The sequence below is a fragment of the Strongylocentrotus purpuratus genome, unplaced genomic scaffold (genome assembly GCF_000002235.5).
Source record: "Strongylocentrotus purpuratus isolate Spur 01 unplaced genomic scaffold, Spur_5.0 spur5_scaffold_1, whole genome shotgun sequence".
Taxonomy (NCBI): Eukaryota; Metazoa; Echinodermata; class Echinoidea; order Camarodonta; family Strongylocentrotidae; genus Strongylocentrotus; species Strongylocentrotus purpuratus.
In genome coordinates this window covers 2157681-2229769 of record NW_022145594.1, presented here as the reverse complement: position 1 = coordinate 2229769, position 72089 = coordinate 2157681, and the positions used below count along the sequence as shown (strand labels likewise).

The 72089-nt window shown below is 36.5% G+C and overlaps 2 protein-coding genes and 1 long non-coding RNA gene across 3 annotated transcripts in view; 2 read left to right on the top strand and 1 right to left on the bottom strand.

Moving 5' to 3' along the window:
• Window positions 1-42966: 42966 nt before the first annotated feature.
• LOC100888534 lies at window positions 42967-64826 on the bottom strand. Its single transcript, XM_030977481.1, has 13 exons — window positions 64498-64826; window positions 63433-63685; window positions 62227-62283; window positions 56088-56153; window positions 55299-55411; window positions 54628-54695; window positions 53811-53989; window positions 52666-52704; window positions 48612-48740; window positions 47591-47692; window positions 46958-47098; window positions 46070-46432; window positions 42967-44949 (listed from the first exon to the last, which is right to left on the bottom strand). Exons 1-13 carry the CDS (start codon window positions 64519-64521, stop codon window positions 44744-44746), a joined length of 1740 nt encoding a protein of 579 aa, XP_030833341.1. The 5' UTR covers window positions 64522-64826; the 3' UTR covers window positions 42967-44743.
• On the top strand, window positions 49121-51753 carry LOC115920850. Its single transcript, XR_004062566.1, has 2 exons — window positions 49121-49583; window positions 50784-51753. It is a non-coding gene; the product is annotated as an uncharacterized LOC115920850 (long non-coding RNA).
• A 6979-nt stretch (window positions 64827-71805) lies between the features above and the next one.
• The window catches only part of LOC764793 (low-density lipoprotein receptor-related protein-like), a 14002-nt gene continuing 13718 nt past the window's right edge, over window positions 71806-72089 (top strand). The window contains exon 1 of the mRNA XM_001201295.4: window positions 71806-72046. Within this exon, the coding sequence (XP_001201295.3) occupies window positions 71950-72046 (97 nt within the window). The 5' untranslated portion in view covers window positions 71806-71949. The remainder of the gene's footprint in view (window positions 72047-72089) is intronic.

Genomic DNA, 72089 nt, shown 5'->3' with positions numbered 1-72089 from the left:
TTTCATAGACTTGTGTGCTAAGAAAGTTTAAGTTTGAAATATATAAGAAGATTCGATTTTATTTATCTTTTTTGTTGCAATTCCTTGCTACAATATAGTTTAATTGTTGTAAGTTCAACACTTTGTTGTTAGCTCATTGGTTACGGGCATAGTTTAACCTAGAACCATATGTAGTTACAAACGCATTCAAAGCCCACGGTGACTTTTTTTGTTTCTTTGTGTATAGATTGCTATGAAGGTTGGATTCTCCTTTAAATCAACTTTCCCATGACAATATTTTATGTTGATAATACGTTTAAAAATATGTACCCAATTCCGTAAAATGCAAGTACAATTTCCATAAGGTGTAACGTTTTGATACCTCGTTTGTTTGTTGATAACACATGATTTGAATAATCATATTTGACCTGTATAAAATTATTGTTATACACTGGCACTTCTTTGCCATATTTTTTAATATGGCAGTCCTTTTTGAATATCTTTGTTTGGGGATATTTTAAAACAATTTGTTAGATGTGTCAATATGAATCATTATGCAAATCCGCCTTATTACCATTCACAAGGCCTTCAAGATCTGTCTATACTCACCATTGTAGGCCTATACACTGTTTGAATTATACCCAATTTGTTTTACTTAATATACAAATATGTCATATGGGTGTAATTTACCCAGCATGCTAAGCATCTGTAAAATGGCAGCTGGCTGGAATGCTCCCCCGAGAATGAAGAATATGCATACATTGTGTGCGGGAAAAACTAATTCCAATTGGCGTTGTATTAATCACTATATAAATCCATAACATTGGTATTCGTCTGATTCTTTCTATAATTATAAGACAATATTGAACAGCATGTTAGATCTTTAAATTGAAGTTGCTGTCTTCTGTTTTGCAACTCGATGACATTTTTATTTAAATCGCGATAAAAAAAAGAAGATATGTGCATTTTTTGATACTTTGTTTGTAAATCACGATTGTTTCAAACCATTGTAGTCAGACGCGAACGCAGGGGTAGGGGGTTACCCCACCCCCTCCTCCATTTTTTTTATGTGTACGTTTTTGGGGAAAGCCCCCCCCCCCTTTTTTTTTGTTGATTTTCTTTGTTGTTGTTTTGTTGATTTTTTTTTTTATTAAAAAAAAAATCAAAATGGATGACCTACAAAAGATGACCTTACCCCCCCCCCCCCCTCCCCCAATGGAACGGAATACTAACCGGTCTAATTCTTAAATTTTCGGGACCCAACAAAAAAATAAATGTCCCCTGAAAATGTCTTTCAGTTGGAAAATGACGACTATTAGTTCTCTAATCGAATTAGATGGACTTAGTAACATTATTCAGATGAGAGAAAATGGTGCTAAGGTAGTGACTTCAATGCTAGATGTACAATTAAAAATAATCTGAAAGACTGAGTGACAACGAACCATTATTAATGAGAAAAATTAAAAAAATTAAAAAAATATTATTACAATTTAATTACATTTTAAATGAATGTAAATCATCAAAAAGCAATGAATTTGCTTTAAATAACATTCCAGATATTAGAGTGTTGACATATTTTTGAAAGCCTGTCTTATGTCTTATTTTCAAGGTATTTTCAAGGAAAAACGGTTTGAAAAATTCAAAAATGGTTGGGAGAATTTACTGTTGATCAATGTCAGAGGGTGTTGCACAGTGATGTGTTTTGGCCCTTGGCATTTTTAATGTACACTCAACCACTAGAAAAAGTAATCAATTCCCAAGGCTTATCAACAATGATCTATGGCGATGATATGCAGATGTATTGCTTGTTCAAACATTCATATATTGAATCTTCTCATCAGCTGTGAACAAGTGTCTTAATGATGTTAAAACATGGTTTTACAATAATTCCTTGTTTTTTTAATAAAGGGAGAACACAAGTTGTCCATGTTTCCTTACGGTTTCGCAAAGCTGAGTGCCCTGCAGTGTTGCTTAAAGGCCATGTTTTGCAGCCTTCAGAGGTCGTTCGAAATTTAGGTGTTCTCCTTATATAAAATAGGACACATAATAATAAGATATTTGTATACCACAAATTGCAAATTGCCTCTAAGCGGTTTAGAAGAAAATAGCTGATAAGTATAACATTAGGTGTTACTTAGAAGAGAAACTGCATCAAAACGACTAGTTTATAGTCTCGTAATGTGTCATATCGATAATTGTAATGCTCTTCTCTACAATCTACCTGAAAATCAACTGAATCGAATCCAAAGAATCCAAAATTCTGCCGCACGGCTTGTTACTAAATCTCGTTCAAGTGAACATATTTTCCCTATTCTGAAAAAAAAACTACACTGGTTACCTGTGCGCGCTAAAATTGAGTTCAAGTTCCTTGTTTTAACCTTTATGTGCCTCAGAGGATTAGCTCCTACTCATTTAACGGAATTACTTACCCTATATGTTCCAAACAGAACCATCAGATCTTCTCACCATTCCACAAATAAATATATACTAATTCTACGGGTCCCGCTCTGTTCAGGTAGCATCGGCCGAACTTTGGAATAAATTACCGGAAAATCTATTTTAAAAAACTGTGATTCTGTTGACGCGTCTTAAGACATTTCTTTTCAAAATACTTTGGGTCATAATGATGAATAATTATTTTTACCCCAATTTATGGAATAAAATTGACAATGATTTATTACTTATTGATCCTGGGTGCTCCCAGTAACGAGGCCATTGCTAAGCGACTGAACCATGAATGTACGCAGCGGGGGCTAGAGTAGGTCGCCGCCCCCACAAATACAAAAAAAAAAATACAACAGATTATCAATAGTTTATTGCATTTTGCCCCGACCCTGTACATAACAAATCCTCTAAGTGGGCAGGCCTTAAACCATAATGCATGGCCCTATAGAGGAATTTTTCCTGTTGGGGACCAGGGGGGGGGGGGGTGGGGGGGGGGGCGGGAATGCAATAAATTATTGATAATTTATTGCATTTTCTTTGTTTTGTTTTGTATTTGTGGGGGCGGCGACGTACCCTAGCCCCGCTGCGTACAGTCATGATTCAGTGGCTAAGCAATGGCCTCGTTACTGTGAGGCCCCAGAATAATAACAATGTCGATCAGCTATACCAGTGCCCTTTTAGTGAGGAATTAATCCTCATTACTGTCAGTTATGACTTAAGGACGTAGGTCCCCTAGTTGATTAGCATAGTAGCACACACACATGCTTTAGCAGTGACGCAAACCAAACACTTGCAAATTATTATTCAATAAAATCTGAGAATGTATACTATTATTTAGATCTATTAGGAATAAACCATTGTTAAAATCATTCAATAAATGGGGTGGGGGATTATTCCACCTTCATGACCAACAGTGTACATTTCTCGTTTATTAAACACTTTTTATAGCCCATTCTGTTTCTTTCGAGATTTTTTTCGTTTCATGTGAATTTCATCATATTTTATTTTCTTGCATTAATACACTTATACTAATTAGATTTACCTGATATTCTTCAGCCTTTAAGTTTGATTGTTTAACCAAAAAAATTACATCTACAGACTTGATGGTCTCAATATGTTTATAATTTTTCATGTAAGGAAGTTGTTTGTCTTGTCGTTTATAAAATAGAGGGGTGTGCTGTGTGTAAGAGACGATTCGAATTACTTTTGTAAGATTCCAAGTCTGTAGTGAAAAGGGGGATTGAGGGTACCCCCGCCTTTCCCGGGTATATGAACATGTCTGTGCAGAAATGCCATATCCCTTGATTTTGCCCCTTCTCTATTTAATGTCTGACTACACCCATATGCCTTGTCCTGAAAATGAATAAATGGATTAACTGAATAGACCCCAATGGCAAATCATGCATTTAATTGAATTATTTTAAAACTGTAAACGTGTGTTGCGTTTCTTCTAACATTCCTAACTTGAATAAACATATTTCGAATACGAATGACAGGTGTTAATTTAATTGATAAAAATGACGCCTCGACAAGTAACGATTAATTTAAATGCTAATTGAGCAGTTTCTAATTTAAATGACAGATATATGACACCCTTTGACCAAAATCCTAAATCAAATAGAAAAACGGGAAGATTGAATGATAATTGGCATGGCAAAGCCTTTCTGCGCTAACTTAAATGCAAAATAAATGAATTCGAATGACAAACTCCCGAATTTCGCCGGGAAATCCTTTAATCAAAATGAAATTAATTTGATTTAAATGACATTAGCAGCTAAAGCAATACATTGAATAATGCATATTGAATGATTAATATTGTTATCATTATGTATATTACTATTGCTATTATTGATTAATTTGATTATTATTATTTTGTTTTTTCATTACTATCAGTGCGAATATTATTATTTTTGATCATAATATAGTCTTTTATTATCATCATCATGATTATTATCATCATCTTCATCATTATACAGGTGGATATCCTATCATGGTCGTGACTTTCGCCAACAGTATCTCTAACCGCGAAGAGATCCTCGGAGACATCACCAGGGCCGGTATGGAGAAGCGCAGTGTGTTCTTCATTGAGAACTACACAGACGGAAACCACGAGATGGATTCTAAGACACACATAGCTCTGCTGAGCATACTAGAGGCATGCATCAAACGAGCTGATGACAACATCACCTTCCGATGGCGAACAGAAAAAGAAACACCCGAGGAAAGCCAATACGAGATAGACCCGGCCGTTCTCACTCACGTCTTAGACCGATCCATGATAGAAGGATCCACTGGATCGCTCAAGAGGTACGCTTCGTTTAAGTCACACTCACGCCCTTCACCGCTCTTGTTGCTTTATTATTTTTTATAGGGCTACATCAACTATATGGAACAACCCCCCCCCCCCCCCAGGAACATCTAAAAAAAAACATTGATTCCATTGTAACGTTTAAGATTGCTTTAAAGACGCACTTATTTAACATTTAATTCATCCGTTTTGTCTATTACCCAGTACATCTTGTCTTTGTATTCTGTTGTGTTTTTCTCTAGAGCGCTTAGGGACATGTTTTAATACTATGTGTTATGCGCTATACAAGAACGGTTAATTATTATTATTATCCCCTTCTCCCCTTCTCCCCTCCCTCACCGCTTCCCCTCTCTAGCTCTCTGTGTACCATTATCTTCTTCTTTCTTCTCACCTCTTTCATTCTCTCCTTCCCCATTCACCTCCTTCTTCCCTCTTCTCCCTTCTTTTTCCACCGCCCCTAATTCGCTCGTATCCGTTAGTTACAGGTTATCCAATCCTTTCCCCTTCTTCCTTCACTCCCTTTTCCCAAGCCTTCACCAGGTCATTCTTCGGTCGGCCTTCTTATTCCGCAACCCCCCCCCCCCCCCCTTCCCCAATCTTCCTTCTCTCCACCTCGCCCGCGCTCTCTCTCCCCTCTCTTTCCCTTCACTCTTAGATCCTGCGCTAGCTCTTCGTCTTTCCCCTCATTTCCTAAACGCTCCACGGAGTCCATGCCCTTATTCTCTTACCCGGCCGGCCGCCCTCCTTAATCCAACATATTGCTCCGGTTGTCTCATTTTCGCCAGCACAAACGTAGCTAGTTCGCGTATATATAGCTGACAGCAAACGGTTGATCAGACTTGATAGTGATTTTGTATGTGAGATTGCTTTGCTAAATATAAAATACAAGAACCTTTTCAATATCTTTATTAAGCTATCACTGATATCTGATAATTAAACAGTTAGTAAAATAAAACTACCAAACTACATAATACAATGAAATACTTGACTGAAAGTAGGGGCGTTTGATGTGGTGCACAATTGCACCCCTCTATTAATAATCGAATAGTCCATGGTGTTCATGAATATTCATGTTTTTGCTTACCTCGGCAAAATGCTTGCCTGAACTAAATGGAAACAATTACGGTGGGGGTTGGCTGAAATGGACATAATGAACAAATCAGAACTGATCAATGATAATTTATGCTTCTTATCCTTCGTGTGCTTGACTTATAACCTTACAATCGAGTGGTAAATTGCGTCCAAAGTTCGACCTGTTGCACATGTGTTATATAGGCAATGGCAAGCTGGCGACCTATTTTGACCAATTTACGGTGGGTAAAATTTCAGAAGTCAATGGGACATGAGGGTACCAACGAAGGAGCTAGTGATAACGTAGGTCGGGCTGGATGTGCTTTTCGTTGAAACAATTTTTTTTTTTTTTAACGATTTGTTTTGTAAAAGTCTATAGGCTAACATGTTTATAGGCTGCTGGACTCTGACGATAGGGGGCGTTGTCAAATGAGACTAAACGGAGCTATATGAGAATCATCCCTTTCGCCTTCTCCCATTCCCCCCCCCCCCCCTACCCCCATCTCCGCTTCCATTTCTCCGCCTCTCATAAAGGTGGGTCCCTCTCTCGACCCCCCCCCCCTTTCTCCCTGCTTCCCCTCTCTAACCTCGCTCTCTCAGCTTCACCGTTCCTCTCTGTTTCCTCTAAGTTTTATTCCCCCTTTAACCTCCCCCTCCCCCTTAATTCCTCTTTCTCCCCTGCTTTCACAGTGTCTCATTATTGTATATCTTACCTCCCATCTCTTGGCCTTCCTCCTCTTTCAGCCTAACATCTTATATAATTTTTATTGTCTCACTCATTTCTAGCCCGTCCTGCATTTTCTTCTCCCATTGCAACCTCTTTCTCCTCACTGGATCCATCTCCTCCTTTAATTCTTCCATATTCCTCTCTATACGTCTCTCTTATTCCTCCTGCACCCCTCCCCTCTTCCCTCTGTTTCCACACTTAGTCTCCATCTCGCTTCGTCCCCTTCTATAATTCTCTCGATCCCCTTCTCCATACTCCTTCGATTTCCTCTTCTCCCCTGCCCCCCCCCCCCTCCCTTTCACTCTATTCACCGTTATCCTAATCATCTTTTGCCCTACCCTCTCTTAACTCGTTCTTCCGCCGGCTTGCTTATCCATCCCCTTCTCCTCTCCCTTACCATTTCCCCTCTCTAGCTCTCTGTTTACCACTTTATCCTTCTTTCTTCTCTCCCCTTTCATTCTATTCTTCCTCATTCACTTCCTCCTATCCTCCTCTCCCTTCTTTACTACCGCCCTTATCTAATCCTTTCCCCTTAGTTCCTGAAATCCATTTCCCAAACCTTCAACACATTCTTCGGTCGGCCTGCTTGTTTCGCCCTCGCACTGTTCCTTAATTTCCCTCCACACCGCGCGCACTCTCTGCCTCTCTCTCTCTCTCCCTTCACTATCCTGCATTTAATAGCTATTCTTCTTTCCCCTCATTTCCTACGCTCCACGCCCTTCCCTTACCCCTCTAATCCAAAGAATCCCCCCTTTTCCTTCTCCCATTCTTCCCTCCACCACCTCCACTCCCATTTATCCGCCTCTTATTAATGTTGTTCCCTAACTTGGTCCCTAAATGAGGAAGTCGCTCCGAAAAGTAAAAGCTCGGGCCAATTCAGAAGCTGCTTCCCATTTTATACTTTCTGAAACGTGTTGCCTCTTAAAAGGGCGTGTCACTACGAGGCATTGCGTCAAACTAATCCCTGGAACCATACACACCCATATTAAAAGGAACTGTATTAATTTTGCGAACTTAACCTCCAGAGCTGAGTTCACCAGACCCGGAGTTGAGCTCACCGGACCCGCCATTACTCTTCGGACTCAAAACTTACATGACTCTCACATGTGTGCTCTTCACTCGACATCTCTCGTAACTACGAAGAACGCAGATGGGCCGGAAATACCCTGTAGGTAAGATAAATTTCAATATTTATAACAAATCGTAAATTTCAATACCGCCACATATATGGCTCTAATCTAGCAGCTACAAGCTCTGTTCGGGATAATACGAAAGCTCAAAAAGAAAAAGAAAGAAGAATGCTCTTGTGAGGGCAAAACGTTGATTTTTATCGGTCCTCATTGTATCACCAACCATCATGAATGTTCATGAAACTCAAGTCCATTCCTGGCTTTGAGTTTTCTGATTGTTCTTTATTGTAATCTTATGTACAGTTTATAAATGTGTGTATATTACTTGAATATGGCCTTTTCTTTTTTTTAACACAGAGATATCAATTGAAACAATAATGTTAAATGTATAAATTATTTTCACGAATTATGTTATGTTCCTTATTATTATTTTGTCTTTATTTACTTTATTTCTTGGGGACGGGGGGGGGGGTGGTGGCAGCTTGAGGTTCTTGTATAAACTTAACAAGCTGAAACCTACTATAATACCAATCACATAAATCATACTTCTCCGAGTGTTTGTTGTGATTTGTTCCATCATGACTGGTTGAGTTTTGTGCAGTAGTGCTACAGTCCATTGATTGAGTATGTATATTGCAAGTAGTCCAGTCAGGAGGGTCACAAATCCCTCTACATCCACTCTCACATCTTGATTCTTGAAGAGCCATGTTATTTGAGATGAACTGGATAGAGATATCCACATTGTTTTGGAGTTGCACGGTCCTTCTGGTGACTGCTCCTCTTCAGCTACTAGTATATAAAGGTCCACTTGCAGCCATGTAAGCAATTCTGACAAGCCGGCTGTTCATGAATAAAATATTAATTGAAAAAGAAAACAAAAATCAAATATTATACAAATTCAAGAAGTAAAGCTGATATCATCAGTGTTTCTCTTCTTCTTTTTCTTCTCGTTCTACTTTTTCTAGTAAGTAATCTTCGAAGGGTTATTAGTTTTATATAGGCATATTGTTCGCTCGACAGGAGTACATTCCTTATTTTGTTCATGCTTATCAACCTAACGACAGATCCCAGATAACTATAATAATTCTAGGAGTCCATGTCCGACTGTTTCATCTTGGGAGGTTTACAAAGAACTGTCAAGAGTGCAACAGGCAACGGCTGGCGGTCCAGATAATATATCAGCTAGGATCATCAGGGAATTTTGTGTAGAACTTGCGACCCCACTTGCAGACATCATTAATACCTCTTTCAGCCAAAGCAAGGTTCCAAAGGACTGGAAACGAGCCATCATTATTCCGATCCCGAAGATTAACCCCCTACGATTGACAGACTTCGCCCGATTTCTCTTACGAGCCATTTCGCCAAAATTGCTGAAGGTTTCATGGCAAAGTGGATTCTACAAGATATAAGACCCACAATAGACCCTAATCAATTTGGTAATAGAAAGTTCCTCTCAACAAACCATTACTTGATAAACATGCTACATCTCTTATTCCAAAATGCGGATAAGCCCAAAGCTACATCTTCGGTAATTGTTACTGATTTTACCAAAGCCTTTGATAGGGTTGACCACACGATAGCCATTAGAAAGCTTATCGACCTTGGCACTAGGTCTGCCATTATTCCATGGATTGCTGACTTCTTATGTTCCCGTCAGCAGTGTGTACAATACCATTCAACGTGTTTTGATTTGGTTTCATTACATGCAGGCGTTCCTCAGGGAACTAAATTATGTCCAATAATATTTCTAGCAATGGTAAATGACGTTAATCCATCTTTCCAGAACTCAACTACATTCAAATATGTGGATGACCTGTCAATTGTTGAATGTAGGAACTTTTACCAACCATCTGAATTACAAAAATCTATGGACTATCTTCTAACCTGGTGTGATCGTAATCATATGAACATGAACCCCCAAAATGTGCTCAAATGAATGTTTGTTTCCTACGGGTTCCCCAAATCGATCCTGCAGTTTCTACCAGAAATCATGAACTGGCTACTGTGAAAGCCACCAAAATATTAGGAGTCATTATTCGGAATGACTTAAAATGGGATCAAAACATAAATAATATCATAAAGAGAGCAAACAGTAAAATTCATATGCTTAGACTATTGAAACGGCATGGACTACCCTATGATGACTTGTTGACCATATACATGTGCTACATAAGGCCTGTCATTGAATATGCAGCCCCTGTATGGAATAAAGGCCTCACAAAAACCAAATCAACAGGTTAGAAAGAGTCCAATAGAGAATTTTGAGAGTGATTATCGGTGCACGTTACTCAACTTATGACACTGTCCTAGATGAATTGAAGATCGAGTCTCTCTCTGATAGAAGAAAGAGTTTGTGCTTGTCGTTCTTCCAAAAGACCCTACGCTACACCGATCAATTCAAACAGTATTTCCCTCGGGAAAATAACACTAGAACACTAAGACGTAAACCCCAAATTCCTGAACTTAGATGTAAAACTAAACGAATGCAAAATAGTCCAATTCCGTACCTCATCCGTGCACTTAACCAAAGTAAACGATGAATAATCCTCCTTTTCTTGTACCATTCAGGCTCTGCAATTTCATCATCTTTTTGTTTTGTTTTACTTTGTTGTTCTTTGACATCCCTCTTTTTTTTCTTCTTTTCCCCCCTTCCCCCCCCCCCCTCCTTTTATTTCTTCTTTTCTTTATTTCTAGACCTAATTTCTACTTTTCCTTTTTTTCTTTCTTTCTTCTTTCACTTCTCCTTCTTCTTCCTTCATTCTTTGATCTGATTGCCTTGCTATTGCCTGTGTATACACTCATATCAATTAAGTATTGTATTTGTATTTATAAAGTATTTTTTTAAACTTCATTTTAGCCTAGTTTTACCATATTGAATTAAACTTAATTGAATTTAACTGAATCTGTCATGTGACAATAGCTTTTTATCCCTCTTCACCACCATCTTTTGTCTACTTTAGGCATGGTTGTATATTTCCACTTTGTTTTGTTCTTTTGCTTTTTTATCTTTATCTTCTCTTTTTTCCCTCCTTCCATTTCTTCTTCTTCTTCTTCTTCTTCTTCTTCTTCTTCATCATTTCCATTGTCGCTTTCTACTACTACTTCTTATACCTTTTCCCCTCTCAGCCTTTTAACACTCTTCCTCTGTAAATCTCTCCCACTGTTAATTTCAATAAGTTACAGTGTATTTGCAAACGTTACTCCTCACCTTTCAGTTTTACTCTCGATTTTTTCGACCACATACACTTGCTCCGTTTACCGCTTATTGCTTACTTTAGTCCTTCTTTCACATGATTTCAGTGCTATTTAATGCTATTTAATTCAGATTTCTTTCTAATTTATGTTTCCATATGTTGCGATAAGCTATATTTCTCGTATTTATACTGATTTATTTTACAAATTCAATATATCATGTTATGGTTATGCTATGTTATATATTACATTATGTGTTATTAATTTTGTTTGTAAACTTTTGTAATTCGGCTAAACGCCGCGATGAAAGTTTTATTTGAAATAAACCATTTTGAATTGAATCGAATTGAATACATGGTCTTCATGGTCTCAAATTAAATTACTGTATTACCGAACATGCCTTTTATGACTTTACATGACTAATATACTACGTTTGTGTAAAAGATATAATTAAACATTCAGACCATTGTTTTAAAAATGGTATTTAAAGACAAATCATATAATTTAATTCAAAATAGACTTGACATCGGTCAACTTTACGGTGTAAAACCATCATTCTGATCCAACTTGCAAGTTTTTAGTTTTAACAAGCAAAAGTGTCTAATATATATATATATATTTTTTAATAACTTTAATTACGCAAACATATTTTTCTTTAGGCGCCTTGGATTAATTCTCATGTGCGAGAAGCTGCGTGTTTTTAACCTGAGAGCGCATGCATGAAAGCCGTATTGAGTTAATCCCGGATGCACGATTTGCCCACGAGAAGACACATTGTGTGTGTCCGAACACCGTGACGTCCTTTTCAAGCCAGAAATTTTTCAACCCATTGAAAGATTCGTCATACTTGTTTAGCTCCCTCTGCGGCTAAACTAAGTTATTTAGCTTAGCTTGAGTTCGTGTCTAATTAACACTGTACTCTGTATGTTTGGAATGGATCATTATGCACAATAAAAACACCGTTTAAAAGGGTTGTTTACAAGTAATAAGGCCTGTTTAAAAAATTCAACAAGCTGTTGTAATGTAATGAACTGTTAGCATTTTAAACAATTACGTTTTATCTGTGTATATATAACCGAATTAATTTTTAAAAAGGAGATTTTTTTTCGGGGAGGTAACTTGGAGGCGCCCCATTCAAATTTAATTCTCCAGCAATTAATGGAAATAAAGACTAGTGGGGTTTTTTCTATCTCGCCGTTAAAAACAATTACGTACTGGCCATAAAGCCAATGTGTTGATTCATGAATTCTTGTTTGGAGACTACGCTATTCCATTGTCATTTAACTCATAGAGGCAAAACACATTTTACGGAAGGTTTTAAATATTATTTTTTTCTTTGAACTTGGTATAAAGCCCTCTCCAATTAAGAAAACATTTTCTCTTGCTCCTGTTCATCTCTTTTCCTCTCTCTCTTTTCTCCCCACTCTCTCTTTTGTTTCTTCACTGGCCACCCATTATGGGTGCAGTCTGCCTCTATATCCGCATTCTGCACCGTGCCCCCCCCCCCCGTACGCTAGTGTTTCTCCGGCTTATTAGTATCATAATCATCATCATCATATTATTATTATCATTATTTAGATGGGGAGGGTGATGAATAATGAAAGGAAAGCAATGAATTATAAAAATTCGTTTATAATCGTTTAAAAATTTGGGTTGATTTTACTCTTCCATTCAATAGATCTCATTAAAATGTGAAAACTGCACTCATTATACATTTTTTGTTTTCCTCCCTCCCCCAAGTATACGAATGTGTCTCCGGCTTTTCTTTGTTTGTTGTTAGGTGGGGGTAATGGAAGGAAGGTAACAAATCATTGATTGACATTCGTTTAGAAATTAGCGTTAATTTTGCTCACATCACAAAAAAAAATCTTATTAGGATAAATCAATACTCTTGCACAAGATTCAAGATACTTTATTTCTTCAATCGTGCAACATATAAACTAACATAACCAATTGCTCCTGTTTGTTGTACTTTCATATTATTCATTATAATCGGGTTTTTTTCATAAGCATGTCCATTTTTCTTTCATATGAAATTCTGATACTACTGGTAATTCATTGGGAGCAGCGTAATCCGCGCTCGCCCTGAAGAAATCTCATGACGGCAAGCACCCTAGTACCTTATAATCCGCCCTTCCTTTGTTCGAGTTTATAACCATGACAACGAACTCTACCTTTGCCCAAGTTCATTGTTTCTCTTACGTAACATAGATGTAAATAGGCCTCAGACATAACTCTTTTCGTATAATCATTCTATATACCGGTAGTTCTAAAATCTTTCAAATATTTTGTGTCGTTTTTGTTTGTATATACTTTGTTAATTTACTTACAAACTATTATTGTCGAAATTTGCCAATACTACCAAACTATTACGCTTTCCCCATCATCTTCTTATTTATTTATTTTTATTTGTTGGGTCCTTTTCACATTTTTCTTGTCTCTCTCTCATCAAGATTTATTCTGTTTTTGTAAGGGTATTTATGCTGTTAATGTTTGTATAAATAAAAGAGAAATCGTTATTCTTTCTCTTATAATGTTGTCCACCTTCTTCTATAGATAACCCTTTTGTGCTTTGGTATAATGTCCGATGTATATTACATCTGTCAATAAGCTTTTGGAGCTTTGTTGGAGTACTTGTATGAAAGAAAGCGTTATGGACTATATAATGCACATGATATGTATGACTTGATATTGATCGCGATCACTTTGCCATTCAGTCAAGTAATGAATAATATTATAGAAATTCAAGTATTTATTATGTGTTTCTATTCAAGCTTGTATTATAGAAAACAATATAATATAAAGAAAGTACAAATTCAATTCATTATGTCTGTACGATGGACATAGTACAATCATAATCTAGTTCAAGCAAAGCGTGACCAAAGAAAATCATTTTAATAATATATCTTATAAATATATATATATTTGTGTAGATTATTCATGTTTATTTATACAAGCATATAATGTAAGTATAAATACTTGAATTTGAATTCAAAACAAATTGTTCATAGTATTCGGCAATAATGGTCATAAACTGACTTGCTAAACAACAACAACAAAAACCCATTCACCGGCCTGTTTGTGTGTGAAGATGGAGCTGGGGGATTATTCCAATGAAAGAAAACAATAGCCGGATTATCTGAACTACGGTCTGCCCATTTTCATTCGCTTTGTTATGATCTGCAGTGCACTGCAGAGTGCAGTATAAGATCTTGCTGCTTGCATTTAAGGCTCTACATAACTTGTCCCCTGGCTATGTATCTGCTCTCATCAGTGTACGTCAGCTACGACCAGGACTACGCTGTGCGGGACTCGTTCTTCAAGTGCCCAGTACCCGTCTAAAAACATACAGGGATAGAGCCTTCTCTTCATCTGCTCCGCATCTTTGGAACTCTCTACCTGTCCAACTTCGAAATTGTAACAACATTGATACCTTTAAATCTGAACTCAAAACCTATCTTTTCCGGCAACATTGCGAATAATATGTGACATATTGAGGGAGCCAGGCGCCTTTGAATGCTTTTGCAGATAAATGGCGCTATACAAATGCTGTTCATCATCATCATCAAAAAGCAGGAAGTCTATTCATGTTATTGATTTTCGAACCCATCAGTTGCAATGTTTTGTTTGCATCCACTAAATACTAGCTTCTGGTGTTTATATTTCATCAAGAGATTAAGAAATATAACGTAAACATTCAGAAGAAGCTAAAATGAACGGAGAGAAGAATATAACAGTACAATAATAATTATCAGAAGTAAACTTTTAAATATAAATCTCTGTTGCATCATACTGATATGACAACAAATGTTTATTATGCTATATTGAAGGTGTTAATATACGTCGGACATTATACTTAGGCGAAAATACATAAACAAACAGAACAGAAAGACAAAAAAAAAAGAGCTCAGGGGAGGGGGGGATTAGAGAGACAAATATGATAATGATGAATACAGTACAGACTTCGTCCAACTTTTTGTCTCTCCAACTCCTCTCACTCATATTGTTTATTTCTGAACTCTAAATATGAAAGCCATCTTCCTTCGCTTGCTTTTATGTCAACCTCAACTGGCAATATGATTTCGTGTGTCTTGTTTCCCTGTTTAATACTTTTTTCCCATCTAATTACCATTCTTTCGCTCAAAATCTATCACAATCACTAACATAATGGCGCTTAAAATGTTAACGCAACGTATTACCATATAGCATGAAAGGCGAGTTTGATAGAGAGGGGAGAGGGGAAGGGGGGTGGGGACTGGGGAGGGTGTCTAATCAATAAAGTACTGTTTAATGCGCTGAGTTGGGCAAAGGCAACGTTGAATGTCCGAGATAAAATCATTAGGAGCCAGAGCAAATAACACTGAGTTCCCATAGGAAATATATTTATTCAGATGGTCATATCTCAGCCAATACTGTTATAAATATTAGGAAATTATTTTTGATGCTCTTTCGGAAAATTAAGAAAAATTGAGAAATTCAAAACATAGATTAATGATGACGTCACACTTCACCACTTATTTTAAATTTGTTTATTACCTGTGTAACTGTGTTAGATTCTTTTCATTTCATATACCTGGGGACAAACCTTTGATTTTTCCTTCCTCTCGATCACTCCTATTGTTTCATTTCATATTGTTTATTTCTGAACTCTAAATATAATATCCATCTTTCTTCGTTGATAAAATGTTACGTTAAAACGATCGTCTAGACTGAGTCGTTGGTAAGATTTTTTTTAGGCATGATTGTGCAATCAAAGAAAATAATAATAAGCTGGTAGAATTGTTGTGTACACTTTAATTTTGTATGTAATGTTTCACTCGTTTCACTCAATCATTGAGTAATTAATGTAAATATGTATTGAAAAAAACCTTGCTTGAGGATAAAAGAAAAAATGAAGTCTGCTGCTGTTGTTGTTGTTATTTATTTTTTTACGGCGCTTTCATTTAAAAAGCTCATATTTTGCGCCATTCATTTATAGATATTAAACAATCTTTTCATGATTAGTCAAGCGTATTGCCCATAAGTTTATAAATGTTCCAGAAGTCAAATATTGTTTAAGATAACCCAACACAGATTAATGAAGTTTGGAAACGAAAACGAGACAAATGAAGCTACAACAAAGCGAAACATATCAAAGGAAGAAAAAGCATTAATGTATGACTTGTATAAATGTGTTATAAATAATTTGTATTAATAAGTTATCCCTTTCAGGGAGGGAATCTGAATTCTGACCCTAAAAAGCAGGGGCCGCGGAGCGTTTTTGAGAGTAGGGTGGGGGGGGGGTCATGAAACGTGTCTACTAAAAAAAAAGACCCAGCCACCCGCTTCCGCGGCCCCTGCATAGTTTGAGAGTTACATGGCAGACTATAGAGGGCGGTCAACTGGTATCGTTTGAAAACACTATGAGTAGGTCACGCTATGTTCTTAAGTCGTTGAAGCGGACGCACTTTTAGACGGGATTTTCGCATCCGGCTTTTGAATAGAAGGGTGCGGACGATTGTGGCTTTCACGCAAACTTGGCCGCGTTGCATAAAGCCGCGTGTTTACTGCCACTCGAATTAATCCAAGGCGCCTTATCACATTTCTTGACTGAAGCACAACCATCAATGCGTATGATGACCCCGTCATTTCCGAGACATTTAATGAGGTTCGACAACATTTCCTTGCGCCCAAGATCACCACCACATTGGACGTACAATTCGTGAAGCCCAATAGAATTTCAAATAGTTGATATTCTACAATATACTAATTAGGCTTATTATAATTACATTCATGGCAAAATCCTGGGAAAGTCATATTATCTATGTTTACAGGCCTCCTGGATTAAGATTAGCAGCAGTATTACATACTGCACATATATGCTAATTAGACTACATGGAATATCTTCTCATGAATTAATGATTAGTCTTTCAAAAGTGATTTACAATTATGTTCCATTGCACCATTTTCAGGCTTTGTAGATATCAGTGACAAAGGAGTCAATCTGTCGTACAAAGGCCTATGCTAATTAGGTCATTATGCTTATTATGCTGTTTAAGACAATTGCATTACTGAAAAATACTTAAAAATAAAAATTGATGTCATAAATGAATTCCTCGTCATAGAAAACCCTTGAAATTATCGTATTTTCTATGCTTTTAGGCTTCCTGGATTTAGATTAGCAACGTTATTACATATTGCACATATGCTATTTAGATGATTATGCTAATTAGGCTATAAGTACAATTTTCAGGACTTAGCTCTAATCATCTTTTTTACCAATTCACCTTGCTGGATAGAGCACTTTTTCCCCATTATAATAACACCAAGATCATCAAATTTAGTTGAGAACTTGTTATTTTATGAGTAATTTATAATGGACTGTCATTTTCGGAATATGCCCTATTTCCAGAGTTTCGAAGCACGATGACAATCAAAGGCAAATCTCGAAAATGACAGTTTATAAGAAATTACTCGTAAAATAAAAAGTTGTCAACTAAATGTATTGATCTTGCTGTTGAAAATGTGTTGAAAACTTGTTCTATCCACCAAGGTGAAATAAGATGACTGTTGATCAGAGCAAAGTCCTAACAAGTCAACTACATGTATTCCGATTTGTTATTATTTATTATTATTATTATTATAATTATTATTATCATTATTATTATTATTATTATTATTATTATTTATTGTTTTTTTTTTTTTTTTTTTTATTTCTTCTTTATTTTATTTTTGTATTTATTTATTTATTTATTTTTTTTTTATTTTTTTTTTATTATTATTTTTTTTTTTTTTTTTTTGGGGGGGGGCACCCGATATAATGTAATGACAGACTTCACCATTTCTTCTACTCAACAACAGTCATGTCCGTTTGATTTATGGAGTAGCTGGGCCGTCTGTGAACCTGGAAACAAATTTAAGCCTTTTTTTGCTATGCATGCAGCATATTCCACATTAATAAAGAAAATGATTAACGTGTGCTTTATACATCTTTGACTTGTTACATAAAAATAAAAAGCGTAATTTGTGGCTGTCAGCTGTGTGACAATTTCGTCAACAAAGCATAATGATCTACATTAAATATATCATACAAACAGATTGCAGGGGGTGCTTCAGCATCCCCGCTTCCAGTGCCATGAGGGGAGGTGCACGTTAACACACAACGCAGACTGAGATTCGAACCCAAGATTTTTGGTCCGACAGGCAGACACTTTACGGACTGAGCCAACTCGCCTCCTAATGTCTACTGACTAGACTCTAGATTATTTACATTTCTATTCTAATTCTAACTTAACTAGAGTCAAGTGAAATCTTCACTCCAGGGAGTTCCGCCTCCGAGCTCGGAGGTCCCTGGAAGCTAGACTGTTTGGAACTTTGGGGTTTTGCATTTGCAGTTTATTAAAGGAAAGCCAGGAGTTGCTGTTTCGGCTACTTAGCCTTAGATTGAAGTAAAAATTGAATTTTCGATTCTTAATTTATTCAATCCGACAGCCCACTCCGGATAACAGCATCGGATGACAGTACTAGCTAGTACTAATGGTAGTAGTAGTACTACTACCAAGGGCGTCATTTTTTTTTTTTTTTTTTGGGGGGGGGGGGGTAAGGGGGACACGTCCCCCACGATTTTTCATGGGGGGGGGGCATCATATAAAATGTCCCCCCCCCCAATGTTTTGTCAGAAAAGAAGTTCTTTAATAATTTAATGTGACATCAAAGCTTCCATGCTTCGCGCGGCTCTCATGCACCTGGCTCTCTTAAGCACACACACACTCATCAGTCTGCAAGAATCTTCAACTGTGAAGGAGGTAGACTTAACTCAAAGAGGAAGAAGAAGAAGTCGCTGCAGGTCCTTCCCTGATTCTGCGATTAATGTAGGAACTCAACTGTCCCTTTAACACATAGATAATGATTGCTAGATTGATCAACACTCTCACTTATGTCCTTCTCATCGACGGTTTAATAAAACATAATGATCAGTCTAGTAAGTTAATTAAAAAAACAAATTTGGGGCGAAAGCTTGGAAAGAAGCAAGGCTTGTGTTACCGCAAAAATCCCCTCTAGTGCCATCACAGGTCAGATGTAGCAGTATCCGGCGTAATTCACTACTTTACTAGCAGCAGTGTTCGTTCATGGGATGAGCACTGGCACAGAGAGGACTCCTACAACAGAGCTTTCTGCAATTCTCGAGGTAACCCCGGATGAATTAGGTTTAAAATCTCTATTCATGCAAAATATAAGTCTTTTTGTAACGGTTTGTTCTAGTTATCTGTAATATTATGTTCCAGGCACTGTGTTATATATCTTTTTGCCCAGTATTTTTTGTTGTCATGTCCTTGAAATCTGGTACTTATATTTATCTTTTAATTATACATCTTTTATAGGTCGGCCACTTATGAATCAGATTTAGGTTAGTATCAAATATTCCATGCCCATTCTTTGCAATTACACACTATATATATTGAATGTAACAACATAAAGCATTTACACAAACGTTCAATCTTACTGCCTGAATAGTCATCTAATTTCAAATAGGTTATTTATTAAAATATGGTAACTCTGTTGGCAAAAAAAGCTGTTTTCGGAGGTCCGTGTGAGAACTTAGAGTAGTAAAACTCGGAAAATAGCATTTACACCCCAAGAAACAACAACAAACGTGATGTACATAAAACAAAAAATACAACAAACCAGTGATGTGGAATCGCCTAGTAAGGTTTGGCATATGGTAAATTGGTTCAAATGACAAGTATTCTGTACAATAGTATCGTTTCAGTTGTTCGTACAGAAATAATAGACTTCAGTTGTATATTTTAATTAATGAAAAAAAACAGTTAGTTAACATATTTAGGCATTTTACGACTTTCGTTAAACTACTTGATTGCAGAAAAAACAAAAAAATACAGCCTCAAATATATTGATAGGCAAACAAATTGATTTGCTTTCAACACATGACATGCAACATGTAATTTCGTGATCGCGATATTTGAGGTTTAAGAGGATTTTAAGTGAACTTTGTAAAGTTGGTATTCTGTTCAAGTTAATTACTATGATTAACCATACTCTGATGCTTACATGATATATTAGTGGTTATATATGTAAAATAGGTAGAGAAAGAGAGAGAGAGAGAGAGAGTGTGTGTGTGTGAAATTAGGTCAAAGGAAAGAAAGAGGGAGCTCAAAGCAATAAGATTGGATAATTTATTTTCATCGCTCCTATGGCATGGCGCTCATGTTCTTCTCCAAACTTTGACATTCATGTCAACTTTCAATCATCAAAACATCAGCTGAAATTCTACGGCTCCGTGAGAAGATTCAAGGCTACAGACCTAATCAATGGACTCCTAAAGATGCAGGTGAAGGATTCAAACCACCTTCCAAGGCTCGGATGGGTGTCTTCGGTGTCCAGGATTCCGGAAAGAGTAGCTTTCTCAACTCTCTTCACTTTGCATTCAAAGGTACTGGGAACTGAAGTGTTAATTAATTACACTTTTGGTGTATCTAAGTGACGATTGGCACCGTCCGTGCAGATTGGCAAAACAAAGAAATATATTTTTAAAAAACATAGATTGCTTTGTGGAACAGAGAAGCTACTCAAAGTTTCCCATTTCCGGTCTTGATTAGAATACATGACAACGCTTTTAACATATATTTTATAATGAAAACATTGGAATGTTCTGGAATCCCTTAGTTTAACTACCACGTATTAAATGGCAAGTGGGACTGAGAGATAATTCATATGGCATGTGAAGAATAGATGAAAGAGAGACTTGGATACCTTTTTCTTAGGGGTGGGAGGGGGTGTTCATGTTAGAAGAATCTGAACCGATTTTGATCAAACATGATTTTTGTAATTTCAATGATATGCTCTTTCAAATTTGACACTCAGTTTGTCATTATCTCGGAAGAATATCATAGAAGAGAGGTTCCCAGAAACATGTGAACAGGATTCTTCTTCAAATACTCTACTATTAAAAATATGACAAGAAATAGTTGAAATTTTGGGACCTATTTTCAAGCATACATCTGTCATTTCAATGTTTAGGTGACTGGGAACAAGTCTACGTTGAGAAAGATGGGTCGTCGGACGGTGGAGGCGAGACTATATTTCGAGACCCTGCCAAACTGGGTGATTACGTTACTACAATCGATACACGAGGACTAGTCGATTTTTCCATTAATAGAGTTCCAGATGTGATGGCTGAGATCAGTGAGTATTGAACTCATTTTCTTTGAAGGCTCGTTTACATAGGCCGCTGTAAACCATCGCAAAAAGGCCCTTGTATTTATTTTACCTACATGAATTAAATTATTATTCGGATAGGTTTGATATATAGTACGTAACCGTTCTTATGTGTTGTGAGGTTTCAGAACCATTTTTTTAAAAAGAATATTGCTCCACACAGATAACAGGGATCATGTGACTATATTTTTTTTCTTTTTTCATTGTAATAGCTTGTTTTGTTTTTATTCCAAACAATACAAATAAATCATAAAAATAAAATACAGTTGTTTTTCCTTGTCATAATTTCAAAACATTTTCTTTATAAAGATTGTACGATCGATTAAAACAAAAATGAAATCAGTTGTAACATAAAACAAATAACCCAATCCAACCAAACACACTACAACCCCCCCCCCCCCATCCCTCCCCACCATGCGACACACACATCACCCGACAACACTTCCACACATATATCACACACTGTTCCTAGCCTCCTCAGAATACCCCAAATTGGAGCGACAGACAAATAAAAATTATCTATTTACCAACTTTAAAACAAAATCATTTAAACGAGGCTACGATAGCCACAATAGCCCAGTGTTGAAATTTAAACAAAACTTTACTTGTTCCCACATTTGTAAATGTAAGGCCAATTTACCTGCCCTCCCTGCAATTTTTTTTTTCTTCTTCCCCAAATTCGAACAGTTCTTTTTTAAACTTCCCCAAAAGACAATGTTACTGACTTTCCCCTGCATCTCTATATATATCAAAAATTTCATTGCAAAAATGATTGTATTAAATATCTTTATTCGTTGGGAATTACCGGTTAACCCTAAATGAATATCTACCCATGCAGTCGATATACCTTAATTCCCTTAGCTCAAACTTAGCTATCTCCTGCGTTTTCTGTAATTTATCTTTTTCTCATTGAAATTGATTTTGTGTTTGTATGCATCTTATTTAATGTACTTAAAAATGTTTCATTATGTAACATAAAGAAATACTTGTTACTTTATGTATATGATTATGTTCTATTTTGAAAATGCAGAAATAAAAACAAACAAACAAACAAAAATATTCTGCCATAACCGTTAAACATGTACACACTCCCATAACACGTGTAAATATGCACTCACACATACACACACGCACGCACGTGTAAATATACACACGTTTAAATACACACACACACTCACACGCGAATGCGCACATGATGTATCACAATTGTAAGATTACAACTAGGGCATTTAACGAGCAATTATTGCCATGCATTATTGTAACCGTTATATTTTCCAACATACAACCCTGCCTTTTTATTCTGTCAAGGTGTGAATGTTTCTATCTTCATTTCATCTCTTTAATTATTTGTTTAAATCAATTTTATTATGTTGTGTGTAATTTAGTTATACTTTGCTTGTATGTGGTGTATCGTGTTATGCCTAAATAAGGCAAAACGCTATGAAAATTTAATTTCTCTTTTTCCTTCTTTCTTAGACTTTTGTTTCTCTTATTTTTATCTCTCAAAATGACCCATATTTATAGCTGGTAAGCGAGGAATCAACGCTCGTTCTAACGCTATCGGCGACAAGGTTGACTGTCCAGTTTTCATCCTGAAATACAAGTAATGATTTTACACAGCTTTGAATATGTAACCCTTTTAAAGTTGAGCTTCGGTCAAGTGATTAAATTTTGATAGAAACTTTTGTGAGGCAATGTGAGAAAAGTTAACTCTTTCTACTCTTGACTTCCAAATAATTCAGTTTATATCTATACATTTCTAAAATTTGAATACACAATATTACTGATCAATACGATATTAATGAGTTTGAATATTAGCCCCTTCAAAATTGAAAGGTACTGTCGTCAATTTCAAATGCTTCCATCTCCCCGCAAACAAAATATTGATCAGCAATCCTTAATTCGTAGTAGACTGGGGGAAATGGCAATATTGCTTTAAACGAAAAGTGTTATATATTATGAAAAAAGAAATGGAAACCACTTAAACTAATTAACTTTGTTTGCATTCCGTTGGCCAAGTAGCATTATGTGCTCGTTATCATCCTTAAACTTCTATTATTTGTTATATTTTGTTTATATCTAGACATAGAACTTTCTCGACACAGATATAATAGCTGTATATAAGTCTCCATATTAGATAAAATGACGGATAGTATAAATTGAGAATTACAATAACGAAAATAACACAAAGGTAATGATGTTATTGTAGTCGCCGCTACATATTTCATTTTTATCTCTCTGGATTTTGTTTGTTTGAGTGGCTGACTGAATGTTTGTTTGTATCTATTGTATAGCCCTGCTACGGGAATAAAACACTGCAACGAATTCCTTGGGTTACTTGTTCCTGAAGTCAGGAAACAACTTGGTAAGTGAAATCAAATATAAGAATTGTTGTATTATGGAAACCGTAACCGTATAATGATAACATTAACAACCAATCATTGTATAAAGCACATTTCACAATATACAAACACTGGATGCTCCAGCGTTCAATGTAAAACAATATGTGAACCGAAGAATTCAGGAATCCTGTTCCTTGTGGTTTACAGTGGGGAGACTTTCCACCATAACATGAATAGACTGATATTTACTTGTGTAGATATTATCTGGAAATGACAAATATTATTTAAGATTGCACTTTGTACTGTTTCCATACAATTAAAAGAGAAACCCTTTTTCCCTTTGATTATGATGATGATGAAAATTGATAATGGTAATAATAATTATTTTTAAAAATAACAATGGAGATAATTATAATAAAATTAATTACCAGGGCTGGCGCAATTTAAATGACCTTGATTTAAATCACACCGGTTTTTAAACCCCAACAATCTGTGATTTCAATCACTTTCATAGACTTGTGTGCTAAGAAAGTTTACGTTTGAAATATATAAGAAGATTCGATTTTATTTATCTTTTTTGTTGCAATTCCTTGCTACAATATAGTTTAATTGTTGTAAGTTCAACACTTTGTTGTTAGCTCATTGGTTACGGGCATAGTTTAACCTAGAACCATATGTAGTTACAAACGAATTCAAAACCCACGGTGACTTTTTTTTGTTTCTTTGTGTATAGATTGCTATGAAGGTTGGATTCTCCTTTAAATCAACTTTCCCATAACAATATTTTATGTTGATAATACGTTTAAAAATATGTACCCAATTCCGTAAAATGCAAGTACAATTTTAATAAGGTGTAACGTTTTGATACCTCGTTTGTTTGTTGATAACACATGATTTGAATAATCATATTTGACCTGTATAAAATTATTGTTATACACTGGCACTTCTTTGCCATATTTTTTAATATGGCAGTCCTTTTTGAATATCTTTGTTTGGGGATATTTTAAAACAATTTGTTAGATGTGTCAATATGAATCATTATGCAAATCCGCCTTATTACCATTCACAAGGCCTTCAAGATCTGTCTATACTCACCATTGTAGGCCTATACACTGTTTGAATTATACCCAATTTGTTTTACTTAATAAACAAATATGTCATATGGGTGTACTTTACCCAGCATGCTAAGCATCTGTAAAATGGCAGCTGGCTGGAATGCTCCCCCGAGAATGAAGAATATGCATACATTGTGTGCGGGAAAAACTAATTCCAATTGGCGTTGTATTAATCACTATATAAAACCATAACATTATTATTGGTATTCGTCTGATTCTTTCTATAATTATAAGACAATATTGAAGAGCATGTTAGATCTTTAAATTGAAGTTGCTGTCTTCTGTTTTTGCAACTCGATGACATTTTTATTTAAATCGCGATAAAAAAAAGAAGATATGTGCATTTTTTTGATACTTTGTTTGTAAATCACGATTGTTTCAAACCATTGTAGTCAGACGCGAACGCAGGGGGGGGGGGGGTTACCCCACCCCCTTCCTCCCTTTTTTATGTGTACGTTTTGGGGGAAACCCCCCCCCCCCTTTTTTTTGTTGATTTTCTTTGTTGTTATTTTTTTTTATTTAAAAAAAAAAATCAAAATGGATGACCTACAAAAGATTCTTGTTTTTTTAATAAAGGGAGAACACAAGTTGTCCATGTTTCCTTACGGTTTCGCAAAGCTGAGTGCCCTGCAGTGTTGCTTAAAGGCCATGTTTTGCAGCCTTCAGAGGTCGTTCGAAATTTAGGTGTTCTCCTTATATAAAATAGGACACATAATAATAAGATATTTGTATACCGCAAATTGCAAATTGCCTCTAAGCGGTTTAGAAGAAAATAGCTGATAAGTAAAGGAAACATTAGGTGTTACTTAGAAGAGAAACTGCATCAAAACGACTAGTTTATAGTCTCGTAATGTGTCATATCGATAATTGTAATGCTCTTCTCTACAATCTACCTGAAAATCAACTGAATCGAATCCAAAGAATCCAAAATTCTGCCGCACGGCTTGTTACTAAATCTCGTTCAAGTGAACATATTTTCCCTATTCTGAAAAAAACTACACTGGTTACCTGTGCGCGCTAAAATTGAGTTCAAGTTCCTTGTTTTAACCTTTAAGTGCCTCAGAGGATTCGCTCTTACTTATTTAACGAAATTACTTACCCTATATGTTCCAAACAGAACCATCAGATCTTCTCAACATTCCACAAATAAATATATACTAATTCTACGGGTCCCGCTCTGTTCAGGTAGCAACGGCCGAACTTTGGAATAAATTACCGGAAAATCTATTATAAAAAACTGTGATTCTGTTGACGCGTCTGAAGACATTTCTTTTCAAAATACTTTCCAATGACAACGAGAGAAACTATGTTGAGCATATCTCACTTTTCGTATGTTACTCTATCGACTTTTTCTTCTTACTCTTTCTTACAGCGCATAGAGACATATCGTGATATGCGCTATATAAGTACGGTATATCATTAATATGATTATTATTCAAAGAAAACCAAAAAAATCTTTGAGGTTTGAGGATATGTTCAGGATTGTTTGCATGTTAGAGGGTAAGAACAGTAAAAGGAATATATAAGGAACATTACATTAAAAACCTACACATTTTTTCATCAACCTTGTTACCGAGTCATTTTAAGTGCTACCAACTTACCAAATAATAGTCTGATTTTCAGACTGTTGAGTTGGTGTTAGGGGTTAAATTTGCTTATGGAACGCTCTTAGCGGAACCACATAGGAAACAACTTCCTCGACAATCAATCAAGGGATCAATCAATCAAAAACACCCAAACACTTTCTCGATCTATTTGAATTGCGAAATCAGACGAGGAAAACTTTGGTTTATTTAAATGGTATGATCCATTGTATATTTAGTGGTAACAAATGTACAATCAATAATGACAACCTTAAGTGGTTGTCTACTTGTCTTGCGGTAGACTGCCCCCGAAGTACAAGTAGCATGGTCCTGGCTTCGAACCTAAAAATGACTAACAAAGTATAGCCCCTTTAATGAGGCGATCTGCATCGATGCCAAATATAAGTATATAGGCCTTTTTATGAGGCGGTGTGTACCAGTACAAAAATTAGGCCTTTTTATGAGGCAGCATATACAAATGCATTAATGATATCAGTCACAAAATCTTGCCTCCATGTAACTATTTATAAGTAAAGTAATAAAGTACGTAAGTCGGCAATATGACGTGTGGTATTAATAAGATTAAAGGGAATTAATTACGGGTAGATCTACCTCAGAACTTCGGAGAGGGAATCGGAGTTGTCTTCGACGGTGGCGGACATCGCGTGATGTCTGTGAAGTTGGTTGTTCGAGTCTGTGGAGTCTTGGACGTGTAGACTTATCCTAGTTCGTCGACGGCGACGTCGATTGAATTGCTGGGGACGTCGGGTGATAAAGACGAGCGTGACGATGAAGTACTTCGACGATGGTTGGTGAAGACCGAACTAGGATGTCGTGAAGGTCACACGAAGGTAGCCTGAAGATCGAGCAACTCTGCCAATGTTCGTGGATGGCCACGTGGCGTGATGCACTGCAGCGATGAACCGCGACCGCGAGGTCGGGGTTCCGTGAAGACAGTTCACGCGTCAGCAGGAAACACCAGAAATGAAGATTATCGAACCCAGTTCGAAATTAAATTGTCGCCAAAATATACGAATGAAATGCCGATAAAATACTCTTTAGAGATATGAGTGTGAGGTATTGTGAATGGATATTTGAAAGCGTGTTCACTCGTCACACAACATAACTCTTATTTTTATTTAGCTACGAGGAAACAAGGTTGCACTGACAATAAAATACATGAAAGAAAGTATTCCCTTTTCGTTATGTTTATTGGGTACTGATGAGGCTGACGTACACTTGCAAAGTGTAGTCAAGCACAAGCCGAAGATTCGGAATGAGAATGCATAAATGAGAATTGAAGATATTGCACGTAGTTACATTATAATGATCAAAGATAAGAATGAACATGAATAAATGCGATGTACATAATGAATGAAAGCTTACGACAGAATAGAAATGCCGTCGAAAGTCCAATGAAGAAGAAGAGAGTTGAGAACGAAAGAAGGGGCTCACGCGATGATGTGCGGAGGCTTGAAGGCGGAGATGCAGCTTCGTTGTCGTGGCTGAAGAGCCGTGAAGAATCTCGACGCTGACGTCCGTGATGAAGATGGTGAAGAAGCTCTCAGGCGAGAAGAGAAGAGACGAGATGTGGCGCTCGACGACGGAACAGTGGGTCGTTCGATGTCGGAGGCGAAGAGTAGAAACGTAGACATGCAAAGCCGGCACTGGTGCTGAGTAGTAATAGTTGCTCGTTTGATGCGCCGGACTTTGATGAAGAAATGTTTAGATGAGCTGCGGTGAAATGATGAGCTCGTGAGTGGAAAGAGCTACCGGAACGAAGAAACTGGCAGCTCCCAGCGGAGAGTCAGGCGCCATGTCGGTCCTGACTATAACGTTCCACTGGGAGACTGCAGCCCGATGAACACGGCAGATAAAGAGTTGACGTGCCGTAAAATAGACGACAGGCACAGAAGAATGAAGCCTGGAGAGGAAATTACGGAGACGTCTTGACTCGACCAAGGTGAAGGCGGGAGTGGAGAAAAACCTCGTGGAGTTGAAAATACGCGGGGTGAACAGTGCGGAACCACGATGCGCGATTGGAAGGAATGAACACACGTGGTCCGAATAATGCATATAAATAAGTGGCGTGATGGAAAAATACTGGAGACATGAATGTACGGTGAAAGTAGGGCGAATGTAAGTAGGGCGAATGTAAGAGCCGCTACAACTCTTTCGATGAATTAAATATGTCAGTAGACCCAGTCTACAAATAAATGTCGAAAAGGGCAAAAGTGAAAACACTTAATTCCCTATGTAACAAGAGAGCAAAAATACGTGTTGCTCGGCTGAACGTAAAACGGCGACTGCCGCTATGCGTGGCAAATCTGAGGCAAATCTGAGGAAACGCCCAACAAGGCCTTCGCTGATTGGTTAAACTTGTTTTCCGTTATTGTCACGATTGCCGTTTTAGTACAATTACATGATTGATGCATATATAATGAATTAAGACATGTTTTAAAGGAAAGTAATCATTTATAAAATACTAGAGAACGATAGTGAATTTTCCTCTATCTATGGCATGGTTACATAATTATTATACAAGTTTTGAAATTCATAATAAAAACGGTTTTGTCCACTACAAGACCATTGTATGGAATGGTTTTACGTTTTCAATTTTCAATTTTCAATTTTTTTCAATTTTAATTCGTTTTATTTATCCATTTAAAATATTTAAAAAAAATCAATATACAAATCATGCATGTATTAAAAGTATACAGTTTAAATTGTCAGGGTACCCCTAAAAGCCAAGGCTTGATGAATGGGGTACCCAATACATAAAGAAATATACATACAATAAACATGAGATACAAAACAAACTTAATTAAACAAATTTAAAAAAAACATTAAACACTAAACATACAGGCAAAGGGAAAATAGGAAAAGGTGAAGTAAGAAAACGTAGGGAGGAGAAATGAAATTACATGTTTATTTGACATAGGTAATTATTATTGAACGTTTGCGTTTGGTTTTAAAGGAAATAACATTACTGCTGGAAGTTACATCAGAAGAGAGGGAATTCCATATTCGAGGACCAACAGATTTAAATGCATTAAGAGTTGACTGATTCAGTGCTAATGGATAATGGAATTTAGAGTGGGAACGGGTATTATATTGATGGTACTCTTTATTATACTGAAATAAATTAATTATATTAAGAGGTGCTAAATTATGTTTCACGTAATACATCAGGATCGCAATTTGAATTTTATGAATATCAAAAATTGTCAATGTGTTTAATCTTGCAAATATTGGGCTTGACGGAACTAAGTAAGGGGAGTTCAAACATATGCGTAAGGCCTTTTTTTGCAGTCTGTGTATAGGGTTCAATTTAGAAGTGCCACAAGTTGCCCAAGTAATATTACCATAATAAATATAGGGAAGTAATAAATAATTATAAAGCATAAATAGGTGCTTTTCAGTAAGGGTACCACGTAATTTAGATAATATACCTATGTTCTTTGACATCTTATTACTTATACATCATTCATTTTTATATGAAAATCTAAACAATTGTGTGATACATGAGGTTTTCGAAAATACATAACATTAGTTTTCTCATAATTAACAATCAATTTGTTAGCATCGAACCAATCGGCTATATTACGTAATTCATTATTGGTTTTTTTTCTAACAAAAACATAAAGTTACTATGGGTTGAAATGATAGTTGTATCGTCTGCAAATAAGACATAATCAAAAAATGAAGAAGCTGTACATAAATCATTAATATAAATTAGGAAGAGGAGCGGGCCCATTATGGAGCCTTGAGGGACCCCATACTGGGCTGTCGAGTATTGGGAATTATAATTATTAAATGAAGTATAGTTACGTCGATCAAGTAAGTAGTTCTGAAACCATTTCAATACTGCTCCCCTGATACCATAATGGGATAATTTATATAAAAGTATGTTATGGTCTATGAGGTCGAAGGCTTTTGACAAGTCTAAAAATATTCCAAATGAGTGATAATTGTTATTGATATTAGTTAAAAGAGTGTTATTTAAATCAATTAATGCATGTTCACAGGAATGTCTTGCCCTAAAGCCATACTGACAATTATTTAATATTTTATTTCCATCCAAATAAGAAATAAGTCTTTTATAAACAATTTTTTTCCAGGATTTTTAAAAACATGGTAATAATGTAATTGGTCGATGATTGGAAAATAGGTGTTTATCGCCTTTTTTAAATATAGGAATGATCTTTCCAATTTTCAGATTATTAGGTACTCCTCCTGCCCAATAAACAAAATCACGTGAAAATCACGTCAATATCAAGGTATCGACTTGAGGAGAGTTACGTTCTTCAAACACCGGACATTTACGTAAATGTGTTAATACGTTTATTGCATTAGGTAACTTGAAACACACGTTCACTAAATCACGCAATTGTCACTGCAATATCACCATTATAATAACGTGATTATCCCTACCTTGGAGACCATGGTTTGTAAACCTAATACTCCCGTGTTTGTTTGGTTATGAAATTACATCTTCATAAACGAAATTATCGCGTCACGGAAACACGTGAAGCGTTAGTGATAGTTTTAGTCAAAATATCTGCGTGAAATTCACGTGAATATTACGAGGCAGACTTGAGATGAATCATGTTCTTCATTCACGTGAAATTTACGTCGAAGAGGAAGTATGTTACTGTAACCCACGTTCAACCCAATAACTACGCAAATGTTACACAATAAATGAACCAAAATAATGACGTTCTCATCCCGTTTCTGAACATCGTGTCTTGCATCCAAGCGCGCCGGAAGCAGTTTGGGATAAGAGGGGGTTAGGTGGGGGGGGGGTGCAAACATCCCAGAAGAGAAAGCTAGTTGCACCTGGTCCAGTTGATGAACCCTTTAATGCCATCTGGTAACCCTGGAAATTGAAATGGGCTAAATGATCCAGTTGATCCAGGCCAGTTATAATTCAACTGGTCTAGCTGAGCCATTAGAACCATTTGGTAAAACTTCCAACCAGTTGAACAGCAACAATACTTCAATACTGGTACGTCTGTATTTCCAACGTAAGGGCATTGGTAATAAGTAGACTTACATAATTGAATTAATCGAAAAAATTTCGTATACTTGTACTTTATTGAAATTATTTTAGTTCACAGTTAATGTTTCCCTTATTCATGTTTAACTATTTATACGAAGTAGCAAAATGTCCTAATAACTGGTAATTTATATTTGTAGTATTTTCGAAATGAATTGCATATAACTAAATCATCAGTAATTAAGAAATATGCAGTAAATTCAGATAAATTGTTTAAAAAACATAGATCTGCACGCACCCCATATTCAATATGCAAATGAATTGGTGTCAGCTGGGTCAACTCGAAATATGCCAACGCTCAGTCATCAACTGGTGCAACTGGAAATATGCACACTCCAGTTATCAACTGGTGCAATGAAAATATGCCAACAGTCAGTTATCAACTGGTGAAAATAGAAATATGCCAACAGTCACGGGATTATCACCACGGAACTTAAATGGTAACTGTGAAACCATCAAGACACCCAAGAATAACTCATGTTCACACATGGAAAACACGGAATACCCAGCTTATATTAATAATCCGTTTGAGTCACGCGATCATCACCGCGGAACTGCTGGCAACTTTGGCTACGATTTAAATAGGTGTTTTAAGACACCTAATCATGACTAATTTTTCACACCTAAAAGTCACGTATGCCCAGCTTAGATTGATAATCCGTTTGAGTCACGAGATCATCACCGCGGAACTTATGGCAACTTTGACTTCCATTTAAATAGGTGTTTTAAGACACCTTATAATGACTATTTGTTCACACCTAAAAGTCACGTATGCCCTGCTTAGATCAATATTCCGTTTGAGTCACGAGATCACCACCGCGGAAGTGCTGGCAACTTGGACTACCATTTAAATAGGTGTTTTAAGACACCTAATAATTACTAATTTTTCACACCTAAATATCACGGATTCACAGCTTAGATTAGTAATCAGTTTTAACTACGTGATCATCACCAAGAAAGTTATGGTATCTTTGAAACCATTTAAATAGGTGTTTTAAGACACCTAATAATGACTAATTTTTCACACCTAAAAGTCACGTATGACCAGCTTAGATCAACAATCCGTTTGAGTCACGAGATCATCACCGCGGAACTTATGGCAAATTTGACTACCATTTAAAAAGGTCTTTTAAAACACTTAATAATTACTCATTTTCACACCTACATATCACGTTTTCACAGCTTAGATTAGTAATCAGCTTGAGCCACGTGATCATAACCAAGAAATTTATGGTAACTTTGAAACCTTTTAAAGAGGTGTGTAAGACACCTCAGAATTACTAGTTGAATATAACCAGAGATTCACGGACAGAACAATAAGACGATTAGCCGGTGTAAGTAACGTGATTATTACCATCAACCTTGGATAACCTGTGAAACCAATCAATAAAGGTGCTTACAAGACCAAAAAATTACGTATTTATCGCCACCATCGGTTAACTGACAAAAAACTCGTTGCTTGGTCAAGTGGTTATTTGGTCATAAACACTTGATTTACAGAGGTAAGTGGAATCACGTTACTCCAGTCGCGTGATAAACTGGTGGTTTTTAGGTTAGATGAAAACGTGAACAGAAGTACCTTTTTTGTTTAAATGAAGGCACGTGTCGATAACGTTTAAATCTAGTTCAAAAGGCACTATACTTTAAAATCACTTAAAATACACTCCCAAAAGAGGTTACTTTTTGGTGTTCTGTTTATTGGGTGAACATAAAGATAAATTAAATATATGGACTAGAGGGGTTGATATGGAATGGATTACTTTTTTTACAACAAAAGTACTGATATCTTCAAAGCCAGTGCTATAACTTATTTTTTATTTCTTTAACAATTTTGATGATTTATAATTCATTAGTTGGATAAAAATACATTGATGTTCGACTTGGATTTTTAAGGTAGTGTCTAAATTGTTTTCTAGAATTATGATGAATTTGTTTTAAGGTATTTGCAGCAATGTTCGAAAAGAAACTGTTAAATTCATTTACTATATCTTCATTTTTATACACTTTTACATTATTTTTCATAAAATATAATGGAAAGTTTTTTTTATTTTTCTTACACATTAAATCATTTATAATTTGCCAAACTTTTCTAAGATTGTGCTTATTCTTGGTTAACAAGTCACAATAGTACTTTTTACGAGCCGTTCGTAGGATTTCATTTAATTTGTTTCGATATTTCTTATATTTAAATTCAATGGATTTAGTACGTTTTTGGCAAAATAATTTATGTAGACGATTCTTTCTATTAATACATTTTAACAATCCTTGAGTTACCCAAGGTTTTTTAGCTGAAGACCTTGTATTTTTCTTCTTTACCATTTTACAATTATCATTAAACATTAGTTTTGATACTTTAAGGAAATTATTATATGCATCGTCTATATTTTGAACTGATAATATATCAATCCAATCAAATGAGAGTAACTCTTTATTAAAACTATCAATATTTCCTTGGCTAAAGCATCTTTCAGTAATATTTATATTGTCATCAGCTTTAGGATAGGACCTTGTATTACGGGTAATAGAAAATATAGGTAAATGGTCAGTTGTATCATTATATAATATTCCAGAGGAAAATTGTTTTTCACAGACATTGGTAAATATATTGTCAATAAGAGTTGTCGAGCCTTGTATTATTCTCGTCGGTCTGTTAATTAAGGGTCGAAAAGAATTATTATATATAATATTAACGAAGTCATTAACATTTGCAATTGATGAGGTGTTAAGTAAGTTTATATTCCAGTCACCCATAATATATATGTCCTTCTTTTCATTTAACATTTTATTAAGGCACGTACTTTTATGATCATTAAAATCAGCTATATTTGAACTAGGATCATGATAAATTATTCCGACAATTACATTTTTTCAATTACATATTTCAATTTCTAGAAAGAGAGACTCACATAAAATATGCGCCAAAGTTATGTCCACCCTTTCTTGTACATTTAATGAATCATGAATTAACATGGCCACTCCACCACCTCTACTCTTTGTTCTGTCACTATGAAAAAAACTATAATTTTCTAAATGAAATAATTCTTTTGGTGTCAATAGGTGTATCCATGTTTCACTGAATCCATATATTGAAAAATTTGTATGGATATGTCTTGTAATAAAATCATGTATATTATCAAAAATTTTGTTTAGGCTTCTTGCGTTAAAATGGAGTAAACTGAAGGAATCATTATCAAAGTGGATTTCAGAAATAAAGTCAGCTGGTAGCCAGTATTTATTCGGATCATCAAGTACAGGGCAGTTAACATCAGGGTCAACATCTGATAAATTATCCTCTTCAGTCGGATTCATATTCGTACAATACATGTTGTTTATGTTACTATTATTAAACTCATTTTTCGAATCTTGGAATAAACAGTCAAATTCTAAGTTGGATAGATTACTAAAAGGGAAAGGGGAGTCACAAACTACCATAGGTTAACTATATACGTATACAAAATAAAGTAAGGTAAGGTAAACAAGAATAAGGTTAAAATGCATAAAAGTTATTTTACATGGAGGGGTGCAATTGAAGTACGCAACTTTACATGTTTTCGTACATTCAACTCTATTAAAGAGCTCAGTTAAAGCGTTGAAAGTTCATCTTTTGATCGTATTTGTCTTTTGATTGTTCTGTTCCCTGTCGTGGCGAGCAGTGCTATGATCCGGCCATCAGAAGCCCAGGCCTCTTTGACTCTTTCATGTTTCTTGGTAGCAAAAAGCAGGTCTTGATTGACGGAGGTCAGCGACTCATCGATGCCAATCCCAGAACCTTTTAATTTCCTGCGGGATCGGAGAACATCATTCCGTTTTCGGTATGAAGTGAATTTCATCACTATTGTTCGAGTTTTTTTCTTTTTTCCTTCGATCCTCTGTTGTTCCTCACGGCGACACGATGCGACCTATCGATGTCATGCTTCGATAGTTCCACGCCCAGCTTCTCATTGGCGATAGTGCACACTACTTCGTCCGTATCTTCTCCATCATGCTCTACTACCCCGAAGAACTTTAAACAATTGCGTCTTGAGTATTGTTTCGCTTCATTTACGGCGATTTGAAGATTGTTGATTGCGTCACTTTGCTTGATTGATAGGTCTTTAAGAACCCTGATTTCTCTCTCCTTAGCTTAAAGGTCCACTTCTAACTCCATTGTCTTCCCGCCGTTACGGTCAAGTTGCTCAGCGATATCATTGTTAGACTTTTCGATGAGCTCAAGTCGATGTAGGAACTTGGCCATTTCTTTGTTCATTGCCTTTTCAATAGCATTTTCTACTGTTTTCTCGATGGAAGTGAGGAATTCCTCTCCTTTTAAGATAGTCATGGGCAGCGGCAACAGTAGCCGCTTGGGCTTTCGCCATGATGATGATATGAAGATAGATGGAATATGAAGGACAAGTATATACGAGAACGATGAATATAAGTAGACTGTTGATGGTAGACCTTCCAGTGGAGAGCAAGATGATATAGTAATGGTTGACAGAAAAAGAGGAAGAGAAAGAGAGAAATGGACGGAAAAAAGAAAGAATAGTGGAGAAAGAGGGGATGATAAACATGTGTAGTTACTCTTCCAAATATAGCAGTAAGTGCAAATAAAATGTCTTGCTCTATCATCCAGGATTCTACTAAAGTGGATCTCCAACATAATCATAATATATCCACTATTGATAGCCTAAATAAGTCGCCCTCTACAGTGTGAGTCAGAAAAAAGTTTACACCTAGAAAATTGCTAATTATTTTTTAAAATCATCAATTTCAATTTTTTCAATTCAATTTTCAACCTTTGTGCTGCGCAAAGATTCTTTCAGTTTAATTTTGGCCATTACAAGAAGTGGGTTATTGATGTAGACAAATGCTCATATACCCTTTACAGCTTATTTTATAAATGTTATCACCAAAGAAGAAAAGAAGCCAGTCAGTTACCAATAGTGTACAGGCGCGGATCCAGAATTGCTCAGGGGAGGGAGCCCACTTAAAAAAAAAAATTTGCTTCCGAAAATTTGAAAATCGCGGTTGCAGAAAAGTCGCTCAGTAGGGAAGGGGGGTAGGGAGTAGTGGGCACAATTTTTTTTTGGCCCTCGCAAAGTTCAAATTTGCACCCCCCCCCCAAAAAAAAGCTAAAAATCACGTGTTTTGGCATGTTTTTTCACAGGGGGGTTCGGGCACCCCGGCCACCCCCCCCCCCTCCCACCTCCCCCCCCCCCCCCCTGGATTCGCCACTGATAGTGTTTGACGGAGAAGTATAGCAAGTAAACGGGTTTCCGTGCATAATTTGAATATTAGGACACTACTAACGTTTACATTACAGACAGACATGACATATTCATAATTTTTACAAAGTTATACGGAATTTGATGTTGGCTGCAAAAAGGACATAGTATCTTTTTAAAGGGATAGTTGAGTTCTGTTTTCAGACCGCAAATGCCTTCAAAGTGCATGGTTATTGCTCTTATTCTTATCTTTGACATTTCTAGCGCCCTTTTAGGAACTAAAATTGCTATAAAGGTAATTTTAGAACCCAAAATGTGTAAAAATGTCGCCAATACGATCATACCAATTAAGCTCCACTTTAAAAAAAAATACGGTGACCGTAAATTAATTAATTGATTAAAAATGACAATGTATGGGCCAGCTGGTTATGCGTAATATAACCAACACAGCAAAAGCCAACAAAACAGCCAACATCGGCATTGGCTGAAATTCGACTTAGAAGGCGCTATTTCGTTTTTTTCAACGGCTTTTTCAAATTATCGAATATTTGTGGTAGTACACAAGTATTAGAAACTGTTATATTTGTGGATATTTCAGCCGTCTCTGAACCGATTTTGATCAAACAAAGATGATTTTGTCATTTAGATTGTATGTTCTTTCGAATTTGACATTAAGTTTTTCATTATCTCACAAACAAATTATTTTTTGAAGCGCTCTCTGCAAAAGAACTCAACTATCCCTTTAAGCTCTTCCATTTTGAATGAAATATACAAATATACCATACAGACAATCTGTGACTATTCCCGTTCCGTTTGGAGGAACTGGTCTTTACAAAACAGAAATGTAGGAAATTTAGATTATGACGTTAAAAGCTTGAATATATTGAATTCATTGATATGGCAATCCATTGACACTAGACGTTACTATTTTTGGCATGTATTATGTACAACTGTATTCATTGAAAAGCCCGTTACGATTGTGTAATAAAGTGGAAATGGTTTTTGACAGACATGATTTTAACACTAGACTTGCCAATACGTTGAATGTTGTTTGACCCAAGCCTACTCTTAAATGTTTTATGAATTGTTATAGATACACTTGTAGTAAAATCTGGAAAGTTGACCTTCTCCTCATCAAAATGCTAAATCTATCGATGTTTTTAAACGTATGTACAAGGACAAATATTTTTAAACCTGTGTAATACAATGCCTGTTCATATATTGCTCTTGGCATGGCTTATTCGTCTCTTTCTTCCTCTCCCTCTCAACCTCCCTTTCTTTCTTTCTATCTTTCCTTCTCTACTTTCTACCAATTTCCTTATATCTTTTCTTCTCTGCTAATATGTTTGGTGATACTGTAATGCCTTTTAAGTGATTTGTTGTTTCTCCGCTGTTCATTTGAATTATTACATTGTCGGTTTTTTGTTTTGCTTTACTTCAAATCATTTATATCATTCTTATATAGTAGTTTCATACTGTGTTTACCTTGGCTCGTCAATTTGGGTGATTTCATTATTTATATTTCCGTGTGTTACATTTTATTCTGTTCAGGACCAGGATGTAAAACAGATTTTGTATCTACAATTTATATTTGATTCTTGTTATCCTGATTAAATATATGTTAATAAATGAAATATTTGTATCATTATTATTTGTTCTTCCATTGGTTATCAGTGCTTGTTTCATTATTTCTAAAATAAATACATACTTTGTGATATTTTCATCATCATCATCATCATCTTTATCATAATACAGGTGGATATCCTATCATGGTCGTGACTTTTGCCGACAGTATCACTAACCGCGAAGAGATCCTTAAAAAAATCACCAGTGCCGGTATGGAGAAGGGAAGTGTGTTCTTCATTGAGAATTACACATATGATAATCACGAAATGGATTCCAAGAAACACATTGCTCTGCTGAAGATACTTGAGGCATGCATCAAACGAGCTGATGACAGCATCACCTTCCGATGGCGAACTGAAAATGAGAAACAGACGGGGTGGTTCTCTTAATTAATGGTTAGATACCATAGCTTTATGCTAGAATTATCGTTCAGTACCATGATTTCACGGTACTTGTTTTAATCATGTTTTGCTAACAAATAATACACATGTTCATCCTGGAGGGAAAAAATATATAATTTCTTAGTCCTTTTTACAGTTTTATTTGAAATGGATGATTGAGCATAACAAAGTACAGCTAGGACTGTGACCTAATGAATTTTATTCATGAAATACAATTAACATAAGACTAGTCAGTGTCAAATTGTTATTAGGGAAGGAAACAGGAGTTGAAAACTCTCAAAATTCATTTGGCATGTTATTAAAGGTACTATGTCCTTTTGGAGCCAACATCAAATTATGTAGAACTTTGCAGGAATTATGAATATGTCATGTATGTTCCATCTGTGAAATGTAGACGTTAGCAGAGTTACTAGAACCATAACTACAAATAAGTGTAATATAAAAAGTTATGAAGATCAAGAATTTGCCGCACTATGACTGACTAACATTGACAATGTATCGTTTATGCAGTGCACACTTGCTGAACACAAGGGATTTTGCTCCTTGAGTGTATATAAAGTTGTACTCTTTGAATAGACACTTTGATAAAGTATAATGTAATGTAATATTGCTATGGATTATTTAAAGGAATTATGTCATAATTTCAGTGGTAAATGTCATATTATTTAAGTGATTTCATTATTTCAGTGTGGCATGTGGCTGCGTGATTTAATTACAGGGTACAAATTGAAGCACATTGTTGAAAGTTACTCATCATATGGCTTTGTTTCATAGTTTGTATACTTTGATAGTGGATGTTGACTACTATAGGTGTTTAACCTGCATTGGTTGGAATCAGTTCATTAGTATCGCAAGTGATGTTTTATTGATATTTACAACTATGTACATTAATGATATCACCAATAAAGATGTATTGTGGATTGGTTTAGAGGAGAATCGATTATTGCAGGTAGTATTAGCAAAGTGACCATACTAGATAGTTGATAGGTATGTCTTAAATTTAAGAAGAGACCTGTATTGAGTAACTCCTACCAGTTATTTAGTAGTTGAAGCTGGATCACTGCTGAGGGTAACCGAAGCATAATTTTGCTTTCATGTAAATATTTCATTTCATGGATATGTTTGTAAATGACAATGGTCATATCGATGCTTTTGAGTTTATTTAAGCAAATATTTCAAGTAGCTAGCTTTGTTCATATGATTATTGATGTAGTCTTATGTCTTATAGGATATTTGCTCACTGATTGAAGTATGTGTCATTGGTAGTAGATAAACAATAATATTACTTTCCATTGTTGCATCTTTGCTTATTTTTGTAGTAGATGTAAATTGTGAGTTTGTTATTATACTGTGGATACTAGTTTTCGCTGTTATACAAGAAAGATATTCAGAATATCGATAATACCATTATTTCACTATCATTTCATTTGTTGTAGTAGATGCAAATTGTTGTTGTAGTGAATGATGTATTAGGTGTCGCAGTTATACGATGAATATCTTCGGAATATTGATTATATCATTATCACTTAATTTTTGCTAGTAGATGCGAATTGTAGTTGTGTGATTATATTGTGGAGAAGGGTGAAATAGTTGTCGCAGTTATACAAGAAATATATTCAGAATATTGATAAAATCATTATAATTATCATAAGCACTTCGCTTTTTGTAGTAAATGCAAATTTTTGTTTTGTGATTGAATTGTGGTACAGGGTGTATTAGATGTCGCATTTATAGAAGAAAAATATCATGAATATTTATGATATCATTATCACTTCACTTTTGTAGTAAATGCAAATTGTTGTTTCGTGATTAAATTGTGGAGAAGGATGTAATAGTTGTCGCATTTATAGAAGAAAAATATCATGAATATTGATAATATCCTTATATCATTATCATAAGGATGTAATAGTTGTCGCATTTATACATGAAAATATCAAGAATATTGATAATATCATGATATCATTATCACTTCACTTTTGTATGTAGTAGAGGCAAATTGTTGTTTTGTGATTAAATTGTGGAGAGAGGTATAATAGTTGTCGCAGTTTTTCAAGAAATATATTCAGAATATTGATAAAATCATTATATCATTATCACTTCACTTTATGTAGTAGATGCAAATTGTTGTTTCGTGATTGAATTGTGGAGAAGGGTATAATAGGTGTCGCACTTATACGATAAATATTTTCAGAATATTGATTATATCATTATTTCATTCTCACTTCACATTTTGCAGTAAATGCAAATCTTTGTTTTGTGATTGAATTGTGGAGATTGGTGTAATAGGTGTCACACTTATACAAGAAATATATTCAGAATATTGATAATATCATTATATCATATGCACTTCCCTTTTTTTAGTTAATGCAAATTGTTGTTTTGTGATTAAATTGTAGAGAAGGGTGTAATAGTCGTCGCTGTTATACAAGAAATATATTCAGAACATTGATAAAATCACTATATCATAAAAACTTTAGTTTTTGTAGTAAATGCAAATTGTTGTTTTGTGATTAAATTGCGGATAAGGGTGTATTAGGTGTCGCACTTATACAAGAATAATATTCAGAATATTGATAATATCATTATATCATAAGCACTTCAATTTTTGTAATAGATGACAATTGTTGTTTTGTGATTAAACTGTAGAAAAGGGTGTAATAGTCGTCGCTGTTATACAAGAAATATATTCAGAATATTGATAATATCATTTTATCATTAGAACTTCACTTTATGTAGTAGATGCAAATTGTTGTTTTGTGATAGAATTGTGGAGAAGGGTATAATAGTTGTCGCACTTGAACAAGAAATATATTCAGAATATTGATAAAATCATTACATCATAAACACTTCAGCCGTCCATGGCAGCACAATTTTGAATATGGTAACATTAGACAGGATATTAGTTACTCCTTATTATGAAATATGATTCAAGGTCTCATAAGTTATAACCTGTTAATAAGAAGCTGCGAAAGTGTTGTACACTTTCTTGTATACATCTCACATCATGCAGTTATTGTTTTGCCTAAACCGTAGTTGTTGTCATGATTGTTTTAAAGGATTAAACAGTTGAATTAATTATTATTGTATCGATGTTACCAATAGTGATAGAAGAGTCATGTGTTCGTACGGTTGCTTTTAACAAGTTAATACATGTAACTGTAAACCTAGTATATCATCAATTAGGGTGTAAGTTGTTGAAGGAGTCGGATAATACATTTTTAACTATTTGAGATATGTATTTTTGCATAGTTGAAATCGACGGGTTGAACATATCGAACTTAAAAGAGGAGGACTTGATACAAACATTATAAGATGGTTCGATTATAATGGGATTACAGATGATTTATATTCATGACCAATTATCATGTTCTCATGATGCATTGTTTTTCCCTTTGTCTTGTATTTTGCAAGAGTTTTCTTTTCTGTTCGTAATATTAATGACAACAAATATAGAATCTTGTTTAAGCGCTTTTACAAAAAAAATGATCAAAGCGCTGATATAACAAAATCAAAAGATATATTTAGAACAATAACATATTTACATAAAAAGCACTTAGCAGTTAAAATAGTTTTCATCAATATACATAATTTGGCATAATGTTCATTACAATATGATTTTTAAAAATAAGGAAATAATAATAGCAATGGCATCAGACATCCGTATCTCTTGTCCTTTCCTCTTGAGAGCTAAAGATATGTTACACAAATTCAACACGGAGATAAGACCTCTCTGACTTACAGTACATCAGCAATCCGAACTTTACATTCTCATCTTTGTCGTCATTGTGTGCACAATAAACTACGGCTCACCCTACTCTTATGTGTATGGCCTGATTGATGTTCTGCGTTCTGACAAACCTACCCCCCCCCCCCATAGGCTAGACTACAATTTGGTCATTTTTATTTTCTTTTCTTGTTTCGTTTTTAGAGTCACACTTTTGTAGGTAAGTTAAATTAGGTGCTTATAAATGGTTATAATAGATATGCTCTTCGCAAATATTGCTAGCTTACGATTGATGTTTATATGAATGCTGACATGACCAACATAACAAACTATGATAGGGTAGGATATGAATCATGGGGGGAGGGGACCATCATATTACATTAAATAAAGTGAGAGAGAGAGAGAGAGAGAGAGGGGGGTGGGAAGATGGGGGGAGCATACTAAATGTATAAACATTTATCTGATATAGATAATTCCATCTTAAAATCAATCAGTTCAATCCAATGTAATTTGTTTTGAGAAATGTCTATATTTTTATAAAGAGGGTGCCTGTAACTGTACGTAGTGAAGTATGGCTTTAATAGTGTATTTGTCTTTCTTTTTTTCGTATGATCAAAAAAGTAAAATGTCCTACATCTGGCGGTTTTTTTTTGATATCGCCTTACATTTTAAAGAATTAGGATAAAACAAAGGTATTTTTATTGATATAATCTATTTGGAAAATGAAGTGTTCAGAAATTGTCTGACTCATAGATTTGGTTGTACTTTATAAAGTAGCTAAGTAAAAAATACGTTTAATGTTTTATCGACGATATCTTACACTACAAAGGCAAGGGAAAGAGCTATAAAGATATTTACACTTTTTATTTATACTGTCAACTTGTTTCGTCCTCTCTTTTTTGCTATAAATACCAAGATATTTAGAAATAAGAACAATGAAGATGCAAATAACAATGAACCATTATACATTAAAGAGTACGCACCAAACTGTACATATACACCACAATAGTAAAGTACTTAATATGTTTATCATTTTACAATCACAGTTACTGATCTTAGATGAAATTTGCGTTATTCCGTGTGGTTTTAATTCAAAGTTAATGTTCTCACAAGGGCACTGGTAAGATGATTATACTTTCGTAAAATCTCTTGTTGCTATATGGAGGGCTTGCCATTGGGCACTACCCCCCCCCCCCGAGAAAAATCAAATATTTGTTCCATCTTTTAGTTTTTCTTGTTTAGATGGAGTAAGGAGCATACTGTAATCAAAAGTAGAGATATTCGTTAACCAAAGTTTTAGACAATTTATCTGTTAAAGTATTTGAAACTATTGTAGTATTATTTTGTATATTTTCTTTGGTTTGATATGAATAATTCCTACGTTTATCATAGAGGTTGATATATTAAACGAAGTGTGCATTTATAATAGTCATGTAGCTTCAAATGTGTTTATAGATGCGCAGTTTGATGCCCAATTTTTTTTAAAGGTTAACGATAGAAAAATGTATCCTTCTATTCAACAATTTGTTATTAAAAGCTTAGTTAGTGAATCTATATTTATCTGTCCATTTTCTTTTTTTAGGGATCATTACGTAATGATTAATCTAATGCAACACACCTTATTAAAACAAACAACGCTGAATGTTCGTAAGTCACTGATCCCGTCACTAAAATCATTGTAAAGCGCCAACAAAAATTCAACGTTAACAATAGAAAACTGTATCCTTTTATTTAACAATTTGTTATTAAAAGCTTAGTTAGTGAATCTATATTTATCTGTCCATTTTCTTTTTTAGGGATCATTACGTAATGATTAATCTAATGCAACACACCTCATTAAAACAAACAACGCTGAATGTTCGTAAGTCACTGATCCCGTCAATAAAATCATTGTAAAGCGCATTTGAACGTGGAAATAGAACAGTGTTTTTTTATAAAGACCTATGATAGAAAACAATGTTAGTGTTATCAACTTTAATATTATCAATATCATTATTATCATAATCGCTATCGTTGTTTTATTATAATTTTAGTTTTTTTTTTGTTTCATCATTATCATAAAAATCATTATTATTTGTAATCGTACTATAAAAGAAATGATTGGTATTACAAAATCAAAGAGTAGCATTGATAAAAGAAAAATTATTATTGTTACTGTTATCTCTACAATTATTGTTATTTTCTTTATAATGTTCATCACTATTATAGTCGTTGTCGTCATCTTCATCATCGTCCTCGTTTTAATCATAATAATATCCCTTAAATTCCAAAGGGTACAGTTTTTGAGTGCATGGAGTGTCGTGGCCGAGTGGTTAAAAGCGCTTGACTGGATATGCGAAGGTCGAGGGTTCGAATCCAGACACGGCACTAATATCCTTTGGCAAGATATTAACCTGCACTTGCTACTGTCTATCCATGGGTTAAATGGGTATCCGGTAGCATGCGAAGATTCATGTGGTTGGATGAGCAGATGCGACCGGAGTGAAGAATGTGAATACTTCGATGACCGGGGTAATTATTATCTGAAATCCTGTATCCTGTACCCTGAATGCTGTAATCATGTATTAAGCGGTATATAAAAGCGGAATATTATTGATATTAATATTAATCAATTTTGTTCCGTTAATTTCCAAAATATGCTGATGAGCTAAAGGAATTAGAGTTGCTAGAGTAGTCCGAATAGTTATTCATCTCATCAGGGTTGAGTGGTAAGAGACAGAGAGTCTCATCCTCACCGGTGAAAGAACAATCCTCGTTGCCATCGCAACGGCCTCCAGGAGGGATGCACTCCGGTGAGAACTGACAAGCCACTTCTCCATCTATACAATCTGAATAAATGAGAAAAACATAAATATGGTTAATACGGATTACTGCATATCATCGGATCATCGCGTCGGGTTGGGTAGTCGGGTTACCAGGCCTTTTGTGAAAATATGCCCCGTTGTTCATGACATTTCGGGGGTAATGTTTGTGAAATAAATACCCGTCATCAACAAATGGTCTGGTTCAATTAACCCGACACTTTATGAAATTATTTAAAAAATCTAGGAAAGGTCGCGTGATCTTCTTCACGAAAGGCCGTGTAACGAAACCACCGACCGGACACGATGACCCGATGACTTGAAGTAAGCCTGTTAACATTATTCATTTCATTTCAAAGAAACATTTTATATTCTTCCACTTTTTTCCTTATCAATAAAACTCTCAGATGTTTACTAATGCATATATAATGAAATGGATAAATTTAAGAGCATATTAGCATATTCAACAGAAGGAAGGCGACGTAAATCTTTTTATAGGCCTGGGCCCAATATGCCTAAAAATGAAATTAAGGGCAAATGAATGTTGAGTTTGCACCCTAGAGTGATAATATAATGCAAGTGTGGAATATTTAAACTAGGGTTTAACCGCTAGATCTCCAAAGTGAACAGTTGCATCTCTTTCCATTCTGTGTTGATCGCAGAGTAAATATTTGTTGACGTGTATATTTGTATCGTACCCTTGGTAAGTTGCTTTTGTAGGTCTACTTTGTAGGTCTAATTATTACTTTGTGCAAATTGTAACTTAATGCTTCTTTATTAACATCCTGAAAGCTGAGAAACAGAGAGCGATGCGGAAGAATCACTCACAAAACCCATACTAACATTCTCTCTAGCAAACCGATCCCAGTAGTCATCATTAGGCTCTCTGTTATTATGAGACATGGGTATCCGTATAAATCTGAACTCTTAGGACGCCTGAGTGTATTACATTTTTGAACGTTTCGATTAAGATTTGAGAGAAAAATGGTACAACGGTAACGGCACAAGTGACAGTAGAGGGAGACAGAGAGATAGAGAGAGAGAGAGGGAGAGAGAAGAGAGAGAGGGGGGATGAAGAGAAGTAAAGGAGAGGGAAGGAGGGGAGATAGTAACTTAAGTAACTGGTTGATATATTAAAGTAGCATACCCGTTGCAGGAACCGCTGTCACACTGAAGGCTCCCTCTACGATATCATTGTCGCTCTGGTATAGTACCACCCATACATTGTCGTTCCTCGCGTAGAATGGATTCAAATCACCTGGGCTCACAGCGTGGGCCTCAGTAAAAGCCGCCAGAGGAGCCCGCGTTGCGTTCAGACCTCGCCCGAATTTGAGGAACGACGCGCCGCTTCCAGTGATTCTGACCGTCACGTTGATGAGAAATTCGGCTGGAACTTCGGGGGAGCTGAAGAACCAAAGACCAAAGGCGCCAGGGCCTAAGAATCCAGTCTTTTGAAGAGGGATAGGGAGACCGATGATACGGGAGTCGCCGATTGTGAGATTCACATTTTCTGTGATAAAAAGAAAGGGTAAGTAATAAAATGGGTAATACGTGTATTACAATTTTGCTTCCTGACATTTTTCCTTTTTTAATTTAGGTTTCATTCATTCTAGGAGTCAGAACCGTGAGTGATTAACTCTGCCTGGTTGATTGCAGCAATATCAAACATCACGGGATGATGTGAAGGCTTGAGTTTACACTAAAGAGGTATAAGTATCTGTCGATTCCCTAAATTATCCAAGTGTCAAGTGACATCAATTCAAGGAGAACGTGCATTTGGCATAACCCCTATACAAAAAACAAAACCGTATTAGAAGTATAATGGAACGCAAATTTATTTATAGAAAGTAATCGTAGCAACAAAAGCCGGTGCGGTTGTAGAAAAGGATACCTTTGTTTTGTTGAGGGGGCTACTTATTGGAGCTGAATGGGGGTCCTTGCATTGGTTCTCTACACGTGCTCCGCTTTAATTCATTGATAATTAAACAAAATAATCAAATGGGGGCCAGGGGCTTGACGAGCTTAAACTAAATACCAGCAAATGATTCAAAATGGCAGACATCTTCTGATTCGTCTTCATGATGAAGGCAATCTGGAGTGAAGTCGCAGAGGGCGGTCTTCGGAATACAAGAATTGGTGAACGGACATTGGTATTCGGTAACCTTGTTACATGTGCCTGTAAAGTGGAAGAAATAGAATAGCGGGGATTTGTAATAAATATTAAGAGCTACGTATCCAGATGAGAAATGCCCAAAATATTGTTGTTACCACTGTTTATGACAACTTTCCTTTTAAAGTATGCTGATTTATGTACTACTGTGCGGATTATTAACATTAACAAGTGCATGTATGGCTTTCGTTTCGATCAGACCTTCAAGCGTGTTCACATCTTTCTTAGTTTCCCTCATTAAATGGTAAGCATATATTTATATTTCGACTAGTGAAACATAATGTATCCACTTAAAACAGTTTGGAAGTATTTCTCAATGTAAACAAAAATCACGTTTGATTTAATACAATTAATTTCCACGTGTTTACAAAGAATTGATTATATGATGTGATACCTTTAGTATATTTCATACTATGTTCTAATTTTGTAAATAATGTAAACTCTTTTTTGTGAAATGTGTAGCAAAATAAACTTGAAACTTGAAATTCGAAGACTTACAGTTCATTTCATCCTCCCCCTCATCACAGTCGGGCGACCCGTCACACCGATAACTCGGATCCACACATAGTCCACTGCCACATAGGAAGCCTTCATCACAGGCTAGAAAGGAAAGTCAATAATAGAATGTTATACTGTGGAACAGTGTTGGAAACAGTCTATTCGCTCGAGTCCGGGAGTAATTGTTGATTCAAAACAAGTATACTCATTAGCCTGTGGTCTGGTAGGCTTTAAATCCGACGCTGCTCTTAGGCTTTTGTTCAAAATCGGATTCAACAAAGTTAGTCTGATGACTAAGGTTATCTTTGTTAAACGTAATCTTAGATATTTACTGAATTAGTAGAATACGGAAAAAATAAGTCATTTTAAGGCCCTTTGAAATGACAAAAGCCGAGCCGAGTTGGCTTGACATACTGTCCCGAGTCGAGTAAGCAGAGATTGAGTGGTCGAGTACTCGAGTCAACATGGAATAGAGTCCCGATTCAAGCCGAGTTTATATTGGATAGAGTCGCGACTCACGCCGAGTTAATGGGGACTTTTAAATTTGCACGACGAGAACGTGGACTGCCATATGTGACCTCCTTTTAAGGCACTGCCGGGCACTGACAGGGCCTTAAAAGGCCGTCACATTGCCTTAGAAGGATGTCACACGTGGCAGTCCACGGTCTTGTCGTGCAAATCTAAAAGTCCCTATTATCGGGAAGAGTCTCGAGTCGAGCCGAGTCAATCAAGCCGAGTCAATATCTGGTAGAGTCCCGAGTCAAATCGAGTCAGCTGGGGGTAACGATCCGAGTCGAGTCGAATGGGGAAGTGTCTGCATGGATTCGATGGAGTCTGATTCACTACGAGTTTATATAGCAGTCAGTCAGTCAGTCACGTTGACTTAAAGTATACCAGACCGACAAGAGAACGAGAAGAAAGAAAAAACACCCTACCTCCAAATCAGTTAGTCTAGAGTCATGTTGGATTCTTTTGGGCGGTGTGACTGATGTAATATTGAGCTTTAAAAAAGGATACTTACGGCAGTTCATCTCGTCTTCGCCTTCATCGCAGTCCGCATGGCCGTCACACACCCATGACAGGGGTACACAGTCCCTGCTTGACGAGCATTGGAAACATCTAGTATTGTGTACTATAGGAATGGTGATCTCTAAATAAGCAAAGCAAATAAGAAATCGATTTATTTGTGTATGTTCATATTCACCTGTCACCATGTTTCACGTACATTTTCTAAAAGCAGGTTGGCCATTATTACTATTATCAGGTTAGAAGATCAATATTTTTTTTAATGTAAGAAAGACTTATATAATTGTTTTTAAAATGCACAGTGATGTTAACATCTTAAAGTTGTTATTGATAAGTACTGTACAACTATTAGACCGCCGGGTGAGCCCCAAAATTCGTCAGTTTCGTGACCTCGGCTCGGCATCTACTTTCTTAATAGTGGATATTATTAAAGAATATATTTTAATATTATAGTCACAACTCGTCAATCGAAAAAAATGCAAATAAGCTCAAAAATGAAAAAAAGGTGCCTAAAATCTTTCTTTTTTTCACGGAGGTTGTCCAATCACTGTGCATGTATCAAGTAAAGGTTACAGCGCTTCAAGCTTTTTAGCCAATCACAGGCAGTGTTGTGCACGTACCACTGGCGCGCGCTATTTCGAGCTTCAGGTGTAGTAATCTGTCGTCAACAACTGAATGTTTCAGAGGAAAACACAGGTTTTTGCTGTATGCATACAATTTCGACTCACAGGAAGGTGATATCTTTCAGTGGGAAGAGTTACAGAAAATTCAAGGAGTGTGCAGATCTTTGGAAGGACGTCAGTTTTGGGTTTGAACTAGAAAACAAAATTGCTGCGATTGCGGTCAACTTCGACTTCGACTCGTTCGAGCTGCAGACAGAGCAGTACTCGCCCGGCGCCTCGGGCGGCCGCGGAGGAGTGTACCAGGGAGGCCGTGTTCGAACTGCAACAAGTTCAACAAAAAAGAGGTAGGCCTAGATCTATGTCATTCCGAAGAAATGATTGTATTAATTATTTCAGCATGTTCAGAATAACTCTGATCCTATTCTTCTTCTTCTTCTTCTTCTTCTTCTTCTTCTTCTTCTTCTTCTTCTTCTTCTATTTCGAGATAATTTGCCTCCTTCAAATAATACTGAAGTGAAGATTCTTGCACTTATTACACCGGGGTTTAGTCTTAGTCTTATACGAATAGTGCAATGGGTTCTTAGCGTGCCTCCATTTAATGTCCTATCGGAGGGACGGAGTGTTTTCCACTTGACATAACCTGCGTCTAAAAAGGGAAGGGGCACCTTAACACACAACGCAGGCCTCGGTCATCCGCCTGGGTGGGAGTCGAACCCGGGATCTTTGTCTACTTCTACTTCTACTACTTCTACTTCTAGATGTCATATGACTATTTCCCGGCCCTAAACGTTACAACTAGAATCAAGAAAAAAGAGAATCTAGATTAGAATATCTACCGGGTAATTTCTACTTTCTAAAAAAAAGGCTATGCTCTCGAAATTGAGGCCTAGCTGACTTGATCAAAGTGGTTGATCAAGTCAAATTGGATACTGGACAGGCTTGATTCTACATGTATACTACATTAGTACAGATCAGGTCTTCATAATTAATGTGGGTATTTATTGTCCACATATTGATTACGGTATCGTCTGAGAACAGCGTACTGCCACTACTGGTGGGTTTTTTTTTTTTTTTTTGGGGGGGGGGGGTTGTTTTTGTTGTTGTTTGTTTGAAAAATTCTGCATGGTGAGGCCCACAGTCCCCGTCAATATTTGACACATTTAAATTAATACGCCACTTGTGTTGGAGAATGAGCCTTGCCCTTGCCCTGGTGATCTTTTTTATTCATGATGAAAAATGTATTACAGTACCGTATGCCCTCCATGCTCTACACACAAAAAAACATTTCATAAAAATATGAGACACCTCCTTACGTTTTCTAATAAGCAGTTCTGAATAATTTCCACTGCTAGTGTCACTGATGTCCAGTCCGTTCGCTTCCAGTTAGAGACAGTAACCAGTTAGCACAGATATTTTTTTAAATTTGTATTTTGATGATAGTTATATGCTAGATTCGACTCATACTGTAGGTTTTGTAGTGATGAATACTTCTTTTTTAATAAATGATATTAAATGATCCTTGCTTTTATTTATTTTCAATAAAGGTATGTCCAACCAGGATACCATGCGGGCTGCTACAGGCACTTCTGCAACATTACAACAAACAAGTGAGCACAGATGAGATCAAGGCAAAGAAGGAACAATATTTAAATCATTGTATGTCACATTACTTGTAAATGTAAAGTTTTTTTTAGGAAATTCAATGTAAAGACCTTTCTTGTGATGCTCTTTTTTGCCAATTTCCGCCAGATTCGATAGAGCAGATAACTTGTATCAAATGGTATTTGGACAAATGTATGAAATTACCTGCTGAAAATGTTAAAGAACATGATTTAGATATATTAGACTGAAGAAGAATAGCAGAGGCTGGGACCCTGTCATCCATGAATTTTTAAATTTTATTTACAATGTATATTTTATGTGTGTTTTTGCTAATACATACGGGTACATACATGTTGTAATGCTTTTTGAGCAATTGCTTGAAAGAATGTTTGTTATTGAAAATATTACTTGTAAATGTAAAGCCTTTTTTGGAAATTCAATGTAAAGACCTTTATTGCGATGCTCTATTTTGCCAATTTCCGCCAGATTCGATAAAGCAGATAACTTTTACTAAATGGCATTTGGACAAATGTATGAAATTACCTGCTGGAAATGTTAAAGAACATGATTTAGATAAACTGAAGAAGAATAGCAGAGGCTTCGACCCTGCCATCCATGAATATATAATTTTTTTTTTATCTATAATGTATATTTTATGTGTATTTTTGCTAAAACATACATACATGTGATCGCTTGAAAGAATGTTTGTTATTGAAAATATTTTAATGTGAATTGACAATGTGTTGTATAACTGATGATGAATCATTTCTCTACATCAACCCAAAGAGCAGTATCCATGTAGTCAAGCAGGCTTACAATTTTATTGACCATGTATTTTGAGAATGTGAGATAGTAATATGTCATATATTTGATGTGAAACCAGATTATAATTGGTCAAACATGCCTTACAAACTTTGTTTTAAATTGTGATTTATTTTATTTAAAGATATGCCATTCCCTGAAATATATATTGAAGGGTATGACATAGAAAGAGATAGAGAGGTGGGAAAGAGTGAGGGGGGAGAGGGAATGGGAAAGAGAGAGCGGTTAAGGAAACAAGAGAAAGGGAGGGAATGGGATGAAGAGTGAGGGAGAGAGAGGGGGTGAGGAAAGAGGAATAAAGAGACGAAGAGAGAGAGGGGGAATGAGGAAAAATGGGTGGGGGGATGAGAGGGGATAAGGAGAGAAAGAGAGGGGGATTAGGAAAGAGAGAGAAGGGGAAGGAATGAGGAAAGAGGGAAAGGGGAATATTTTGAGTGCACTGCAGCTTTGCTCGATATCAATACAAGTCATTTTCACATAGCATAATACACAGCTGTCTCAGAATGGACCCAAGAGGGCGTTTGTCATATTTATTAAAAATTAATCTGGACATTATTAATTTGTGTGCAATTTTTTCTACTGACGAGTTGCACCATCATCTTCAGTATATTTTTCTACACATTAGAGGTTATTTTCAAGTAGATGCCGACCATGGGTCACAAAACACAAAAACTAAGGCACTTTTGAGGGTTCACCCGGCGGTCTATATGAGGTATTATGTTGATTATTTTACCTACACAGTTCATTTCGTTTTGAGATAATTCCATGTCCATTTCAAATACACATGAAAGCAAAATCATTGAAAATCTTAATGTGTTTGTAATGTTAATTTTTAAATATATTTCAAGGTCAATATTTGTATTACCAATTTGTATAGGTCCTATCACACTGTGCTTATGTTTGATCGCTGAGGAGGGAATACAAATGTTAATGCATGGTGATAAAAATCTTATTTTGTACTCAATTTTGTCTTCAGTCTTCAGTGTGGCGTCATCTACCCACCTTGTGCTATTGTTGAAAGAGATGGAGAGCTGACTTTAGCTGCAATGACAAACAAAAACAATTGTTTTTAACTACATATGTTTCCTTATCCTAAAAGAAATGAAATACAAGTCACTTGTCCGTTTTGAATTTGAGATTATTTTTTTTTTATAGAAGTGCCCCTGAAATGTTCGAACATAATTAATAATATTTGTGAAATGTTATTCATTCAAATCAATGAAAGGTTGATTATATCAACATGCAAATATAAATTATCCGGGGCGGCTCAAAGCCGAAATGCGAAAATGATTCAAAATGAAAAGATTGAAAACTTCAAGTATAAGGAAATAATGAGTATGTAAAAAATTACAAAAAATGTTAAGTATTTCTACTACAACTGTATACTTTATACTATTACTGAGTCTAGAACGTATACCTCTCACTCTACAACAACGTGCTCTGTTTAAAGTCAGTGTGTATGCTTTTGAAATACTCAATCATTTGGCACCTGAGTATCTTAATGACACCCTCCAAATACATGTATGTACACCATCTCGTAATCTTCGTTCAGCAACCGACACATGTCAACTCATTCCTAAATCGAGACTCTCATCAGCTGAAAAACTGTTTGCAGTAACCGCATAGAAGACTTGGAAAACACTTCCATAAGGGAAATTACCTGTCTTGCCACCTTCATAAGATCCCTCCAAACTTGCCCTTTTCCCCAGTGATCTATGTGATCTACTTTCTGTGAGAATGACAGTTTTAGTCCTCTTTTCATTTAGGCCTGTTTGTAAACGCTATCGCTTTTTAGCGCTCTTAAATATTATATTGTAATAATTATATTTGCTTAAATAGCGCCTAAACTTACTTTATCAGAAGTCTCTAAGCGCTCCACAATAGCAAAATTACCCTGGCTTTAGCAATGCAGCTTTACGCGCGCTGCGTTTCAAGACATAAATTCCTACTAGGTCCCCATTTACTTTATCTGGGTGGAGTAAGGCAAATGTAGATCAATGTCTTGCCAAAGGACATTAGTGGGGCGGCGGGACTCGAACCGCGGACCTTGTGATCGACAGTCCGGCAACGTATCCACTCGACCACGACACCTCTACTTTGTTATCTATTATATTATATAACTGTTTTAACAGGTTTTGTCCACTCACCTCCATTTAATTTGAAAAGTAATATATCATCAGTCGGGTATCCATCTTCTAAATTTGATTGCACCCTCTTCCCAAGAAACATCTCCATCTCAGCAATATCAACTGATGCAAGGTCGCCATGGAGATGGGTTGGTATACCGTTGAGATGGATTGTTGTATCAATGATGATGCTACCTGATCTGCAAAATAATGTTATCACGTTTGAAATGAAAATGTAAGAATTCAACTACGATTTGAATTTAGGCCTTAGCAATATACTCACATTATTGTATAAACATGTTAATAATTCATAATTCATAATTTACATACGTGTTTAAGACATAGTAAAGATACTATGTGCCTTTTGCAGCCAACAACAAATTCTGTGGAACTTTGCAGGATTTATGAATATTTCATATATGTCCTATTTGTGAAATTTAAACGTTAGCAGTGTCCTAATATTCAAATTATGCCAAAAAACCTGTTTACTCGCTAAACTTTACTGTCAGACACTATTGAGTGACTGACTGGCTTTTTTTTTTTTTACTTCTTTGGTAATTAAAATACATAAAATGAGCTGTAAAGGGTACATGAGCATTTGTCTGATCAATAACCCACTTTTTGTTAAAAATTAAACTGATTGAATCTTTGCGCAGCATAAAACGCAGCATAATACTATTCGGTATATAGCTCTTAAGTCGATTCGACAACTAATAGTCCTTATTTTCCCACTTAAAGACATTTTCGGAATTCCCAAAATTCGGATAAACCAAATCTCGGGGGAGAAAAAAGTTTTCTGTAAAACGACATGAAAGCAATTAAATCTACTTCTACTCACCTTATTTCATCCACTGTTACCCTGTCATATACGGATGTAAATTCGCTATTTTGAAAGACGCCATCTATCTGCATTCAAATGTAAATTCAGTGAATGTAATCAAACACACTACCTCGAGTGGCATCGAAACCTCAACTTATTTACAAGTTCCTCATTATAATAAAATAAGATAGATTTTTAGTTGAAAGAGTTAATGCACCTTACGACAGTCTATCTTTTTTCTACTTTAGGATTACCAATTTAATAGACCTACAAAGAAGTGTTTAAGCGGTAAAGAATTTATACATTTGAAGTCGTAATGTGATTTGCGTTTATACATCTAAAAAAATATTTTAGATTTATCAGCGTAAAAATCGTTTTGGAGGCTTTTGCTTTGGAACTGCACGAAGTTTATAACAACAGTTACATTCCGACTTATTATTTTTCTCCATATAGCCTATCTGACCTTGTGGACTTGAAAGAAATTGTTTAGTAAGCATAGAAAATAGTTAACTTTTGTTTTTTAAAGTGTGACAAATCGGTGATATCCATCCTGATTTATCTGTAAGCTATTATTGTGCCCATTGTCGTTTAAAATGCCTACAACTTATCATACCTTGCTCTGTAAAAAGAGGGATGGGTCACGCTTGCTGAATTCTTTGAAAATCAGCGGATATCGAATTGTTACTTACATTTTTAGTAAAGTTTGACTCTATCTCTTGATATTCCGGTGAGTTAGGATCTGAGTAGGCGTCTTTGTAAGTCGATGATGGAAATGTGAGAGATAGAGATACGGATATACTATCTATACAGACAAGAAGGGGAAAAGAGACGAATAAAATATTATTATTTTAAAAAAGTACAATATCATGACATTTCAACAAGGATAGAAAATACTGAGAGAGAACAAGTGGAAAGGAGGGGGACATGAAGTACATGACACATCGGGCTCTTTAATAAACATTGTCGTCGTGGTCCTAGAATTCAAGGCTGACCCTTTATGGCCCTGTTGATGATGGTTCTCCGGAGTGTTCTATCCTGAACCATAAAACGAGATGAGATGAGTGATAGAACTGTAATAGATGTATACTTGCCTCGGCCAACGTTAGCTTCTGTACGTCTTGTCTCCTGCTTAAATTCTTAAACTTAGTTGTTTCATAATGTCTTGTTTGACAGTACTGATCAAATTAAAACACTATTTAATAAGGAGGGTACTGAAACATATAACGAGGTTGCATGATAGATCATTAGAAAATTGAAATATTGTTTTAATGATTAATCACAATCTTGAGTATGAAAACGATTAATTAGTCACTTACGGACACTAAGGTTATCTGAAAAGTAAAATACTATGACGTGTTTGCATTGTTTTAAAGCAGTTTTAATACGAACAACTCAAATTATGTAAATATTGCAGTGGAAGAATGTAAAAGATGATACCTGCCGAAAATTGTTAGTTCATTAATTATTATACGTCTTACCTATATTGAGAATAATAGCAGGTACTGTTTGGTAAGTTGGCCTACTGGTTGAGAACGGTCTGCTTTCTGCATTTATATGGAAGAGAATAGATTTTGACGTTTTAATTTTGTATTTAAAAAACGGTAGTCTATACATGATCACGCCACGTCCCACTATGTTTTTTTTTTCCGATTTAGATTTTCTTCACTAAGGAGCCCACATGTTGATTGTATTGCTTGCTAAAGGGCTAATGTATACTTAGGTATTTGTTCTTCTTAAATTTGATATTGACGTAGTTTTATTTTCATGCACATTATATTTCCTTATATCTAAGAAAATGTGAGGGTAAAAGAAGGAGAAAGAGAAAGAGAGGAAGTGCGAGAGAGAGAGAGAGAGAGAGAGAGAGAAAGAGAAAGAGAAAGAGAGAGAGAGAGAGAGAGAGAGGGAGGAAGTTATCAAAGACACAACTGCAAAACTAATCGACCTTTACCCTATCACGTCACTAAGATGGTGAGATAAAACAATCTAAGTATCAAAGTATTTTAAAGGTAATAAAAAGTTTTGGGAAATTTTAAAAATTGGGTAGATAGTGATTCTTTACAATTTTGAAATTGAAATAGTGCTTACGGCCATACAGTTGTAGCTGCGACCATGAAAATCTCAGAATATGTAGTTGTGTTATATAATTTCCAAACGGAAATAGCCAATCGGTCGATTTTTTTATGGCTTGATTAATATTTTGACCTTAAGAGGGAGCTATACAACATAAAGAGTTTATTATTTACAATTCCATAATTTAAGACTCAATTTCAACCGCGACAAAGATCACTGAATATTGTAGGATCGCATATACTTCTAATATGTTCATTTGAACCGATGCCATGACCCAATACCAACATTTTGTATTACCTTTAAGTCAAATCATAACTACCGGTCCTCTCTTGATTATGTCATTTTTACTCAAATACTTTGAATTATATGTATTAGAATACATGGCAAAATACATGGCATATGACGCTAAAATTCAACAGTGAAGTGAAACGAAGGATGTTACCATCCCGGAAAGGAGAAAAATTTCTAACCCAGTTCCCCGAAAAATTATTTCCTGTTTGGTTATAGAAGGTTTAATCGAGGAAACATAAAGGGAGAGACTGATAGTCGAGGCTGACTCCACTCTCCACTGCATTAAAGAAGAGGCCATCGTCACCCAGCATTATCTAAGTCATTTTAGTATGTATTTCCTGGTCGCTGTGTTGAGGTATACCCATACATTACATTTACGACTATTCAATATGAATTCAAAATTGAAATTACATTCGCAGTGCATGCAAATACATTCAGGAATGGATTGTTTGTAATGTTTTTTACCCTGTCCCTTTAGCATTAACTGTTTCTATATAGTGTTTGTGATTTTTGTTTTATATCTTTGATCAATTATTATTTCCATTTGAATAATAAGTACATGATAGTTTACTATCAGTAATATATATTTATTATACCTTACCTAGTTTTGATATTTTGTGCAATATTGGACACATTAAGTTAACATCTAATACAAGTTCTTTGATGATATTTATGTTCCTACGTATAAATTGTATTGTTTGAACAGATGTCAAATATGTTGTCAAATTGAATGGAAGAAAATAAATGTTCATTTGAATTGAATTGAATTGAATTAAGCTCTAACATTTATTTGATACTGTGAAATAATTTGATTGTAACCGCAACATAGTTACCTGTATTCATTTATTTACGCACCACTCACTTTGTTTATCGTGTAAACTATATCTACCATTATCTGATTGTTGTGTATCGCTATATGTTTTTAATATTTTTTAAATATAACTTTTTGGTTGCAAAAAATAACAATAATTTGTGTATATTTCTTTCTATCTCTCTCAGTTTCTCCTTACCGTCAATGTCTACATCGTTATCTTTCTATAAAGAGTCCACTGTCTATATTTCGTATATTTTTTTTATATGTCTGTCTCTCTTTCTTTCTCTCTTTCTCTCCCCTTCTCTCTGCCTCATTCCCCCCACGCCCCCCCCCCCTCCTCTCCTGCTTTTGATCTCCGCTTCTCTCCTTCGCTCTGCCTTTAATTATTTGACTTTCCTCTGCTTGTCTCACCTTCTCTTTCTTATTCTGCTTCTTTTCCCTATTTTGTCTTCTTCATCTGTCTCTTATCTTGGCTGACATAAATCATGATAATTGACTGAAAAGGTGAAAAGGATTTAAACATTGTCAACATGGCTATCAATATGTGACCCTGTCATCATTAAGTGCAATTAAGTGATTATTCTATTCATTTTTATCAATTACTAAGTCATACCGTAACATCAGGCCGAATGCAGCTAAATATTTGTTTGACAGAGCAAACTGCTGATTATTTTGACATTCTGAGTAAAACCTGTCAGTTATTTGTATTCAATCAACAAGGTAACCATGGTGACGTTTTAAATTAGGTATTAATTGTAGTTCCCAAGTTTATATAAACGTAAACATATCTCCTTGACAACTAATATGATGTAAATGCGATTTGCTATCCACGCCCCCTTTAAATTGCCGGTTGTACTCGTTGCACACGCGGCGTTATTTGCTGACGTATGAATGCGCCAGCCACTTCAGTGGTCTTCGACGCAAGAGATAAGAGAGTAACATCACGACACAAAATTGAACGATAATTAAGCAGTAAAATCATTGCTCCGATTAGTACTGACGCAAACACCATATCAACATAAGTAATAACACAATCGAAATGAAGTCTCGAAAGCAGTGAGCGGAATTTGAAATGGAGATTGAAATACATTTTGAATTGATGCCAATAGCTTGAGAGTAGTCTCTAATTCTGTGATAAGATTGTCGTTATGAGGTTTCTATTTGATTCTTTAAAAACATAACCGTGCATTCCAAAGATCATAAAATGCTTCAATGCATGTCGAGGGTAAAAGGAAATAATCACCTTTTTATATCCTAAGTATGAATACATCTAGAAGAAATATCTGTGATCTCCTTTCATTCAATCATTATTCTAGAAACCCACTCTCTTCAGGGTCGTTGGCGTTTATACGGGGGTAGATGGGGACGTCCCCCCCCCCCCTATCGTTCAGCAAAATATAGGAGAGAAAGAACCGGGAAAATGCATATACAAGTGGGAAGCGACGTGAAAGAAAGAGATGATAGAACTTCCCCCCCCCCCCCAACAACAACAACCCACACTCCCTCCTGTTAATACTAGCCTTGTTAATTCGCATTTCATTTCTCTACAAGACCTGTGCACCCCCCCCCCCCTCCTCATTGAGTGAACCAATGGTGTACGCCCCTGTTTTCCCTGTATCTGTCAGTAATGCATACTGCATACATCTTCTCTCGCCTACATTGACAAGTTTGACCTTGTTACGAACACATTCAGTAGGATAATGTCTTGCGTGACAATAATGTATCCACCGCAGCCTCGGATAGGATTAACTCATGTGAATCTCTTTTATACTTAATCAAACAACATGTCATCTGCAGTCGGTCGAAACTGTCAGATTACATGAGAAAAGGGGACAATAATATGGCTGATCTTATCACGTGTCTTCCGAAGCGTGTAATGATCGTCAGAACATAACACGCTTTGCGAAGAGATGTTTTTACAATTGTTTGGCTTCCAGTTCAAACAACGTTAGCAGGCCTGTAATGGGTGCTCACATAGCCAATTACTGCTTATTTGACGATGACTTTTACTCTTCGCCTTTATAAAGATTCTTCTGTAGAAGTGTTTGATTGGACACATGGGGACTGCTCTAGTTAAGCCTACCAACCTTGCGAATGTACGACTTCTTTATGTGATGTGGGAATACTCATTAGGTGGTGTTCCTCATGGTAAAATTAAGGGATTATGTGCAAACCTACTAAGTAAATTAGATTGATCCTCCTTGAGGCATAAGTGATTATTCAAAACCTTTCTTTGTTTGCGGAGTATTATTCGGGTCTAATTAGAAAACGGTTTCCCAATTATGCGCTTTAAACAGAGATGGAATAATAAAGACTGCCGTGTGGTCTAAATGTGGTGCGTACCCATTATGCTAAAAGGATTGATTCGTAAGGTGAGGCAGTTTTGTTATCTTAAAGATCAACCAATCGGAGGAATAAATATGTTCTCTCCAATATTATCAAAGAAGATACCAATAGACAAACACCAAGGTTGTTTGATAATTGAAATAATTTGTGCATTCAGAAAGAAAAGTACAAGAAGCATATCAAATATAAGTTAAACTGAGATAATTCCAGGTAAAAATATTGTTAAGCGTAAGAAGACGGATGGAGGACGAGGAGCCAAAAGATAATTGAATTTCATTGATGTTATTGCCATTTAACTGTAATTTAGTAAATCTCAGGTTTCTATAAATTATGATAGAGAAGATACCATGAAACACAAAACATGGCCACACTAATGAGATGCTTTCCATACTTAGATGGAAGCCAAATAAAAGTTAAATTGATAGTTACCAGGCAATTATCGCTTATAGGAAATAGCTCGTGTGTTAAATAGACATTTGATAATTATTTCAAATAAATGACATTATAGGGCGTAAGAAAAGCCCCTGTCAAAACGAAGAATGTAGGGTTTTAGTTGAGGAGAGGTTTAAATCGAATCAGAAGGTTAAAAAAATGCTGTGGAAAGAGAAAGACATGCAATTCAGCAAATCACATATTCACTCTGAAAAACCATTGGGTAAATCATAGTAACAAATTACATTGCTAATCATATTAACTCTGTGTTTATTCAGAAACCTCGACTTTTTTTGTTTAGAGAAACCATTCAAGTGAGCGAAAAACTCCTGAGACTAACGGAACCTTAACAAATACGAACACAACCAGATTATGCAACATATTCACTGATAGTCAGGTGAAAACAGAAAAAATGCGTCACAGCTGCCATCGTACTCCCTTTGAAAATATTATTAGCAGTTCATATATCAGTCGATGTGTGCGTGATCATGATTGATTAGGAGGTTCATGAGTGATTTCGTTAAATGTCTAAACTGGCCTACCAGGGGAAAATATCGAAACGTTTGTGATGTCATGATTCAAAAGAAGATATTAAAAAACACCACCGTATACTAATAAACGGTCTTATACTGTCGAGCATTCAAGGGACTTTATAACATTGTTTAGATGAAATTTAATGGTGCTAAGGTAGTGACTCTAATGCAAGATGTACAATCAAAGAAAATCTAACAGTTTGAGTGAAAACAGACAGACCATTATTAATGATATAAATTGGGAACAACCGATATAATCGATTCCTTAATTCTTCGAAATATGCTCTTACAATTTAAATACGTTTTACGTGAATGTGAATCGTCACAAAGCAATTAATTGGCTCTATATACCATTCCAGACATTTAAGTATTGACAGATTTTTAAAAGCCTGTCGTATGTCTTATTTTCATGGAAAAAACGGTTGGGATAATTTCCTATTAGAGGGTGTCGTACAGTGACGCCTTCAAAGAATACCATAATTATCTTTGTGGTTTGGGAGTTTTGTCAGTATTTGATGCATGTTAGAGAGTTAGTACAGGAGTGGGAATATAATAGGTAACATTTCATCCACAAATTACGCAGTTTTTTTGATCAACCCTCAATAAGGTTACTGAGTCAAATCCCGCCCCCCCCCCCCCACTCAGTGTTATTTAGGGTACGCATATGCTCGTACCCTCTTTTTGAAAGCACCACCTATCTGAGGACTGCCAACATTTCCGAACCCCCCTTTCGCGGGCTTTTCGCGGGCTTTTCCTGCCTTGGAGACCCCCCTAAATCAGGAAAAATGCTCAATGTACCCTGCTAAAATTCGGAGTAATTTCTCAGGAGTCCAAAGATATGAGAGAAAAAAAGAAAAACACCCCCTTTTAAAGAAATCTCCGGGTGAAAAGTCAAATACACCCCTTTTTTTAAAATTCTCGGGCCGGACTTTGTCGCACGAAAAGTACCCCTTTACCGGACATTTTGGCAACACGCATGCGGTCATTCCGACCTCTGAGTGGGGGGGGGGGGCGGGAGTCAAATTCATGCAACCTCCTTACATCCATGTATTCAGCAGATACGTCCATTGAGATTGAAAGATTGACCTGTGTAACCAGGAGTGGAGAGAAATAGAAGATGACAATACTTACGTTCTGTCAAAGTTGCGGCCGTGGATGTTCGGGCTCCCGTCTTTTTATGTAGCGAACCTAGGGAAGAAAAATATGAGGACAAAATCATAGATGAAATATGAAATAGATGGAATATTTAATCTGATCTACTTAATGTGTCTTCGAAGATTACGTATAAGGAAGCCTTGATAACATAATATCACATTTTAGTGTGTCAGAATAAGCGTGTTATTGCCTCAGTACAGTTGTCACCTCTCCCAACATTGCAGCTACATCAATACATTGTTACGTAATAGTCTAGCCTTCATTTACAGTAGCATGGCGAGCTAATCAACATGATTAACAAGCAGTCCTAAAACAGATATGTAGATCTCCTACATGTTATGTACATGATGTTTGTTTTTGATGTTCATATGTTATCTAGATATATTCGTTTCCTCTTTTCCTATTCCTTCCTGAATACTGATTATATTCTGAGGTCATTGTTACTGCTTCTGATGCGTGGAGTTTTGGCATACAATCATGTCATTCATGCTCGTTACTTCGGTATTGAATTTCCTTTAGATTCATTCTAAATCCACTGCAAGCGATAACAGCATATATAAAGTCAATTACTCATGCCATTCCTTGTCTTTCAAAACGAGTTGTATGAAGGTTAGCAAACTTTGTTTTGGTAGTCCTATCTACAATTCATTACTCTACACCAAATACAATATCGAGTTATCTTATTATTGAAATATATTTTCTGTCATTTGTACTCTCGCCAGATACTTTTAACTTCTCTTACATTGCTTTTCTTCAGTTTACCTCTCTTTCACTCTTTTTACTAAGAGTATATTTCATTCCCATTGAATCATAACAATGTAATAAAACAAATCATGTCTAAAATGTATAGTTAAATCAACTGTTCATCATTCTGTTTCGTTTGCAATGTATCTGATAAAAAAAAACAATTTCCTGCATTTGATATAAAATGATAGACTATCAATATTTCTGAAAAATATGAAGTGAAATTGAACATCGTCTTCCTACGATCGTCTTTATATATTTTCAATATAATGCCTATTTCCCCGCCGTGCGCAATCTTTTTCCAGTTATTTTGTTATTACCTCACTTCGAAACAATTCGTCTGAATCGCGACCTTTATTACTATTCCCATTTCTTTGCCCGGCATTATGGCTGCAAACCTCATTACATCAAAAATGATACGGCCATATTATTCATTACCTCTTAGTGTGAGTGATAAACTTATAACGAGAACCACGATGAGAACGATGGCCAACGTTAAACAGACGATTTTGTAGACCCTTATTCTCCTCTTGCTAAATGTCTGTTTCTTTTCACATCCGCCATTCCTCTGAGAGTTCCCGCCATTTTCTGCGGCGGCAGGTCCCCCGTTATTAGAGAGCAAGGGCCCCGATGGGAGAGGGGATGCTTTCGTTTGTCCATCTGCTTCTCCTACTGTCTCTCTCAGCTCGATCTAGCAAGATAAAGAAAATGAAGAGAAAACGGCAGCATTATCTACCGAGGAAAAAAAGGCGGGGGGGGGATGAAAATAATATAGGCCTATTGAAGGTTTTTGTCTTGCACACAGAAATGAACAGACATAATAAGTAGTGTATGCATACAGGGAGAAAATAATTGATATTATTACATACATAATTTATTTTGACATGGAGAGGTAGGGAGAGAGAAGATTAGAGAAATGAAATAAAAGAAATTAAGGAAAAGAGGAAAATGTGAGGGTTAGGAAAGAACAGAAGAGAGTCGAACTTAATCCCAAAAGAGTAATTATCGATAAAGATATTTGGAATATAGGTAAGCATATTGAGAGGGCAAAAGAAAGGCAAAATGAGGAGGGGGGGGGGGTAAACCAAAGAAAGGGAACTTTAAAAGGATTATGGCAAAATCTTGAGATCAAGGGATTAAGAGACAGGTGGAGAAAACGGTGGAAGAAATAGACCGAAAATAGACAATTCTTTTGAAACTGCATATGCATAATATCGTTAAATAGTCGAACGCAATTCATTTGAATTGGAGACAAGAAAACAAGAACCAAGTATATTTTGTATTGCCATTACTATAGCAGCTACAATCCATCACATGGACACATATTACATTTTACAAGACATGCACATCGGTTTCACATGCATCAAGATCAATAAAAGGGATTATCTAATCAATATAAAGACTGAAAGAAATGCAAATGTACTGTCAAAACTAAAACTATCACGAATGATCGATAGGCCTACATAATGATGACAATGTATCAATAGATGGAATTCTACATACCCGTGTAGTCTCTTCGCTTGTCATTCTGAAGTAGTAAAAGCAGTGTCGCAAAATACATCTTCTGCAGACGAGCGATGCGAATAGATTTGAAGCGCTGGATTGAAAGTGTGTGGGTTTATGTAGTGCGTGCGTGCGGGCGTGCGTGGGTACATGTGTGTATCACGGTGAAATCGATAAACATGGAGGTCACTCAAGAGAGAGCACGACGGGACGGAACTGCGCAGTGCGAACATTATGTCAACGCTCTGTTTACACGGACGAAAAGAATAACCTTGACGAAAGAAAAAGAATTGTATTCATTGTGTGATTTAGAGAAAGTAACAATGCGATCAGTAAAAGTCTTCTGAAGGATCCCCGGTGCTTCAACATCTTTATTTGTTTAATCGCCACTTATATATCGAACTCCCCCTCTTTTTCCTTTTCTATCTCTTTCTTACCATCTGCGTCTTTTTCTTCCTCCCTTACTCGGCACCTACCTGTCCCTCCATCCAAAGTCTTCGGTTCTATATTTTCTCTTTACTCTTTCACCCCCCCCCCCTGCATGGTCTGTTTAGTGTTTACATACATGGACCAGAGTTAAATCTCTGTTATGTTTTTATTTCTGATGGCGACAGTAAATGTCGGCCCCCACACATAATTTAACATATCATAATTATACATATCAACGTATGTAGTTTTTTTCAGTCAGGTAGCGCTGCTGGGGCCACCACAATTCTATGCCACCCTACTCTGTTAGCTGTTGGTCTTGTTGCCAATGACAGCTTTCCCCTATCCATGTGTAGATGTCTTTCAATCATTGAATTGCAGGTCGCCCTCCTCTTCGCTTAGCTTCTACTGTTCATGTTATAGACATTTAGATTATTGTATTGTTTGCATTCAGTACAGGCACACAACAGACACAAGGAATTTCAAGGCAGTTTGTGATCTGTTCTTTTATATTCACTTTCTCTGACGTCGTTGCACTTGATGCGTCAAAGATCGCTGCAGGACCGCTCCTACCGCTGACGTTGTGCTCCGTCAGCAAAAATGACGCATCTGGTGCAAAAGACTTTAGCTAGATCAACATCTCTTCACATCACGAAACACATACACCTCTCATACATTCCTTTTATCCTCCTATCATCTACTCTTATATTGGATTGATGAACAGCTTATTGGAAATGATTTGTATCCCCCTCACCCCCCCCCCCCCCCCCCCCATCCCATTATTTCTGCGATTGTATGGTGTATGCAGGTCTGGTAAGCAAATTCCTTTGTTTGATCTGTTCTAATGACCTATTTATACATTATGCCTAATCATCTAATGATATCGTAATTTGTCACGAAGCACACTCCCATTGATTACAATACTGAACTTGTAGTCCGTACTATATATTACAGATGCATAGTGGGCTCAGATGTTGTAAATCACCAGAATTAGCCTTCGGTTTTATGACTATGGCCGTATATAATGCCTTGCATATTTCATCAATTGCCCCATATGGTATTTCCACGAGGTATGATGTCAACGAATTAAGTAGTATCATTATTCTGCACATGGAAACTGAATTTCATAACGTTAGCCTTGTATACAGCGATGATGAGGGCGTGGCGTTTGGGAATTTATACATGCACAGGCCTCCCCCTCAGTCACACGCACTGACAATCACCGCAAACTTGTTTTGTAACGATTCTCTATTGAAATTGAAAACGAAGGGGTGCAAGGCCTCATTCTCTCTTCACAAATAAATGTACATGCTTGATCGGGTCATAAAAGATTTGGTATTCAAAAAGATATTTTTACCTGCATTCAGACTTGTTGGCTCATAATCCATCAAGTGTTTCTAAAGTAAAACTAATAGTTTTTCCTATGGTGGCCCTGAAGGGACATCGCGAATAGACTAAATCGTGAAAATATGCGATAAAATTCACGATATCGTCAATTTTATCGCATATTTTTCACGAAGAAATTCACGAAATTGACGATATCGTGAACTTTATCGTGAACTTTTCACGATGAAATTGACGATATCGTGAATTTTATCGTGAAAAGTTCACGATATAAAGTTCACGATATCGTCAATTTAACGTGTACTCTATCGTGTACTCTATCGTGTACTCTCCTGACAGGCGCTTCGTAAACAAAACCAGCCCTAGCTGGGGGAGACAGAGAGAAGGAAAAAAGGGAAGGGAAAGAGAAGATAAAAGGAAAGAAAGAATAATAAGAAGAAAAGAGGGAAACGGGGGGGGCGAAGGGCTCTTGCCTCCTCCTCACTCCCCCCCCCCCCCCCTCCCCGCCAAAAAATAAATCAGAGAGAGAGAGAGAAGGGAAAGGGAAAGGGAAAGAGAAGATAAAAGGAAAGAAAGAAGAGGAAGAAGAAGAAAAGAGGAAAACGGGGTAAGGGCGAAGGACTCTTGCCCCCCCCCCCTCCCCCCCGCCAAAAAATAAATCAGAGAGAGAGAGAGAAGGGAAAGGGAAAGGGAAAGAGAAGATAAAAGGAAACAAAGAAGAAGAAAAGAGGGAGACGGGGGCAAAGGGCTTTTGCCTCGTCCCCCCGCCCCCGCCAAAAAATAAATAAGAGAGAGAGAGAGAAGGAAAGGGAAAGAGAAGAAATAAAGAGAAAAACGAAAAAGAGGGAGAATAGGAAAGAAAGGAAAATAAAGAAAAGAAAGGAGGCAAGAGCCCTTCGCCCCTGTTTCCCTCTTTTCTTATTCTTTTTCCTCTTCTTTCTTTCCTTTTATATTTTCTTTCCCTCTCCCTTCTCTTTCCCTTTATGGCGGGAGGGGGGAGGGGGAGGTAAGAGCCTTTCGCCCTTCCCCCGTTTCCCTCTTTCCGTCTTCTTCTTCTTTCTTTCCTTTTATATTTTCTTTCCCTTTCCCTTTCCCTTCTCTCTATCTCTCTCTCTCTCTCTCTCTCTCCTATTTATTTGTTGGCGCGGGAGGGGGGAGGAGGCAAGAGCCCCTCTTTTCTTCTTATTCTTCTTCCTTTCCTTTTTTATTCTCTTTCCCTTTCCCTTCTCTCTCTCTCTCTCTTATTTATTTTTGGGGCGGGGGGATGCAAGAGCCCTTCGCCCCCGTTTCCTTTTATCTTCTCTTTCCCTTTCCCTTTCCCTTCTCTCTCTATCTCTTATTTATTTTTTTGGCGGGGGGTGGGGAGGGAGGAGGCAAGAGCCCTTCGCCCTTCCCCCGTTTCCCTCTTTCCTTCTTATTCCTCTTCTTTCTTTCCTTTTATATTTTCTTTCCCTTTCCCTTCTCTCTCTTATTTATTTTTGGCGGGGGGGGGGGGAGGAGGCAAGAGCCCTTCGCCCTTTCCCTGTTTCCCTCTTATTCCTCTTCTTTCTTTCCCTTTCCCTTCTCTCTCTCTCTCTCTCTCTCTTATTTATTTTTTTGGCGGGGGGGGGGAGGTAAGAGCCTTTCGCCCTTCCCCCGTTTCCCTCTTTCCTTCTTCCTCTTCTTTCTTTCCTTTTATATTTTCTTTCCCTTTCCCTTTCCCTTCTCTCTCTCCTTATTTATTTTTTGGCGGGGGGGGGGGGGAGTGAGGAGGAGGCAAGAGCCCTTCGCCCCCCTCCCCCCCCCCCCCCGTTTCCCTCTTTTCTTCTTATTATTCTTTCTTTCCTTTTATCTTCTCTTTCCCTTTCCCTTTTTTCCTTCTCTCTGTCTCCCCCAGCTAGGGCTGGTTTTGTTTACGAAGCGCCCGTCAGGAGAGTACACGATAGAGTACACGATAGAGTACACGATAAAATTGACGATATCGTGAACTTTATATCGTGAACTTTTCACGATAAAATTCACGATATCGTCAATTTCATCGTGAAAAGTTCACGATAAAGTTCACGATATCGTCAATTTCGTGAATTTCTTCGTGAAAAATATGCGATAAAATTGACGATATCGTGAATTTTATCGCATATTTTTCACGATTTAGTCTATTCGCGATGTCCCTTCAGGGCCACCATATTTTCCGGTATGGACTAGAAAAAAAGGCGCTTAGGTGACCTTGTATTCTCTCCCTCTCTCTCATTCTCTCTCTCTCTCTCCCTCTCTCACTCTCTCTCTCCCTTCCTTTCTCTTTCTTTCTTTATTTCTTTCTCTCCCTCTCTTTCCCACTCTCCCATTCGTGTGCATCTGTGCGTGTGTTGCTCTAGCTCTCCTTCTCTCTCCCCCTCTCTCTCTCTCTCTCTCTCTCTTTACCACTCACCCATACGTGTGCAGGTATGTGTAGCTCCCCCCCTCTCTCTCTCTCTCTCTCTCTCTCTTTCACACTCTCCCATCCGTGTGCATCGTTGTGTGTGTTGCTCTCTCTGTCTCTATTTCCTCTCTTGTTTTCTTTCTATTCGATTCCTTTCATCTTTTCTCTCACTGCATTTATGTGTATCATCACTCTTCTCTTCGCACTACTAAAATTCACTCCTCAGTCTCTATCTTTCCCCTCAATATTAAGCGCTATATAAATCCAGATTGTTATTATGATCATTAACAACCCAGTTGCACCGAGGTGACCGACAGCAGACAGACATCAGACAGAACCATTAATATATTACCCCGAGTGGCCAGGTAATCGGTTTGTTATGGAATCAGTCTACTGGTGTGGCTGGGGCAAACCCAACCTTCTCACTCGAGTGTGAATACCGCTGGGATAGATTCATCTGTATTCACCATCAGAGCTTGATCTCTGCTCATCGGTCATCACTGTTATTCATTAATCAGGCCTGAGACAATTTCCTCTCAGGGAGATTGTCACAGACAACGGCGTAGCGTGGGTCGAGCCATCGAGGGGGCGGGTGCACTGTTATGGTAGGTGGAGGGGGGCGTCAGTCAGGCTTTATTGCTGCAAATGGATCGGGGTGAGGGTGGAGACCTTCCATCTTCTTTTGAAATGTCTTGTTCACTCTTTTTCTCTATTTCTCTTTCTAATCATATCAGAGAGAGAATGGGGGAGGGCACTGTTATGATTGGTAGAGGGGGGGGGGCATCAGCCAAGCTTTCTGGCTGCAATTGGATTGGGGTGAGGGTGGAGACCTTTCATCTCCTTTTAAAAGTTTCTTGTTCACTCTAAGAGTTCTTTTCTTTCTCTTTCTAATCATATTTCTATATGAGTCTATCTCCGCATTTTGGGTAATTTCATCAGGAAACGAGTCCCCCCCCCCCCCCTCCCCGCCCGTAACTACGCCATCTAGGCCTCTGGTCCCAACCCCCTCAAACAAGAAGAAAGAGAGTCATTATTGTCGTCTATATAATATTATATCGATCTGTTGGGTTTTCGGTGCATATTCTATAGATGTCTTCACAAAACGTACACTTCTATCCATCTTTGTAAAGAACGGAGAAGGGCTAGGAGTTCCAAATTGTATCTCAGCCGATTTCCACGTTCCCCGTCCTTTTTCTCATAGCACTACCTAACCTGTTACTTTATTTCTGTTATTTCATTAAATGAGTGTTTTGCTAATCTGAATACAAATTAAAAAAATTAATGAAGATTGATATCATCAACAATAGGTTTGTGACTTAAACAGTAATTGAAATGTTCGTGAAATACCAAACAGTATTTTTTCTGCTCTCCTCTTCATTTATAGCACCCCCTTCCTTTTTTCTTCTTTGATTCATTACGTTTTTTCTGCTCTTCCTGTCCCAACTAAATATTTGATCGTAGATTTTTTTTCTGTGGAGAAAATTTCGTTTTTATTCTCCCATTTTCCCATCCCGTTAATCATGCTAATTATAACTCTCACTCCCAACAACTAGAACGAAATCTGGACTTAAATCAAGTACTACAGAACCATAACACAATCGCATGTTAAATTGTATTCATATTTATATTTGAATATTATTTCTTGATTATGTGCGAAATATTCGTTGTAACTAAACATTTGTATACCATTATTCTTGTTTTTCATCTGTAACACTTTCGCTACTCACCTATCTGGCAGCAAAGAAATGTTTTGAAATAAACCTTGAATCTGAAATCTGGAACACTTTTAGGCCTTCACACGATTCTTTATTTCTTAAAAAAACAAAACTATACCAACAACAATTAATTACATGTATATATGTCATCAGTAATTGAGGATTCAGAGTGTTCTGCCTGCGGTGAAGGGAAGCGAATCAATAGGGTCAAGCCTTGAGATTCTTACCGGGATCTTATATGTGAGCTAGGGAAGATGTGAAAGTGTAGAATGGGAGACAGAGGTGCAAGGAGAGTGAGACAGAGGTGCAAGGAGAGAGAGAGAGAGAGAGAGAGAGAGGTGCAAGGAGAGTGAGACAGGGGTGCTGGGAGAGTGAGACAGAGGGAGATGAATTGAAATAAATTGAATCAAATTGAAATGACTTGGTTTATTAAAAAGAATATGTCATGCAGAGAGAGAGAGAGAGAGATGGGTACAGAGATTGGAAGAACAAGAGAGAAAGAAAGAGAGATAGAGAATGTGAGGGGGAGGAAGAGACGAAGGGAAAATAGAGAAAATATAGACAATTAGTAAAAGAGGGGATGAAACGAGAGAGGGAGAGAGAGAAATCGAGAGAGATACAGAGAGAAAAACAGCCGGAGAGATAGAGGATGAGATAGAGAGAAAAAAGAGAAAAGGGGTGTGAGAGTTGGGATGAACCAGAGAGAGAGAGAGAGAGAGGGATAGGGAAAGAGAAAGAGAGGGGAGGGAGAGACACAGAGAGAGAGGGGAGGGAGGGAGAGAGAGAGAGAGAGAGAGAGAGAAAGAAGGGCAGGGGGGAAATTATAATGAGAGGGGAAAAGAGGATGGAACAAGGGGCAGTATCAGGGAGGAGGGGGCTCAGTTCGATGATAATGGCTAATAATATCAAGAAAAAGCGTGGTAAGAAGTGGATGGTGGAGAGAGATAATGGAATTCACAGAATCATATCTTCAATACAGAATGAAAAATACTTCTAGGAAAAATAATGTCTCCTTTTTAACAACATTCAAAATCAAATAACACAGTCCTGCATGCAAATGACGTCATGAAGGGAAGTGTATAATATTTAGCATCCTGAAGGTGTCCTATTAAACAAAAAGGAAATTCATTTTGGTTTCAGTACAGAATTATGAATAAGATTAATATTTCAAACTGTTGCTGCAGTTTCCCCATTTGAGCAACTACACAGAAGAAAAATGAATAAATCAAATGAAACACGCTGGTAATAAACGGTGTGACGTCACAAAGCAAAGTGGAAGCATAAGCACCTTGCAATGAGAGGATGATCCCTTGATCTGTTCTGATTGGCTAAGGAAGACTCAAGATTGAAATAAGAATGCGCGCGCAGATCGCCAGAAATTTGGTATAAAAATATGGTTTGCTCCGACCACCGGCAGTCTCCTCGTCCCTCATCATTGTCTGTGTTAGCATCGTGGTCGACGTAAGGCTCAAAGTCAGACTCGTTCGAGAACTTCAGCTTTCATCCCTCTTGAGAAGATTTTCCAGTTATCCCTATTAGCTGCAGTCAAAGGAGCTTTGAAAGGAGAAGATGAAAATGACGATGACATCTCAGCTCTCTGTCTTGATCCTTCTTGGGTTGGTTGCCCTCATCTCCGGGGCGAGACCGAGACAACGAACGAACGCTGGTAAGTGATTCTTTAAACACATCTATATATTGACAAAATGTGG

Bases quoted from the DNA above. Each gene is read 5' to 3' on its own strand.
- LOC100888534 (XM_030977481.1), bottom strand. From the start codon at position 64,521: ATGACAAGCGAAGAGACTACACGG. The intron at 54,696-55,298 runs GTAAGTAACAAT...ATTTGAATGCAG, and splicing joins AGTCAAACTTTACTAAAAAT to ATAGATGGCGTCTTTCAAAA. The intron at 48,741-52,665 runs GTGGGTAGATGA...TTGCTTATTTAG, and splicing joins TCTTTCAACAATAGCACAAG to AGATCACCATTCCTATAGTA.